The 72,089-nt window shown below is 36.7% G+C and overlaps 2 protein-coding genes and 2 long non-coding RNA genes across 4 annotated transcripts; all 4 read right to left on the minus strand.

Moving 5' to 3' along the window:
- Positions 1-18,830: 18,830 nt before the first annotated feature.
- On the minus strand, positions 18,831-19,719 carry LOC113362051. Its single transcript, XR_003365520.1, has 2 exons — positions 19,569-19,719; positions 18,831-19,253 (listed from the first exon to the last, which is right to left on the minus strand). It is a non-coding gene; the product is annotated as an uncharacterized LOC113362051 (long non-coding RNA).
- Positions 19,720-20,528: 809 nt separating this feature from the next.
- Positions 20,529-23,031, minus strand: LOC113362052. The gene is made up of 2 exons (XR_003365521.1): positions 21,876-23,031; positions 20,529-21,053 (listed from the first exon to the last, which is right to left on the minus strand). It is a non-coding gene; the product is annotated as an uncharacterized LOC113362052 (long non-coding RNA).
- Positions 23,032-30,162: 7,131 nt separating this feature from the next.
- Positions 30,163-42,082, minus strand: LOC113358466 (glutamate synthase [NADH], amyloplastic-like). The gene is made up of 22 exons (XM_026602056.1): positions 41,176-42,082; positions 40,968-41,087; positions 40,718-40,831; positions 39,980-40,132; positions 39,446-39,546; positions 39,223-39,319; positions 38,604-38,713; positions 38,382-38,485; positions 38,058-38,237; positions 37,635-37,978; positions 37,479-37,549; positions 36,896-37,365; positions 35,866-36,735; positions 35,464-35,618; positions 35,018-35,179; positions 33,316-34,911; positions 32,527-32,760; positions 32,136-32,404; positions 31,560-31,865; positions 31,159-31,426; positions 30,799-31,056; positions 30,163-30,690 (listed from the first exon to the last, which is right to left on the minus strand). Exons 1-22 carry the CDS (start codon positions 41,575-41,577, stop codon positions 30,424-30,426), a joined length of 6,651 nt encoding a protein of 2,216 aa, XP_026457841.1. The 5' UTR covers positions 41,578-42,082; the 3' UTR covers positions 30,163-30,423.
- Positions 42,083-54,443: 12,361 nt separating this feature from the next.
- On the minus strand, positions 54,444-55,370 carry LOC113360552. The gene has a single exon (XM_026604055.1). The coding sequence runs from the start codon at positions 55,368-55,370 to the stop codon at positions 54,444-54,446; it is 927 nt and encodes a 308-aa protein (XP_026459840.1).
- Between the last annotated feature and the right edge of the window lie 16,719 nt (positions 55,371-72,089).

A 72,089-nucleotide genomic window follows, 5' to 3' on the forward strand; every position in this document is an offset into this window, starting at 1 on the left:
TATCCATCATATTCGTGCCTGGAAATGCGGCCAACAAGTCTGTGAATGCATTCCCGCATACTCATTTGGACCGTTGATACTTCAGTTCAAACTCGGATAACTGTAGCAACCAGCGGGCCATTCTGCCGGATAAGACTGGCTTTGTAGCTAGGTAGGCGATCGGATTAGAAGTTGTTACCACTATTGTTTCATGAGCGAGCAGATAGGATCATAATTTTTGGTGGCATATATGAGTGCTAAACATGCTTGTTCCGTTTTTGAATACATGAACTCTGCTTCTCTAAAACCTCTGCTAATATAATGGATCAGACACAACTAATTGTTGCCAAGGTCTTGAGCTAATAATGCTCTGATTGCTACGTTAGTAAATGTTGTGTACATATAGAGAGGCTCGCCTTTGACAGGTGGTCGCAGGACTCGTGCGCTGATTAAGAATTTTTTAAGCTTTTGGAAGGCTGGCTCTTGATCCTCTCCCCATTCATATGGTTCATTCTTCTTTAATAAGGGTGAGAATGCGGAAAGTAATTGCGCCAATCCGGAGATGAATCTCCGGACATAAGACACTCTTCCTATAAAAGTTTGTAATTCGTTCACATTTGCAGGTGATTTCATAGTAGTTATTGCTTGTACCTTGTCCGGGTCGATCTGTATCCCTTTTTCTATAGCAATGAATCCCAAGAATTTTCCGGAGATAACTCTGAAAGCACATTTTAGGGGGTTCATCTTCAAGTGATACTTTCTGCATCTGTTAAAAACGCGCCTTAAATGATCTAGATGGTCTTCTCGAGCTCTTGATTTTACCACGACATCATCTGTGTATACTTCCATTATTTGATGCATCATGTCGTGAAAAATAGCTACCATCGTCCGATGATAAGTCTCGCCTGCATTCTTCAATCCGAATGGCATCACAACATAATAGAAATTTCCATACGGTGTCTGAAAAGCTGTCTTATGAGCGTCATCCGCTGCCATCCTTATTTGGTTGTATCCGCTAAACTCAACCATGAAAGAGAACATACCATATCCGCACGTGTTATTCACTATTACATCTATATTTGGCACTGGGAAATCATCTTTAGGACATGCGCTTCAAATCTCGATTATCGACGCATCATTGGACTTTTCCATTCTTCTTCTTTACCGGTACGATATCAGCTAACCACACGTAGGGCTGCACATGGTTCGGTTCGGTAAGGTTGTTGGAAAAAAAACAACTGAAACCGGAGTACTTGGTTTTTCAATATACCGATGAAACCGTTTAGCCTATTCGGTTTTGAGCCTCCCGGTTTCGGTACAAAACTGGTCGGTTTTTTGTTAACCGGCAAAAATCACAAAATTTTCTTATCTCTGTGAGTTTCACAAAACTGACAGACTATTATATAAAAATACATATGCCAATTTTTAAAATGTCAAATACAACACTAGTGCTTCATCAAATGTTATTCAGGACAATAATTTTCATCCATTCATTCTTCAAGTTTGAAAGAAGTCCTGCCTTGCAAGACTGACACTCAAAACAAACAGCAGGAGCAAATTTCCAACAATCAGGGTTTGCTGAGGTGGTGTTACCAACTGCTGCAGATTTACATACAAAGCTAGCCACATTCTTGTGGTGGTTTACAACAACCAGACTGCAATAAGAAAAGGAATCCATCAGAAAATGTATATTGAAATAAAGAATTAGATAATAAAATGTGTAAGAAAAAACAAAAATTCTTGTACACAAACACAGTTGAATCTCGATAAACGAATGTTCCATAAATGAATAACCTCGCCAAATGAATAATTTTTTCCGGTCCCGACTTGGGCCAAGGGGTTAAATGAATGACCTCGCTTAATGCATTAATGAATAAAAAAAATTGAATCTGTAAAGGCTCTATAGAAATATAAACGAATAATCACTAAATTTCATATAAAAAAATATATATAAGAATAAGCCAATATACATAATTAGTAAATTTTACATAAAAATATATGTAGATATAAACTAAAATGTGAAGCTAATTCTTCATCTATGGTTGATTGTTTTTTCTTCCACCCAAACCAAAATGCACTGCATCCTTAATTTAATGTAATGCTTGCATAATTTCTGGAATATTTTGCTCATGTTGTAGCAAGTAAGTAGCAGGTAATTTTTTTACGGTGATCATCGCTTGAAAGGCATCTTTGAATGACATATTTAGTACAATGCTACTATCATATGGTTCGGGATCATTCGCATCATATATTACTGACTCAATAATTTCTTCATATGTTGGAGATTCAATAATTGCATCATTTTCGTTAGGATAGTTTAAAAGATGTTTGACGTCCATCACATTTGTATAACGTAAGTTAAAAATGACACCAGCTAATCCTTGGTTATATTTCTTCTATGACCATTGAATTATTGATAAGAATTTTGACCAATACCCTCTAGGTAAATCTGTACATCTTCTCTTATACATTTTAACTTCTTGATTAAGAAAATACCGTCTAAATAAATAAACATTCATTTATCGATAAATGAATATATATATTCATTTATCGACAAATAAATAACCCCGTAAACAATTTTTTTTTGGTCCCGATGGCATTCATTTATCGAGGTTTAACTGTACTAAACTCAAAGATATTTTCATCTGCATGCTACATAAGGTCACAAACCTAGGCCTACTTCAAGTTGTATCATGAATATGTAGTTTACCTGATTCATACAAATTACTATATAGATCGGAAAATTCATTTTTTTCATCCAATTACTGCCAAAGCTAATATGTATGTATTAAACACCAAGAAGATCAGTAATAATTGAATTAATATGAACAACAAAAATACAATGATTACAAAATATTCCAATATATGAATTCCCTTAACAACTTCACGGTTTTAACAAAAACTATCATAAAAATACTCAATTCAAGTTGAATCAAAAAAAATTATAGAAATAAACCTCAACCCAGTTCATATTAGTATCTTAATTTAACATAACTAGAACTAATTTAGAGAAATCTTAATTATAGCTTATTTCGGATTTTTAAAACCCTAATTTTTACATTTATAAGATTTATCAACTGGCTTAGAGTCATCATCATCACCTGGTAGAGATCCGGCACTGGATGCTTCAATAACACCACCATAATTTCTATCAACGCCACCATCTGCATCATTCATTAGCACAACCAGCAAAACAAAAAATGGTTTTTAAAGACTGATTAATGGTGATTAGTTGTGGATGAGCTTGAGGAGAACTGGGAACGGTAGTTCGCTTACGCGAGGGATAAAATATACGACTCATATCTAGATTTGGTCGTGGTGGTGGTTCAACGAAGAGGAAAAGAAAAAAATTAGAGAAAAGTGAGGAAGAAGTGGTGCTGCTGCAGTGCTCGATGGAAGAAGAGGATGAATTATATACCTAAAATCAATGGATACGATTAAACCTAAAAGATCAATGGTATAAATCTAATTTACTATATAGAATTGTTATCAGTTTCGGTTATTACGGTTCGGTTTTGAGTGTAAACCTTAACCGAAACTGAAGTTGTCGGTTTCCTGAAACTGACAACTGAAACCTAAACCATGGGATTCGGTTTCACTTCGGTTCGGTTAATAATGCACCGATTTCGATTCGGTTCGCGGGTTAGGTTCGGTTTTGTGCAGCCCTAACCACACGGGATGTTTGATTGGTTTGATGAATTTGGCTTTGAGTAGATTCTCTACTTCTTCCTTAATGGCGAGCTCTATTTTTTCCGGAAAGTTACGGCTTCGCTGTTTAACTGGCTTGTACTCGGGTGAGACACCGAGGTTATGCGCGATCAAACTACTATCCAAGCCAGGCATTTCATCATACGTGAACGCAAACACATCTTGGTATTCGCGGAGCAGCTTAATCATCTGTAACCTTTATTTTTCTTCCAAATGCTTACTGATGCACACGCAATGGGGGTTGTCCTCCGGGCCAAGGTTTATTTCTTCTAACCCATCGAGGGTGGGATCGACTTTTATCTTTTCCTCAAGTAAGCTTTTTATTATCTCTTCCTCTGAAATAGAGATTTTTACCTCTTCATGTGAGTCTTCAACTACTGGGGTTGTCTCCGCCATTTCTTCATCCGCTAATGACATAGCACAATCTTGTTGGCAATGGGAGACTTCCCCGGATAATTGCTTTAAGCGGTAGACATGTCCTTCCGGTCACGAGAAGTGTTTATACTGGATATTCTTTGTTTCGGTTACTGCTCTCTAACTTCCGGTGACAGGTCCCATCCGCGATGGACTGATGTTGATGGTGGTTTTTAGTTCAAGGCTAAAATTGTAAAACCAGTATTTAATGTGTTGTCACCCCTGCAAGGGTTAAAGACATTTGAAAAGTGACGAGTGCGAAAACCCTCGCTCATTGAACAATTCAATGCATATGAAATTCACTCAGAATGGTGCGCGTAGCAGCAATCCCAAATATTCTGTGATTTCTATTTTATACCAGCATTATTAATTAATGAATGATTTACCTAGTATTTTCCGTGCTATGTTCTCAGTCGAACTCTCATCATTGACATGACATGACGATTAAGTGTTCATTCTCAGCAGAATAGCATGAATCTCCCGATGTACCCGTATTGAGATTTGCATGAAAATACCCACACATGCTACGTCACTATATGACAAAGAGAATCTTGTATCGATGCGCTTTTAACTAAAGGCGGCTCAATTGAACATGTTTGATTTCCTCAAGGAAAATCTAGACTGACCATATCAGTCTCAGAAACGATCATGGCCACACAATTTGGTGGAGCAATTCAACAAGCCTGGCCAAGCCCTGGTGGAAATAGGAAACTATCATGATGACCATCGACGGGCCCACCAACGCCCCAACTGATCGGACCTTTCCTAAACGCATCCCAGCGTTGCCAAATGCCAACCCTAAGTAGGGTGGTCACGCTGTGGAAATAAGCTCGAACGAGCATAGACTGTCCAAAAAAGTCTTAAAAGCGACACATCCGTCCAACTTTGCCAGCCTGGTTGGACGACTTGGATTACTTCATGAGTGATTAGGGAAGTTCTAGCATGCACACTGGCGTCCCAGCTTTCCCCTACTCGATCGGTCTGTCCACGGTAAGACCATAAGGCAATAAATCGTTTTCCCAAACTATGGCAGGCATGATGCTTCTAAACTCTAATTTGGGTCGCGGAAGTACATTAGTGTCTTAAATCGATCACCACCATCCAACTTAGACAACCTGTTTGGATGGCTTAGATCGTATTTTGGACGATCAGGGAAGTGCACACGAGTTCACCATCGGCCCAACTCTATTCGTGTACGATCGACTTACCTGTGGGAGGTCAATGAAATATCGAATTGCTCGATCGAACTGGAGTAGCCGCGGCTGTCCAAAACCCTAATTTTCGCTTTGCGGCAATATATTTCTATCGCAAATTGATCGTGGCCACTCATCTTCACCAGCCGAATCGAGTGGCCTAGATCCGATTTTGATGGGCCAAGAGATGTAGGCATGCACGCTGGCGGATTGTCTTCAGCATGCCCAATCGATCTATTCTAATTAGCACCCAGTGCTTGGACTCAACTAGCCAAAGAATGGACGTCCGCACGTCCCTAAACCTTAAATTATATCAACGGCGGCAAACATTTGTCGCAAACCATCTCGTCCGTCCAACTTCGCCATCTTGGTCGGACAGTTTGATTAGATATTAGGTGATCAATAAGGTACCTCAATGATCACCGGCCGCCACTCTGTCACGGGGAACGATCGACCAAATTATGGCTCGCCCATGCGGCCTTCAAACGATCACTCGAAGGTGGTCGTACATGCTGCTATTTTAAGACGCTCAATCCGCGACTTATTCAATCAAGCTTTGAAACAATGATGCTTCATGCATATTGATTTTCTTGAGATGCTTGCTTAAAAGTGATGCATTACATGCATCGAACACATGCGATATTTTATAAATATTGACTCCATAAACAACTTAGTTGTTTCACCTAATAGCATTGTATGCTATTCTTTACGGCAAGTCCAACGACTTGACCCACTTACTCGAGACATCACACATGTTGCAAACTGGGGGATACTTACTGGGGTATTGGTATGGCGGTTTACAGCGTGCGGCATGCAACGCGCCCATAATGAGGACGTGTCAGGAAGAGATGAACGGTTAACAACAATGAGAGAAGTGGGTGAAGGAGTGACCACGTGATGATCACCATCTCCTACACAACCCCACTACTCCATCACTTAACCTTCTCCACTTCCTACGAGATCAAGGTTTCGCTCAAATGACTTGTATAAATAGGTTTTCAACCTATTTCGACAAAAAAAGGGACAAGTGTTGTCAAGATAGTATCCATAAAACACCCAGAACTGATAGCTTACATTATGCAAGCCAGTTCCACATTCTGATACAAGTCATAAAATATCCACACCTTCAAAATTCAATAGTTTTGATCTCAACACCTTCTTCGCTTCCCTCCCTAAGATCAACCCTTTTCCTTCACTTTGTGACCGAAGCAAGTCTGGAACGGACATTTCTTGGTTTATGTTAGAGCATTGCTCAGTTGAACCCACCAAGCGTTGGTATGTCAAGTTTGGTTGACATATTTTAGCGAATCAAAACTCATGTTAAGAGTCGCTTGATTATGTACTAGAGTTAAACTTCATATAGGTTAGCTTGAAAGCATTAGGATACGAGACATTACAATTATTGCGAAGTATTGAAGATGTGAAGAAGCAAGGAGCTACAACGAAAAAAATTATCCTTCCACTTGAGGTTAGTGATATTTGACTTGAACTGTTTCATTCCCTAACGTATCTTTCAAGTCGTGCATATTGAAAACATAACTGCGAAGCATATATGAACTCTAGATAGACATAATATTAAGGAATACAATACGAGATTTATTGCTTAATCATTAAACTTTGTAGATAAGACATCGCCATAATCATTTGAATGTTATTGTGATTATGTATGGGTATGAGGTGAGGATTTCATCCTAGGGAACAATGTTTACATGTGTTCTAAGGAAGTAAGTTCGTAAACTTGTTTGTGGACCGAAAAGGAAATTGCCAGGAGTTATTGGTTTTGTTATTCATTGCATATATTATGAACAACCAATACGTATGATAGAGTATAACCGCTCACAACTTGTTGTGTTCTTGGTAGAACTATTCACAAAGTCTTGACTTTTGTATTGGTATAACTTTTATTAGTAAAACCAATCTTAAGTAATCACCTGTGGTATGATCGGATTATGTCTGCCTTGGGGAAAGGGAACCGATCCTAGTAAGGGAAAGGGAATCGATCCTTGTAAGGGGTGCAAAGGGGAACCGATCCTATGGACATGTGCAACACATATAAGTTAGATACCATATATATATGGGGAACCGATCCTAGTACCTAATCAACCGAATCTTTGGGAAGCTAGTGTGACTATGCATATGATAGACACATTTATGTGTCTATTTTGATATCAATTTCATATATTGTTAGTACCCATTTCTGTACTTATTTTGGCATTTTGTGTCTTTGCAGGTGTTTTTGGAGAAATAAGATTTTGCAGCGAAATTGGCTCGAAAAGTGGTTTTTGCGTTCGTAGGAGGACATTTTCTATTCAGACTCTCGCTTTGGATAAGGGGTAACCTAATTACTAAGGAGCATCCCATTTCCAGGCAGCCGCTATTCGCATCCCTACTCTGGTTAGGGGGCATCCATGTTCTTCCCCATTTGAACTGAATTTGGCGGGAAGACCTGGTTATTCTTGCGTATTCTCTGGACATGATTTTGAAGAGTTTGAGACGGATTTGGTTTCTGTTTTTGATTGGTATTGTCCTATAACGGCTAAACATGGATTCCAAGCGCTTTAGATTCGATAAAGCAAGGATGTACACCGAGTTGTATCAAAACAGAGAGTGAGACTTTCACGGGAAAATGGTTGTTGAATTGCGTACTTTCCAGCCAGATTTGGTCGGAGATTTTCTCTGATTTGGATTGGGAGTGAAGTGTAAGATTAAACAGGGAAGGTAAGGCGGCCATATTCGAAAAAAGAGCAGTAGTTGTCGAGTTGGGATAAAACATAGGAGGTTTAATATCACGGGATATCTTTGTTGTATTTTTGGAAAGAATGTGGTGAGATTGGAAGAGAATATACTCTGCAAGATTTACTGATATTTTTAGAAGAGTTTGCATCAAACAGAAAGCCGCGTGAGAAGAGAAAAAGGAAATAATAACCAAACTTGCCGGAACTTGGAAAAGAAGAAAAACAGGGGTGTTCTCGGGATTTAATGACCCTATGAAGTATATAAAAAGAGTTGGAGGTTCAAAGAAGGATATCGAGTAGTTGGGGGTCGGTACGAAAACTTAGGAGAAGTTTAGAGGAGAATAGAGAGCTCTAAAGATCGAGTTGCAGGAAAAATACAATATTCTGCTGCTGCTGCTGAAGAGGAAGAACACGAAGAACATTGACGCACAAGCAACTGTCGCAGCAAACTATCGTTGTTTCACAGCAATACCTATGTGTCGTTCATCACATATTTGCATTAGGTCTTTAGCTACTATTTCTCCTTGTAACGGTGATTCTGCAACACCAGCAAACTGTTGTGAATCGTCTGTATTATCACTTTTCATCTTTTTAATCATCTTTTGAGCCATAAACAATTACTTTGAGATCATGATTAATATGAGGAGCTAAACCCCATTGCTGAGGCGATAGAGGAAGCTATTTTTCCAACAAAAAGCGGTACAATCTATTTTATTTAATTTATTGTAATTATTATTATGATTATTTTCCTTGGACTATTATTGAATATGATTTTTATTTCAGTGATTGTGATCTATTTTGATGGAGTGTGCTTAGTTTATAGACTCTTGATGCTTCATACTTGGTATTTACAATTATTACTTTTGAAAATCTATTAGTTACAATATTTTAGAATCAGATTAAACGAGAAAATTGCATGAATATAAATATTTGGACCAAATCACTTTGAACTTGAAAAATAGTGGAATCTTAGCCTCAGTGTTCTTTTAATATTGATACCAACTTTGTCGGTGTTTGTTATAACTATTAGCGAGTTTTCTATTTAGTTTTGAATTTAAGTCTAAAGTTATCATTCACAAGTTCGAGAATCGAATCACTTTTTACCACTATCTACAAATCACATCAGCATAGTACTCACATGGAGGTAGAACCGAAAATTGTTTTGGTAGAACCGTAAACCCATGATTGTGATTGAATGTTGGTTTGATCAATAAAATAGTTCTTGAAATTCAGATGAACCAATTCTAAACTTGTCTGGAAGTGTGGCAAATCGGTTTCAAGGTTATAAGTGTGAAAGAGAACTTACAAAGTAAAGATGTCGACAAACTTTGAACACGTGCTGTGAATGTTTATTTCTTTAATTGTTCAAAGATATTCCTTAACGGCTAAGGGAAGAGAATCCCAGGATCGAAACATTAGTAAGTTAAGAATCTTTTAATTAAGGTTATTAATTTATGTTTGTAGGGAAATTACAGAATTAGTAATGTGCATTTACTAATTAGATTTTTCGAGAGATTTCGATTGTTATTTTTGGAATGAGCATTTCCAGGAATTATGGAAACCGAATTTGTGCTTTAATGAATATCTTGAGAATATTTTCGGTTTTGGAAATTCCTTGGTGTCCAAACTTCCTTGTTTATAAATACACGAAGTTTGCCTTTCTAGCAAACTAATCCTTCGTAACAACAGACTTCCTCTTTTGTCTTTGTTACTGGTGTAGCCGCCTATCGGAGAGGAGAGTAATCTAATTAGGTGAAATCTCTTACGGCCGCTTGTTTTAAAGTCTTCTTTGGGATTGAGAAGCTCTAGCGCCACCCGTTGGTGGGAAACTAGATAATTTCGTTTTATCTTTGTTTTCGATTGATTTGATTGACTAACGGTGGTTGAAATCTGATTGCACCTAGTTTGTTTATTCTTGAGAATCTTCTCTTCTGATATAAGATTCACTCAAACTAGTTCAGAGTTTCGACAGGGATCTTTAGACTGTTGTTAGTTCTAAAGACGATCTTGTGATAATCCATTGTTAACAGACTCCGTTCTGTGCATGATTGATCACAAGAGATTCAAGTGATTGTGTGCACGTTTTTATTGAATATTTAAGAATATTTGAAGACAAAGAAGATATTGAAGATCTGACTTGGGTTTTATAATCTTTGGTGTGCACAATACTCGTTTGGGTAAAAGAGGATCCAATTAATAATAGGTTTATATTTGCGGTAGATTGGATTGATTAATTGAGTAGATCGGCATCAACACGGTTCTTCGGATTAAAGTTGTTGTTGGCTTAATCTTAATCGATTACCTTTGGGTGATTGAACATAAGATATATCTAGACCCGACGAAGGAGTTTATGTTGAGATAAACGGAAGATCCTTTGTCCGACTCATATCACTTGGTTGAATAGAGTTGATACCAAACAGATTTCTTGTTCTTTTACTGTTTGGAATACGAACCAAAGGGATTGTTCCAAGTACGTGACTTATTCATAAGTCGGAGGCGTGGGAATACAGACGGAACTAGGTGAACTATAGGGTTAGTTACTTGGTCTTAATTATACGAAGTTAAGTGTAATTTTGTATAGCGGCTTAATCCTGAGAGTATTCAATTCTGGACTAGGTCCCGGGAGTTTTCTGCATTTGTGGTTTCCTCGTTAACAAAATCTTGTTGTGTCATTTACTTTTATTTTCCGCATTATAATTATTTTACTATAATTAAAGTAAATTACACAAACGTTAATTCCTATTTACTTGATAAACAATCCTATTGTGTTTGGTTAAGTCCGAACCTTTATATCATGTAAACATACTTCGTTGTTGTATTGTCTCCATCTCGTATCCATAGACGACACGAAGTGTGAACCGATTAGTTGTATTGTCTCGACTCAGTCCATAGACAATCACTTTCGGAGAAAGGACTTATAGGTAGGAAAAGTTTTAGCTTGAGGTATATTTGGGTACCCTCGCCTTTTCAGTTTAGGCCAGAATTGTACAAATTTATCTCTCGAATCTAAAGTACTCCCTGCAATGCATTTGTTTAGGGTTTAGATTCTTTTCTCATCAACACACCCAAATTTACCAAAAACAGCAGAATCAGTTTTTACCCTCAAACAACTGAACACTGACTTAGCTTTTCCCTTTGCTTGCTCTTTCGGCTGGAATTCTTCCCATTTTGGAAGTGGTGTTAGATATGAGTGCTCTTCTTGGTCTAAGACAGGTTGTGTATAGAAGACTGCATCATCCATGTAAGCTTCTTCCAGTATGAATGGGTTGCTCGTGGCTGGGATCCGGAACTGCTTTCCTCTAGTATTAGTCTTAACATATTGATGATACGTCGATGCTACCACTTTGTGATTCAGGAGCCATCCTCGCCCGAGTAATACATGGAATGTGGTATCATCCTCAAGCACGTAGAAGGGAGTGAGTGCTCTGATAGGTACGATCTTCATCATCAGGTGTAATATCCCAATTGCCGTTTGAGTTTGTCCTCCAAACCCTCTCACAGTCGTCGCGCGCATCTTAATTGTTGTCTTTGATACTCCTAATAACTCCATCGTGTGTAGTGAAATTAGTTTGAGGGAGGCTCCACCATCTATGAAAGCTCGCTTGAGCGGTTGTTTATTGATGAAAGTTTTCAGGTATAAGGGGCGAAGGTGCTCTCCCGGGTAACATATATCTCCATCCGTAAAGGTGATAGCCTCTCTAGGTATTGTATTGCACGCCTTTACGAACGCAATCGCAGTAATAGCCTTTGATGCTTCGCGGACTTGGTTTTCACTAAAACCCAGAGAATCGAAGAACTGTTGAGCCAAAAAAGTTTGAGCAAACTTACTAGCAAATCTATTCATGTCCGGAAATATTGTTGTCTCAGAAACTTCACACACTTATTCTTCTTCTACGTCCTCCCAAGGCTTCCAGGCTTCTTCCTCAGTAGGGTCATGTGAGATCATAATAACTTTATGCTGAGGGAGCGGATCGTTCTTGATGCTTTGCTCTCCTATCTCCAATTATCCTCTAGGGCGTTTTCATTGCACAATGTACCGGAGGGAGTAACATTCTACGGTCGGATGATGAATTCTCATATGGTAGTGGCAATATCGCTTGTGCGTTTTGTACGTTGTTGTAGGTTATACGGACACGGGAGGTAGAGTCTCTTCCTCGTTCAATACCCATTGTTCCAAAATTCCTATTATCTGCTCTTTCTTGCACGGCAATGATGGTGGCGTATTGGATCTACCTCCATCCGTTCTTCCTCCCCTTCTTCCAAAATGTCCTCCGCGTTAAGAAACGAAAGCATCTCCACCTTTCCCTCTTTCGTTTCCTTGATCGTTAAAAGTTGGTGTGGTGCAGCATTGACAGAATGTTATTTCCAAATGTGTCCGCCCACTCCAGAGTTCATAACGTCCGCACAATCTGATATCCGAGCTCCAGCCTCCTTTACTTCCACAAAGGTTTGGAATTTGAAATTTTTCAGGTTTAGCCGGAAAACAACGTCCATTCCTCTGATGCAGATCTCCACTAGGCGTTCTTCTGGGATATCCTCATGGAATTCTAGCGTGAAGTCTCGGAAACGAGTAATGTATTTGCCGATCTCTTCTCCTACCCGCTGGGTTCATCTTCCTAAATCTATCGATGTGACCCTTTTTTGAGCAGAGAAAAATTTCTTTAAGAAAAGTTGTAGGCGTATCATGAGCTGATGCTTTCGGGTTTCAAGTTGTCATACCAAGTAAAAGCATTGTCTGTCAGTGACTTCGGGAATTCCCGCATGGAGAGGCTCTCATCCTGAGCGTAAACATTCATAGCTGATAAGAAGCGACTTATATGTTCTTGCGCATTTCCTTTTCCTCTGTATGTCTTGAATTTTGGTGATGTATAATCCTCAGGATATAGATAGTCGGAAACTTCCACGGAGTATGGTGGTTCCAGCGAGTCATAGGCATCGTGCTTTGTCACTCGGTAGTTAGTCTCTAAGTATTTCGCAATCGTGTCTTCCGTGATTCTCGGGATAGTATTCTTAGAGATGACCGTCCTGGAGGTTGTTATGTTCTGCTCTCTCGCTCTCTTTAGGAGTACGCACAGTTCTTGCTGCCTTTTGATAGATGCGTCTAACTCATCTTGCATTTCAGACATTTCTCGCTCGCTCGTCTCAGCTGTAGCTTTTTCTTTAAGAATCTCTCTTTTCTTCTGAGATGCTCCTGCACCCTGGGATGCTCCTGCTCCTTGTACAATGGGTGTAGTGACCACTGCGCGGAAACGTATCTCATCATCACTCTCTCCGCGCACGTCTTCTACAGTAACATGATCCGGATTTGGTAGTGCTCCGCCCACTGGTACTTCCTGGCTCGCACTTGGGAGTATTATGCTGGAAAAGAAGCTAAGAACCTCCCACTGTGGTCGCAATGTTGATAGGATAAAACGTAGGAAGGAGGAACTAGCCCTAATCACAGAAAGTACTCCCAAGGTGTAGAGAGGTCTATGAGAGGTCAAGGTGGATTAATGATGTCTCAATAAGTGTGCCCTCTTTCCCCTTTTATAATGACCATCTTATGGATAAGTGCCCATAAGATTAACATATTACTAAACTACTATTTCCCTTTCCTTAAGTTATTATCAAACCCTGAGAGGCTTTCCTCTTGGGCCAAAGCCCAACTAACTCATATACTCTTGGATGTATTAGAACTATCCCATCGTAATGGGTTATGCCTAGTCCACTAGTCTCTCCATCCTAAAAGGGACCATTGGTAGGTTATGGGGATGTCTATTCCAGGATTGGTTATTTTCATGTATCAACAATGTGTACAAGTTCTGAAGAGCCATGGGCCAAAGCAATTCAAGCAAAATGCTTCCCAACTACTAGCATGCTACATGCTAATACTAAAAAGGATTGTTCCTGGTCTTGGGGGGATTACAACATAATATGTACTTGTTAAAGGCAAACAGCTGCTGGAGAATAGGAAAAGGTGATAAAATAAAAATATGGTTGGATGTTTGGATTATTGGAATGGATAGTCCACACATTCCAAGACAAGATATATCTGGCAGTGAAGATTATGTTTGGGTTATGGAGCTAATGCAGTGAATCTGTAGCTTCTTGAACATATTTTTGATCAACAAAATGTGAACATGATCATTAAAATGAGGATATCATCTACAATTGATGATAAACTAATCTGGAAACTCACAAAAGATGGGGGTTGCACTTTAAAGTTAGCATACAATAAGCTTTATGAGATTAGTCTAGGTGTTGTTCAATTCTCAACTGAGATACAAGGATCTTCTGTAAAATGGAATGAGTTACGGGATGTGGGTACCTGGCCTAGAGTGAAACATTTATTCTTGAAATGCCTAGCAGACATTATCCCTTTAAGAGAAAGACTGTCTAGAGCATGTGGTTATATCAACCAACTTTCCCCTATGTGCAACCAGTTTGATGAAAGCACATTACACATTCTATTCTTTTGCCCTTATTCAAGGGCTGTCTGGATGGAAATACCAGGTGGTAGTGCTTTTCTACAAAGACCTCATACTTTTATTATTGAAATTTTTCAAAGCTGGCTTCTACAAGACAAGCAGAATGTGACAGAATACAGTTGGGTGAATCTTGCTACGGTAGTTGCTTGGAGTATAAAACTTGATCCAAAAGTCACTGCAAGAAAAGCTATCTGTTTTGCTAGTTACATTGGCAGGTTACACAGGAGTAATGGCGATAATCAATCTATAACTCATAGAAATATGCAGCCTACAGCAACTTGGACACCCCCTAAGCTACCTTTTTTTTTTATCTATTAATTGTGATGGCTCTTTTGATCCAAACACAGGACTAACTGGAGCTGCTTTAATCTTGCGTGATTTTGCAGGCACATGGAAAGGATGTGCAGTAAACTGCCATGCATGAATAAAAGATGTTGAGCAAGCAGAATGCCTGGCTTTTCTTGATGTTGTTAGATGGAGTAAGGAGTTGCAGCTTACACATTATTCGAAACTGATCTGAAGAGTATCGCGGAATACATTAACAATACCTCTTCAGTCATAGCATATGATAATGAAGGCATTTTGCTTGATGTTTTAGATGTTTTAAAGTCAGTACAATATTGGGAATGTAAGTACATTCCTAGATTATGTAATAAAGTAGCTGACAAAGTAGGAAAATTCAGTAGGAAATTTAGAGTGAATAAGATTTAGTTGGATGATCCTCCTGATATTATAGAGGATCGGATCTTATTAGACAATATGCACTATTTGAGTTAATAAAATCCTCATCTGTTAGCAGCAAAAAGAAAAGTATTCACATAATCATCAGTTGACATATTTCTGTCATTTATGGTTTCATGAAAAATCAAGTGTCGATTGTAAGCACGAATAAAGGTTATCCAACCAAGATTGTGAATGGTCACAATTTCTTAATAGAACCGACATTTTAGAGATGTGTTTTTTTGTCAAAAGACTCGTGGATTAGGGATTAAAACTTTTAAATTTTAAATTTTACGGTATTTGGTATCGGTAATACCTTAGTCCCGTAAATGGTGTAGAGACTTGTTCTATGACGCTGGTTAGATCATATGTGGAGCCAGTATAAAAGTGTAACTAACCCAAAACAAACAACTTACCAAACAAATTTGGAGATTGAAAAGATGAAGTTGTTGACCGCAACAGGATAGTCTACGCAAACATAGGCTTGACAGCGGATAAATATGTTTCGAATTTGAGAGACTCGTTTTTTGTTTTTAATGGATACGCTGAAATATGGTGATGATGATGGTACTGGGTGAACCAGCGATGATGATAACGTCGGCGGAAGAATTGATAAGAAACAATTTGTTTCTTATTCAACGGCCAGCGGATTCAAGCTCACAAAATCATGATTCAAAAGAACCAATAAACCAAATGGTAGCAATTTTCTTAATATTGTCTTGTTATTACTATTGAATGGAAAATGCCTATTTATTGAATGGTAATGATGATGGTATTGGGTGAACCAGCGATGATGATAACGACGGCGGAAGAATTGATAAGAAACGATTTTGTTTCTTATTCAACGGCCAGCAGATTCAAGCTCAAAAAGTCATGATTAAAAATAATCAATAAACCAAAGGGTAGCAATTTTTTTAATAATTGTCTTGTTATTACTATTGGAATGGAAAATGCCTATTTATATGCTACATTACTTGGAAAATAAAAGAATAATACTATTCCCTAAAATACTATTCTAAACAAATATAAACTTCAAATAAATAAATATTTAAAATATAATAAAACACCTAAATAAATATATTATGAAGATAATACGCTTTATTCAATGTCTCATGCCTCCATGGACTTGAGCGCTTGTCGCGTTTTGCGCTTGTTAGTCATGGTGGCTTCCATAATTTGATAGGCTTGACCCGTATAAAGGAACGAATAAGCTTAACATGGTCACGTAACGTATCAAGTCAACAGCGTTGACATGACCGATAAGACGCGGTCTTATCAATCCACCCTCCTTAAATGGAATTTTGCCCACAAAATCCTCTATGCATACCGATACTGGCTCCACATATGATCTTACCAGACGCTTTCATTTCATGATGGGTCGAAGAACGTGATGTCTTGCTAAAGGGCATAGTGCCTCTTTAGTGAATCCATTCATTTCAAACAAACGCCACATATCACATGATGTATGAAAGAAATAATGGGACGAGATAAGTCCAACAATACCATTCATTCTCTCTCCTCTCTCTCACTCCTTCTTCTTCTCCAACAAAATCATTAAAAACAACCCTTTTCTGCTCATATCTAGTCCATTTTTAGACTAGATCTGAGCAGATTTCTTCATTATTCCTTGTTTTTTAGGGTTAGTTAGTAGATTAGTTTAGTTTTTATTATGTTTTCTACTTATCTACACCATTTTGGTGGTTTTTTCTACTCTTTTGAGGTTTATCTTCGCTTTAATGGCGATTTTTGGTTATTGGGTTGGGTTCTAAGATCAATAGTGATGCTCTCCAATGACGAAATCTCCATCTTTGTTGTCTCCGGCAATGAACTCTTCATCGGAATCTTCATCATCAATTTATCCGGCGAAGAAGTCTTCATCGGTAGTCTTTTTGACGACGGAAGCTTCATCACTATTTACAATAGATTTGAGCAAATCACCCCTACTTTGGGAGCATTTCTTTCTAAAGAAGAAAAACAAACTAAATAGTTGGAATTTAATTCCGAGAAAAACCATCATTCTTTCGATTTAATCGGATCTTATTCATACTTGTATTTGTCTTACTCCGTTAATCCTTCTCTTTCTCTTGTCGGGTTTCTCGGTATTATACTCTTACGGTATGTTCTTCTTATTTTATATTCTCTTATTTTCGATTTTAAACTCATTGTAATCTTGAAATCCCATTAATGAAAAGTTTCCTTATTTATCAAAAAAAAAAAAAAAATGGGACCAAACCTGATGACCGGTTAAAACCACCCGTAGAGACTTGGGTATATCTCCTTGGTGGAGTGTATTCTGGATTAATCCTCTTAAACGAGTCTACATGATAATGTTCCTCCCAAAATTTCAGAATTTTTGGAATGACAAAAATATTTTCCCCATATTTACAAAGCTGAGTTTGTTCCTGAATAAAAAATCCTGGAGATAGGTACATCCATCCTGTTTCAATTAGAGGTTCTGGTTTGTCGACCACTCTTCTGATCTTGGGGTAGAAAGAAAAAGGGAAAAAAAAAGGTTTTCATCTTGAATCCCCATTTTGAAAATCTCATTTTGAACCATGATGCGAAAAGTGGTCAGATGCTATAATTTTTGAATTAGTAATATGGCAAAATTTCTCCATTTGTCTGTTCCAGCAAGGGACTCACATCCATCACGCTTGGTCATTAGTTTTAAGAAAAATGGTGCAACACATTTGAATCACACCGTTTGCGTTTGGATGAGTCGGTTGTGTCGTGTGCTGGTACTGTAACCGTATTAGCGCCCCAATGTGTCCCAGCAGAGAAACATATAAATCTCACACTGGAGATTTGGCTTTTGGTATTTTAGATTTCTGGGTTATACTTATTATCATTGTTTATCACTGGTGTCGGTACTATACCAATTGTCCAAAGCATTTTGAAAGATTACTTATCCTGTGTATGCGATCGCGATCTGGACTGGGCTAATTGCGCCTCGTCTAGCTATTCAAATAGATCTGAATTGGCTAGTGATTGCAATCAGATCATGGTGTCGTGTTATATATGGTCTTGTTTGGTAAAATTTATCATCTAGATAATCATAAATAAATAAATGATCAGTATAATTATTTTTATAACAAACTTTCACGAACATCTTTCTCAAATAATTGATTATCTTTGAATAATGCTTTCAAAAAGGAGAGGAGAAATTAATGATCTAGGACTTTTTCCAAGTCTCCTATTGTTTTTTTAACTCTCTCTTGATAGTTTAGAAAAAATAAGAATAAAAAATTCAACTCAATTTTTTTTTAAAATAATTGAGTATAATAAGTTTTAAAAATAACTTTTTTTTGTTTCTGAAAATAATGCATATTTAAATTATAATCAAAATAATCAATTATTATAATGGTTACCAAACACATACATAATCCATTATGAGATATATAATGGATTATGGGCTTGGGTTATTTGGTTTTTGGTACTTACTTTTTGACCAAAACTTGGGTTTGATCTAACATTTGTCCAGGTTTTGCGTTTGGTCTAAAGACCCGTGTTGACTCGGTTACATGGTGACGTGTCTAACTATTGACTTGGTTTTTTTTTTTTGCACCCCTTAAATTATTATGTATTCACTACCAGGGGCCCCAAAAATCCAATGGTTCAACAACTATTCTTTAATTATCTTGAGAACATCCAACGGCCACGGCACAACTACAGCCATACCCAAATCGGGTAAGTACAGAAATTGAAATTCACAAGTTCATGCATTTTGCTAGTGCAATTAGGCACAGTGTGGGCCAATGGTCATAAATTTGACGCAAAAGATTCACCGTAATATGTACTACAAATTGCTGCGAAAGTTCACCCTCAGATTGCTTACCCTTCCAATTTCTAATTATGTGTTCAACTTGAGCACCAGTTATTCTGTAAAACCAAATTCCAGTTAAACCCATATGTCATCACCACTTGTTCCACCTTCTCAGTCTCTCCTAACCCTCTCGATTAAAAACGAGCACTTATCATCTTCAACTTTAAGTCTCGGTAGCAAGCCTATATCAGTTTACAGTATCAGCAGTTCTTCCCTGCAAATCAAGAACGTCACCAATTCTAGTCTCAATATTCAATCCAACAAAAACCCATCTTTGATTTAACAGAAGAAGCTTCAATTCCTTTCCTAATCCTTCTCTGAGACTCTCAGAGAAAACCTAAAAGTTGAATTAAACAAACCCTAAATTGGTATGAATCCTAATTTCTGATTGATTTGGTTAAGAATCTAAAATTAAATCATGTATAACCATCCATAATTCAAATAAGAAACAAACCCATCAAAAATTGATCAATTTCACATCAATTTTGTATCTAAACATCAACCAACTGAAAAACCTAATTTAATTTACCATTCTTCTAATTTTTCATGATTCGTAGCAGCAAAATATCCTTCGTAATTTGTAGATTATAACTCCAGTTTCATCTACGAGCTTCACTAGTTGATTCACTCAAATTAACTCGCAATTTTATCACTCGAAATCACACAGTAGAGGAAGAAAGAAACATGAAAAGAAAAGAAGGAGAATAAGAGACACCGGGCTGCAAAAAAGGAGTTATAGTTTTTTTGGGGCCTCTGACAGTGAATACATAGTAATTTAAGGGGTGCAAAAAAGAATAAACTAAGTCAACTGTTAGACACGTCTCCATGTAACTCAGTCAACACGGGTAAACGTTGGTCTTTAGGCCAAACACAAAGCCTGGACAAATGTTAGACCAAACCCAGATTTTGGTCAAAAAATAGGTACCAAAAACCAAATAATCCTTATAATAATGGTTACCAAACAGCCCCACGTGAATGTTTAACATTCAGTATGAAACGAGGATTTTGGTTTGACATCATAATTGGTAATCAACGGTATGTACATTACCAAAGCAACATCATTCCATTGTGTTATCCATGGTGGTAGTAACAAGGTTATACTTGAATTAGGGATTCAAAGAGAAATCAAAGGATCAGTTTTGAAGTTTGAAGTTTGAATTTTGAAGTTCGAACGGGTTTCAAATGAAGAGTCGTACTGTTTAGATCCCTACTAATTAAGGAGGTCACAATGAGGGATAACCGAGTTCCAGAGATTCACATATTAGGTCTCTAAAAAGGAAATATTTTTTCTTATTTCTTATTTTATATACTAATATAAAGAAAAGTGGTATTTTTGGTAGGAGATTCCCTGAATTACTAAGTTGCCCTCATTTTAATTTTATTTTTTTTTATTTTTTTTGTGGATAAGGTGTTTCATTAAAACTTAGGAAGCCACGGTTACAACAGTAAGCTTGTAGATATTACATGAAAAATAAATAACAAATAGAAGTAAGAAAAAGATAAAACCATCTGGAGGTGTTGGACACGCATTTGTTGCCTCGTTAAAAATCTTGAAAAGGAAAACCTATAGGGATAAAACCTTAACTAAGGAAAAGAGAACAACGCGATAGGTCCTAAAGAAGACCCTAAAACTAAAACTGCAAAGATAACACAAACATTTATAATTCTTCATTAAACTATGAAGCATTCGTTCTCCATCGATACCCAATGAGTAGCCTTCTAATACTGCCAGCATGTATTGATTCACAAACAAGTTGTGAAGATTGAGAGCCTTAACTTGCGATAAAACTATCAAGATGGATTCCTGAGCCCTTCTACCACGAACACGTATGATATAAGTGTCACGACGGCTCATACAGGAAAGAGATCTCTTCTTAATGATTGAGGACGACTGTTTAGTATTTGCCTCGAAGATTTGAATGGTGAAAGTTGCATCTTCGAAAAAATACAACCATATAAAACATAATCAGTATTGATTCCAGCATCATATTGTTTCACATGAGTCCTCAATTTCCTATTCCAAGAAGAAATACAAAAATAGGTTAAACTACACAGTAATATTACACAGACACAATACATATAGATAGGGAAATGAAGTAAACAGAAATAACACAGATTGTAACTAACACGAATTGAAAACTTAACCGAATTTAAATATTACTGAAACTAATATAACCTTATAAGATGAATGCAATTTAAGAAGCTAGTTCACTGTTCGGTCTCAGCTATTCCGGTGAAAAAGTTACATACAAAGTAAAAGGACTATAACAAAACTAGAGACTTAAAACAAAGGCTTAAGAACAAAGCAATTTAAAATAGTACGAGTGATGTGCTATCTAGCAATTAAGGCATCACTTCTCAAAGAAAATACCGAAATCCTAATGTTCATTAAAAATCCATACTAGTGGACTTGAAATGTTGTCATCAAATTATAAAAATGGAACCAATAACAACTGACAAAAACAACAGCAGAGAGAGGGAAAAGAGTTCCCTGAATAGCCAACCCAAAACAAAAAAGCAATTAAACTATCCAAAAAAGAAGACCAGGTATTACTATCGGTTATTCCAGGATATTTACTGTCTGCTAGAGTTGAGAGCTAAATAATATATGATATTCAATTTAAAAATAAATAACGAAACCAAAAATATAATCTCAAGAGACATGGTGGAGTAAAAGGCTCCTATGTAGACCAACCGCAATACTTCCATGACAGTTTCCTTGGAGAGAAAAAATTGACGCCTTCGAATGAAATTTCATAATTGATGTTAAGATAAGCAGGGGTAAAAACATTACGAAAATTTGTTAAAAGGAAGGAAGTAATTAAGAAGGACTTACCTTGGGGCGTTTGGGATCAGCGGATTTAGGTTAAGAGTCTTGGAAAAAGTTCTATTTATTTATTTATTTTTTTCACGGCAGACTTTTTAAATCACAAAGAGATTTTCAGAAAAACTAAGTGAAATCCTACCAACAATTGAAAAGAAGACAAACAAAAGAAGAAAACAAGGAGTAGAATTAGATTCTAATCATTAAAGAGAAACTGAATACTAAAAACATAAGCAAATCGGACCAAGAAAACATAATAATTAGGCAAATAATAATCAGGCAAGAAAAGAGGAAGTCAATCCTAAGAACCATAACAGAGATATTAAGTGAGTGAAAGAGGACAATCCCAGAAACACTATCATTCCCTGTTCTTGAGATAAACTTAATGAAACTCATTTTAAAAGAAAAACCATCCACTCCTAGTTACCCAGACAAAGAGAGAGGAGAATAGATTGCAAAACTCACTCAAACCCTCAAGAATTTTAAAAGTTACTTTTAATTACTGATTAGATCTGAAGACAAATGAAGATTAATTATAAGATGCATAGGGTATACGTCCTCTAAAGCAAAGCCGAATCCAAGGAATTTTTCATCATTTTCCGAGAAAAAAAAAACAGATTTATCCAAGAGAGGAAACGAAAATAGGATGATTAAAGAAAGGAAAACATAGGTTATAAATTAGAAGATCAGGAAGAGAGGAAGATAAATCTTTTTGAAAATCTGGATCCAAGAAAATTATTCGTGTTAATCAAATCTCGAAAACCATTTTGAAAAAGAAAGGATAATAATTTTGAATTCATTTATAAAAGAACAAACTCCCAGAAAGAGAAGAGAAGTCGAAGATTTTCCATCAAAGCTTATAGTAAAGTTAATTAATTAATTTTTTTTATTTTTTCTAGATTCGTTTTAATGTAAAACAGAAGCAAATAATTAAATCCAAAAGCGAAAATTAGGAGAAGAAAAGAGAAGGAAACCTAGAAACATAAGAGAGAATCAGAGCAACCACTACTCATTACAGAAAGATAGATCTAGAAGAAGCAGACATCACCAAAGAAAGAGAAATAAGTACAAACATAGATCTAATCATAGAAACAGAAATATGAGAGGAAACAATAATAATCCTGACCCATCAGAAGAGATAGAAAGGATACATCGCAAAAAGAAGATTTTTTATTTTTATTTTTATTTTCTAAATCATATAATTTTATTAATCAAAAATAGAGAAACTCAAATGTAAAAAGAAGTCTTGACATGCTAAGACTATCTTATTTAAAAGCCAAAAATAACTAAAAGCAAATTACAGTATTTATCTTCCTAGATTATTTTCAAGAGAATCTAAAGTAATGAGAATTTTTTTGTTTTATTATTCCCAAAAAAAATTGGCCTGCCATCATATAGTATTACTTCTCCTCTTCTGAGATTTGTTCCCTTCTTAGCTAAATTGTCAGCTGAGAAGTTTACTTCCTTGTAAGAATGTCTTAAGATTATGGTACTTAAAATATTAGTCACCTTGTTCCATCTGTTCTTGACAATCCAAGGAATTTTGCCCCTGAAAAATGCCATTATGACTGCCTTTGAATGCAAACTGAAACATACATTCTTGAGATGTTTACTCACTGCCCATTCCCTTGCTGCAACTAGTGCCATTACTTCTGCAATGTAGTTGTGGTGATTCCTAAACCTCCACTCCCTGTTCCCAAGCATGAACCATTACTTTTTCTGCCAATAAAACCAATACCTGCAGCATTTGGATTACCTTTTGCAGCACCATCACAACATATTAAAGTTTGATCCATTTGAGGCAGTCTAAAGAATACTTCTTTTACAGAAGAGTTTTTGCTTTTGATCCCTTTAATCCCAAAGCTTACTATAATGTTCAAATCATACAAACAGTTTTTCATGGTGCCATTAATTCTCATGCCACATTCCTTTGTGAAGCTAAGTATCTTGTGTTTGAACTTTCCAGCATTTGGATTAGTATTCTCATACATTCTCAAGTTTCTTGTCATCCATCCACCATTACTGAAAAAGCACTGATATACCATATATGTCTTATGGCAGGACTATGCTTTTTAACACATGTAATAACTTCATCAAATTTGGTGGGAGTATTGAGACTGAACATACCTCCAAGCCAGTTCCAAATCTCCAGACTGAATGAACACTCGCATAGGATGTGATCCATGTTGTCTTGTCCATTACCACATAAATAGCACTTTTAAACTGTATTGAAACCCTTTTTCCTGATATTTTCTTCAGTTGCACATGCTCCTCTGAGCATTTTCCACACATTACATGATGTGTATGGATGGATATAAGGGCTCCACACATATTTAGCCCAATTGACCTGCTGGTATTTCTCTCTTATTTGTTGTACGGCATTAGCAACCGTAAACTTGCATGTTAAGTCAGATGTCCATATTCTTTTATCATTCCCAGACGCAATAGCTGGTAATAGGGCTGCACAGGAACCGTCCCGTCCCATGGAACCGCACCGGAAATGAAGGTACCGTACCGGTACCGTCCCGGAACCGTTGTCAGATGGGACAGGTACAAGTACCAAAAACTGGTACCGGGCCTAGAGTAGGTACAAGTAACGTTCCTAGGCTATTCCCGTCCCGTCTCGTCCTGTAGTACCTGGAATCTTTATCCGTTGATATTAGGGATTAATTCCAGCCGTTGATAGTAGGGGTTATACCCTATCCATCGTATTCTCTCCCCCATTCTCCTCATTTCCTTCTTCTTCTTCTTCTTCTTCTTATTCCCTATTTCAGGCTCCTCTCCACTCAAAGAAGAGAAATACGTATACGTCCACCATCGTCCACCATCTTCTAATCGTTATCACCAGATTTACCACCAACTTCTCAGCCACCATCTTCTAGTCGTCATCACCAGATAAACCCTAAAGGTGGCCTTCTCAGGATTTGATATTTGTAATCCTAATAATAGTTAGGGTGTTTGAAAACTAATTAGTTTTTGTCAATTTCTATTTAATTTTGTAGATTTCTTTAGATTACTGATCGTTCAGGGTTCATAAATTCATATGGGTTGATTGTTTGGTCAATAACAAACAACAACAGGTAAAGATTAATATTGAATCTATTGATGCATCACACATGTCCTGATTTGTTCTGTTGATGAATATAATTTTTGATTTTAGGGTTTTGATGCATCTGAGCTGAATCAATTTATGTTTGATTTTGTTTGTTATTTTGAGTGATGGGTTTTCTGATTTTTTCAATAACATGAGTGTGATTGGTTTCACTGTGACGAAAATGAAGAAAAGGGGATCTCTCATGTTGAAATCAAGGGTTCAGCTTGTGGTGTTAGATCAAGTGCAGGGGAGTGATATGGCAGGTGAATGGAGATATTGGTCTATTGGTGGCGGTTGCAAAGCTAGAGCGATATCTGTGTTGTCGTTGCTGAGGGTTTGAGAAGAAGATTAAGAATCAATGGATTTTGTGGTTTGAGTGTGAAGCTGAAAGTGCAGGTTCAGGAGATGGAGCCAATGACATTGCAGTTAGGGTCATGATTATGAGAACAATGAGTTGGTCATCAGTTTGAGATTGATTTGCTGTCAAGGATGGATAGTTGAAAAAAGAATGAATTGTGACTAGATGAATATATAGGTTTGCAGGGTTCTGGTGGAATTATGCAGCTGCAATTAATTCTAGTATTGAACCTGACTTGCAGGTAGTATTGAGCCGCAACAGATAGAGCCATGAAGCTGGTAAGGTTGATATGGAAGGAGGCTGATGGTGTTGTTGAGTGCGTAAAATGGGAATGGTTGCATGTTGAGTCGTGTTGATCTGAAACAAATTGCTGAAGCTGACACAAATGAAACAAATTGTTTACAATGGATGTATTGGTGTTGTTATTGTAGTGTTTTTAAAGTATGAATTCAGGTCCTAATAGTTGAAGTTATTAAACTTAGAACTTTCAAGTTTTTTTTTTTTTTACATACGTTATAGGTAAAGAACCGGTCCCGTGCCGTCCCGTACTGAGTTAAACAGGTACAGGTCTCGTCCCGTCCCGTACTTCACGGGTACAGGTACAAGTACACATGTAAGGTACCGACCATAGGGAGGTACAGGTACTGAGTTAGGCAAAAACCCGTACCGTCCCGTCCCATGTGCAGCCCTAGCTGGTAAGTCATTTAGCTCAATCTATTGCAGCATTTCATCAGATATATGTCATTCTCCATTTATAATCAGATCACTTATTTTTAATTCCTTGTGCTGTTGTATAAATGGATCATTTTGAAAAACAAGATTTTATTAGCCGATCCATCAGATCCGAAGATAAAAGTAAAGAAAGTCCAAAGAACCAAAACAAAGCTCCCCAGAGAAGGGAAAAAAGACAGAGAAGACAAGAAATTAAAAAGTTAAGAATCAAAATCAAAATCTATTGTCTATTATTACCAAAACATCTAAATCATTTATTTTTATTAAAGGTCGATCCCTGTTACCATCCCCTAACTCATGAACCCGATAAGCCCTCATTTTAATTACTAAGCTCTATTATATCATGTAATTTCAATCAAAATTAATGATAGAAGTGTATATTAAATAATACCAGATTAAAAAAGCTACTAGAAACGTACATATTTACAGAAACGCCATTGTTTTAGAAATATATCAAAAAATTTAAAATCTTATTATGGTTGAATTATTTAAAACTTTTGGGTTTAGTCCATTATTTGGAGTGTCTTATAATGTCTCGTTTAAATTACTCTAAGTAATTTAATCTTGTTTTGAAAGGGTGAATTGGAATCATCAGATGGATGACATACTGATTATCTTTCATAATATAAACTGGAATAGGTGGTTTTGGCATCTGAAGAACTAAGCAAGTAAATTCGGCTTTGTTAAAGAAATGGTGGTGGCGTTTTGGTTTAGAGAAAGATGCTTTATGAAGGAAGATTATCGTTGAAAAATTTGGTGAAATATCCATCGGATGGGAAACTCTCCAACCCAAAGGATCAAAAGCGGAAGTTTGTGGTTTAATATCTATAAAGAGCTACAAGATCTCAACAATAATATTAGATTCAAAATTGGTGCGGGCAAGGAAACTAGATTTTGGGAAGATGTTTGGCTAATTGATTGAAGATTATGTGATATGTTTCCTTTGGCGTATAAAGCTTCAAGGACCAAAGAGTTTGTGGTGGCTAGTATGTATGAAGTTAGGGATTGTGGTATAAGGTGGAATTTTATGTCTAGACAAAGATACCTCGAATCATATCATATGAAGTTTCCACGATATCAAATCTTCTCTCTTCCATCTCCATACAAGAAGGTGTTTTGGATAGTCGAATTTGGGTTGGAAATGAACATGGTCACTATACAGTGAAGGATGGTATAAAGAACGAAGGATAACAAGATGAGCCAACATTTCCAATCGATGTTGTTCGGAGTCGTGAGTATCCTTGTAAAATAAATTTCTTTCTTCGACTCCTTTCTCATGATAAGGTAATGACGGCGGATAAACTTATAGGAAGGGGCGTGGATGTTTCAAGTGTTTGTTATTTTTGCAAGGAAAATGACGAAACTAGCTTACTCTGTTATTGTTGAAGGACCCGAAGAATATGGGATTACTTTGTTGAAGGATGTCAATTTCGATACAAATGTCACCACAATGGTGAAACCTTGGAAGTGTAATTAGGGAGATGAAAGACTTAGTAGAATATAGAACAATATCCCGGATGCAATATCGGTGGTGTATATGGATTGATCAAAATGTAAGAGTCTTCGAAAAGAAAAAGAAAGTTTTGGTAAGCCTCATCAGAAATGTTAAACTCCAAACACGGTGATAGCACTTTGGGGCTCTTTATTTTGGCTTTCATGATCTTGGTTTGTTTTGTTTTGGATTGTCGAATCCCCTTTAGGCTCCTTTTTCTTATTGCTTTTGATTGTATTTAATGGGTTAAGGGACCCCACTTAAGTATCCCGTTTTCGATGAATCTCTCTTTGACGGATCAAAATATATATATATATATAAACTGACATAGAAGTCTTCTGGCACCAGTTATAGTAATGGGTGTATCTCGCAAGGAAGGGATTCAAAATTGTGATCCAAAGTTTGAATTAGTAAGAGCCGTGAAACGGACAACAATTGTCAACCAAGTATGCCTTGGGAATGTGGGGGGGAGTCCAGTAAGAACTCCATGTAGACGCACAAAGGGAAAAAATAATCTTCCATGAATTCCTTGAAGTGCGGAGGCTGCCTAAAAAGAGCTAACTAGGAACCCAAGTCATGAATGGGTTGAATTGTTAGTCAATGAAATTTTGTTGAAACATAGGAAGTATACAGCAAGTGAGTTAAAACTAACGGGTAATAGAATTCACTGGTAAACCACACCCATTAGAATTGTTGATACGGATGATTCAAAAAATCATCAATAAGAAATTATGTGTATAGCAAAGAAAATACTCAAATGTTGATAACAAGATCAACCATGGACTATGGAGCTTTGGACGCAAAGTTGGAGAAAAAGTAAGAGGTTGAGAAATGGAATTTCCTTTGAATGTATATAAATGGCCAAAGTATTCGCATGTTGGAAATAACACAGTTTGAATATGGTATGTATCGATAAATAAATCGATGACATAGCACCATGAAAGCAATTTCTCTCAAATGCATATACCTAGAAGAGATAGTGTACGTGAATTGTATCTAGCCGGCAAATCGATACGAATTCTAGAGAGCTTATAATTGCATCATCGAGGGAAATGGGATTATTGCCTATATAGAGTAGTTTTACAGCGGAGACCAAACCTAGCGATTGGAGACCCATGGTTATCTAGGTTCAAAATGGACAACCAAGTTGTAAATTTATACACACCGGAAACACTTCGAGAGTTTACTTTCTTTCACATTTCTGTGATGAAACAGTGTTGCCTGTCAAGTGGGAGGTTGAGAATTTCTCTTAATGATTCATATAGCTTAGTTTGACTAAGAAAAATATGGCATGGTACTTTTAAATAGAAGATCACCTATATGAGTGTGAAGTGGTGCCGCTTCTATGATAACTGTAAGGCTAAGTTAATCTAGAGCAGTCATAAAGAAACAACATCGTTCAGGGACGAAATGAGGACAACCGAGAACCGAATATGTAAGGAAATAAGTTGTGTGATATCTATTGCATCGGTTTACATCATAAAGTTTGGCATTCAAGACATCGCGCTCACTGAACAACTATTAAACCCGACAGGTATTCACTACTGAAGATTCAAAGACAAAGTTACCTCTCGCGATGCAGTGATGTTCCGCGCACAAACTCTTTCCAATGTCTACATTAACCTGCATGGATTTCTATTCAATGTGGGGGATTGTTGGAATTTTGAATAGAAATATGATTTAGTTAGTGTGAATGGATGTGTACACTCACTTACACCTTTTGAATATGTAGTGATTTATCCCAAGGGATGTGACTCTCCACTGAGGGATGTGACTCTTCATGAAAGGATTTCTCCAAGAGGTACCTCTAAACCTATATAAACCCCACTCATTCTCCATTGCACTTATGAGTTATAGAGTCAAAAACTAGTATTAGAAAACATTGTAGTTTGCATGTTATCTTCAAGAGTTAAAGAAGAGTTTTGTGCTACATCTATTCCCGTTCGATGTTTGGTGATCCTCGAGTGTTGCGAGAACAATCAAAGATATTGTTGAATGCTGGAGACATATGCCATACAATGTAACAGTATATAATACGGGGCATTAAATGTCTTAAGTAAAGAGATTACTCACCTCAATACACCCAAAAAAAAAAATTTTAATGTATTTTTGGATTGGTCATTTCTTCCAATTCTTCTTCTTTTCTTGTTTTGGTTTTCTGATAAGAAAACCATTGTTACAAAGGGTTGTAATGAATCGATGAATATAATACACAATTCGTATTATTGAGAAATTTGTAACGAAGATATCTTTATCCAACAATGATCGAAGAAGAAACTAATCGAGAACACTTGAGATGGAATGTTAAATTCCGTTTTGGCGAAACTTTTTCAAAATCCAGTGGAACTAAATGCTTAAGAATCAACCTTCAAATTGAGCAAAACTGAAATTCTTATAATTCAGTGAAATCGGAGTAATACAAAGAATCAATTGTACCCAAAAATAATAAATTAATAATTATTCAATTCACAAAATAGCAGGCCTCAAATTTGCAAGGATAATTTACCATACATAACAAAAAGGACAATTATCAGAAGCCAAAAAGGTGCATAGAAAGAAACTTCGGTTACTGCTAGCAAAACAATAAAATGGAATTACTAGGGTCTAAGATGAAGATGAGATATAAGCCAAACACCAACCAAAAAGCCCTTTCTTTATATTAGCTTTCAAGCAAAACCACTGTACATTATTCCTTCCCTAAACCCCCAAGACTTTCTATGGGAGAGGACACATTTAAAAAATTCTATAATTATTAATTTACTGAGAAAAATAAAGCCCACAGAGCTGCGTTTATAGTATCCACACTTCATTATGGATGGATCAAGAAGTTATTTGTCACGAAGAAAATAAAGGGGATAGAAAACTATCAGGGTAACGAGGGTAATTATGGTTTGTATGCCCTCTCAAGTTGGTTCTTGAGGTTATCATCACTGATGCTGTTGTGGTCGGCTTCATCTTCACCTTCCATCAGGTATTTGTCTACTTGAGCAGCAGCTTGTCGTCCTTCTGAAATGGCCCACACTACTAACGATTGACCTCTTCGGCAATCCCCTGCTGCGAATACTCCTTCAACATTTGTTGAGAACCGACCATACTCCGCCTTGTAGTTTGATCGGTTGTCTTTCTCCAATCCTAGTCCATCAGCAACAGTCTGGAGAAGTATGATAAAGATGAGTCTTCGATAATATACAAACCGGATGGTACAGAAGAGAGTATTAATTGTTGACGGAACTATGACAGAGAAGAAAGTATATTTTACCGATTCAGGTCCAAGGAAACCCATAGCAAGGAGAACAAGATCAGCCTCTATTACCTCCTCTGATCCCTCAACCTCCTTAAACTGAAACTTTCCACTGGCATCCTTTTCCCACTGAACTCGGACCAACTCCAACCCTTTGATAACTCCGTTCTCATCTCCAACAAACCGCTTGGTCAAGACCTCGTATGACCTTGGATCTTTGCCAAACTTGGTTGCTGCTTCTTGGTGACCATAATCCACGCGGAAAATACGTGGCCACTAGATAATAAATATATAAAAACAACATAAGAATGCAGTCCCAAACAGTAAATGGACAGCAAGTGGAATAAAAATTATTCAGAAGAGTGGAAGTGGCAGAACCTGTGGCCAAGGGTTGCCTGGAGCTCTGGTACGAGGTGGCTCAGGTAGAAGCTCCAGATTTACGACACTAGTACAGCCATGACGAATGGATGTCCCTATGCAGTCAGTACCAGTGTCACCACCTCCAATGACTACTACTTTCTTTCCTTCAGCAGAAATGTAACTTCCATCTTCAAGATTGCTATCGAGCAGGCTTTTTGTGTTCGCATGAAGAAACTCCATCGCAAAATGCACTCCTGACAGTTCTCGTCCAGGAACAGGAAGATCCCTGTAACCAACCCAAGATTCTTATTAGATAAACAACGCATTGCCTTCATTCAGAGTAGATCCAGTTTGCCAATCCATCCAACTTTGGAAATGTGCCGAAGATAAAAACATCACAAATTGCTATTTCATCTTACCTTGGTTTTGTAGCTCCTAAAGCCAGAACAATTGCATCATGTTCGTTTCGAAGCTTTTCAAGAGAGTACATGGGATTGTTTCCAACACTAGCGTTCACCACAAAATTGATGCCTTCCGCAGCCATTAGGTTCACGCGTCGCTGAACAACACCCATTTTATCAGCCTTCATGTTGGGAACTCCATACATCATCAGTCCCCCAATTCTATCAGCACGCTCGAAAACAGTCACCAGATGGCCCATTTTGTTCAGCTGATCTGCAGCAGCTAAACCAGCTGGTCCACTCCCCACGACAGCAACCCTCTTTCTGTTTGTTTAATTTTGCGAATAAAACATTAGCAATGGTCGGTAGGTCAACTTCAAAAAGAAAATATACATGCTGACTTGTATAAAAAGAAAGAAGCCTATATAAGTTTCAGTAGACCTAAAACTAACTCATTTGTTCTCTACCCCTAAGATACTGCACGAAAATTGTGAGTGACAGAAACATGTGAAAATAAGAGATTAATGCTCACTGCCACGAAGTCAAAATTGAATGGACAAATTATTAATGGACATTAAAAGAAAGAGGCATTACCCTGTCCTCACGACTGGAGGTCGAGGTACAATCCACCCTTCCTCAAAGCCCTTATCTATAATGGAGCACTCTATATTTTTAATAGAAACAGGGTTATCGATGATGCCGAGAACACAAGAACCTTCGCATGGAGCAGGGCACACACGCCCAGTGAACTCTGGGAAATTGTTCGTCTCCAACAGCCGATCGAGCGCCTCACGCCACCTATTTTGGAACACTAACTCATTGAACTCCGGTATCTTGTTTCCAAGAGGACACCCGCTGTTTTCCTACAGGATATAATATGTGACAGAAAAATTTAAGTACTTGACCAGAACGCCAACTTGATTAGAATTTTATGGATCAACTGTAAGGCCTCCTAAAACTGTAATCCCAAGTAGAATCATCATACCTGATGACAGAAGGGAGTTCCACAGTCCATGCAACGAGCAGATTGGGTTTTCAAGAGTGGTCCTGGCTTGCTTTCTATCATAACCTCGTCCCAGTCACTCATACGAACTGCAGGATCCCTGTATGAAATGCTCTCACGCTCATAAGCAATGAAGCCCCGATGCTTTACTGCACCAGTAACACTAGTAGGCCTGGCTGGGGATTCTTCTTCTTCTTCTCCTCCTGCTTCTTTCACCTATGTATTTCAATTTAACTTGTCAGTAAAGAAGGAAAATAATTTTTAAGAAAAATGGCATAAAATAACGTGCAAGAATAAAAGAATCATATTTGTATATGAAAGGTGAAATTCTGAGTAGCAGAAATAACTCAGATTTAGAGATGGAAATTAGAAAGTAAACATAATTAACTTTTTTGCCGCAAATGAAAACCCTTGTAATTTGAGTTTATGTTATAAAATAAGCAAATATAGAGAGATTCACCATGCTTGCGAGTACGACATAATTCCTGTTCTTTGTTATAATCAAGTTTATATTGAAACCTACCTTAAGACAAAATGTAACAAAATAAGAAAAGAGGACAAGAAAGAAGAGGGAAGAGAAGAGAATAACCTAAAAGGCTAGAAGAGTGAACTAGATATACACTCCCTACTTAGAAAACAGTGACTCAATGGTACATCAGAAGAAAGACCACACCATTTTCAAAAGCCGATTTTCTGACGTATATATGCAATAGCAAATTGAGAAACCTACAATAGAATTTTCAAGCAATAAGCATGCATCGGTCAACTCACCTCACTTGCTTTCGTTCCAACTGCTGCCAACTTCTTAAGCTCTTCAAAGGCATCCTTTTCCTTCCACTCAGCTTCGTCTGGGTCCTCGGTATCACTTGGAGCTTGTGGTTCAGCTTCTTTTTTGCCAGTCTGTGCCTTCATGTCCTGAAGAACCCGCTTATAATCTCTTGGGAACACTTTAACAAACTTGGACAGAAGATTATCAAAATCTGCAAGAACTTCTTTGGCTAGTTCACTCTTTGTATGACGTTGATGTTGTTGGATCATCATCATAAGAGTCATTTTATCCTCTTCCTCTTCAACTTTATCAAGATCCACCAACTCAAGATTGCATCGAGCGCTGAACGTCCGATCCCTGTCGAGAACGTATGCTATTCCACCACTCATACCAGCTGCAAAATTCCTACCAGTTTTACCGAGCACAACAACTGTCCCACCAGTCATGTATTCACAACCATGATCTCCAACACCTTCAACAACTGCCATAGCCCCTGAGTTTCTAACACAAAATCTCTCAGCTGCCATCCCATTAAAATAGGCCTCACCACAAGTAGCTCCGTAGAGAGCAACATTACCGATCACTATGTTCTCCTTTGGATCAAACCGGCTGTTCCTTGGAGGGTAAACTACAATCTTACCACCTGATAATCCTTTTCCGACGTAATCATTGCTGTCACCTTCAAGCTCTAGCATGATGCCAGGGCAAAGGAAGGCTCCAAGGCTCTGACCTGCACTTCCACTAAGCTTGATGTGAATGGTGTCCTTAGGAAGCCCTTCCAAGTGATAGCGTTTAGTTACTTCATGGCTGAGCATGGTGCCAACAGCACGATTTACATTCTTAATCGGTACATCAATATACACAGGAAATTTTTTCTGTAGTGCAGGTTCAGACAAGGTTATAAGCTTTCGGTCTAAAGCCATATCCAAACCATGATCTTGCTTTTGGATGCAAAATTGTGCAGCTTCAGGCCTAATATCACGAGCAGGCCTTAGGAGCAGAGAAAGATCAATGTTCTCCAGCTTTTCATTACATTTCACAACTTCTTTATCAACCTCCAACATGTCTGATCGACCAATCATCTCGTTGATTGTTCGAAATCCAAGGTCCGACATAATCTCTCGCATCTCTTCCGCAAGCATAAAGAAGAAATTGATAACATGTTCTGGTTCACCAGCAAATTTTTCGCGGAGAACGGGATCTTGTGTAGCAATACCAACGGGGCAGGTGTTTTTGTGGCACTTCCTCATCATAATGCAACCCAAGGTTATAAGAGGAGCAGTGCTGAAACCAAATTCCTCCGCACCAAGAAGTGCTGCAATGGCCACATCTCTTCCTGTCTTCAACTGCCCGTCAGTTTGAAGCGTAGTTCGTCCGCGAAGATCATTTGCAACGAGAGTTTGATGGGTTTCAGCAAGACCAAGCTCCCAAGGGAGTCCAGCATTCTTAATACCGGTCCAGCGGGAAGCTCCTGTGCCTCCATCATGACCTGCAATCAAGACATGATCTGCATGACCCTTAACAACTCCACTGGCAATTACTCCAACTCCAGCTTCAGATACAAGCTTCACACTGATTCGGGCCCCCGGATTGGCATTCTACAAAGGAATACAAGATATCCATCAGCAGTTAGGACCAATACGCTAAATTTAAACATCAGAGCAGATACACACCCATCATAAAGAGTGCATAAGAGAAGTGTACCTTGAGGTCGTGAATCAATTGCGCCAAATCTTCAATGGAGTAGATGTCGTGATGAGGTGGAGGACTGATGAGGCCCACACCAGCAGTAGAATTTCTAGTGATCGCGATGTCTCCAATGACCTTATGGCCTGGAAGTTCTCCTCCTTCACCTGGCTTAGCCCCCTGTATTGAAGGCAAACGAAGTTCAGAAGAGATATAATATACACGAAAAAACTAAATTCTAGTTCATATCCTCACCAAATGCCAAAGGTAGGATTGAGTTGAAGGTGCAAAGACACCCAAAGGTGCTTTGCGAACACAGCAACATCTGCCCATGAACATAAATCCATAAACAAGAGGAACACTCGTTCCGAAAGGGATACATGTGCAAACAGTAAATGTGGAGCTTCAAACTGAAGTCTATATACACAGGAAACTAAAACCAAAAAGTTCAAACAAACAATTACCTGAGCCATTTTGATTTGTATCTCATCAGCATTTGTAAGATAGTAGCTTGAAACTCCGAATCTTCCACTTGCAACTTGCTTGATCGCACTTCTCTTCGGGTTCATTGAACCATTAGGAAGAGGCTCCATCCGGGATGGGTTTTCACCTCCCTCTCCTGCAGGTAAATGATATCCATGTCATACTAGAGATAGATGTTCAAAGGTACAAAGATAACTGCAAGTTGTAAAGATTTTCACTGCTTTCTGACAAGCAACGGACAAAGATTTTATCTAGTGACCAATGAAACAACTACACTTATTTTATAATTGAAAGTTTGAGAACACACCCTAAAAGGACAACCAATGTGATTATAACGGAAACAGAATGAGAATTTGAGAGCTTCGCAAAAATATAAAACATACCAGTATTAGACTTCCCGCCAATCGTATTCATGGCAACAGCCAAGGATGTGTGTGCCTCCAAAGAAATTGATCCATAACTCATGGCTCCAGTGCAAAAGCGTTTCACTATCTCACTAGCAGGTTCAACCTCTTCCAATGGAACTTTCACTTCTGAATCTCTGAATTTCAACATCCCTCGTAAATTACACGATTTATTCAGCTCCTGAATGCGTTTTGAGTACTCTTTATACACGGCCACACTGTTTGTCCTTGCAGCCTCTTGCAGTTTTGATATAGCAAGTGGATCATTAAGATGCACCTCACCGTTCTTCCTCCAGTGATAATCTCCAGGATTGGGCAGTGCAACGGCCTCTGCACTTCCAGCAGGCAAAACTCGGGCTGGAAATGCAAGTTCATGCAGTCGAAGAGCATCTCTAGCAAGCATTTCAAATGTTGCACCCTCGACTCTGCTTGGAGTACCATTGAAACACTTCTCGATCACCTCAGATGAGAGACCAAGAGCTTCAAATATCTGTGCACCTTTGTAAGAGGCCAGGGTTGAGATGCCCATTTTAGCAAGAACCTTCATCATCCCATAGTTGCTTGCTTTGAAGAACTTCTTCACCAGCTCTTCCTTGGTGTGCAACTCACCAGAGGACCTAGATGGAATCTTCCCATCAATTTGTAATCTCCAAATAGCCTCTATGGCTAAATATGGACATATAGCATCAGCACCAAATCCAACAAGAGTACAGAAATGGTGAACTTCACGTGGCTCTGCAGATTCGACTATCAGCCCAATTCGAGTCCTCTCAAGCTTTGAGACCAAATGTTGATGAACAGCACCAACAGCCAGGAGGGAGCTTACAGCAACACGTTTCGAAGAGAAAGCTGCATGATGTGCCAGGCCAAGTTGATAAAAACGCAACGAGTAGGTGTCATGCAAGTGTAGAAAAAAAATACCGACATTTGAGGCAGCCTAATAGATTGTCCACAAAATAGGAGTTATATTAGATCTATCATTTAACCCCAATTAGGGAAAAGTTATTACCTCTATCAGAAAGCACCAATGTCGTATACCCCTCTTTAATGGCAGTATGTGCTTCACCACAGATCCTATCCAAAGTCTCTTCCAAACCTTTCTTACCACGGATCTTGGAGTAAGTTATGTCAACAACCTTGCTACGCCACCCTCTGTAGTTCATCTTTTTAATGGCCTCCATTTCCTGAATGGAAAGAAGTGGACCTTTAAGTGAAAGGCGATGACACTGCTCTTCAGTGGTCTCAGTAAGATCGCCTTCCGGACCAATCATGCACTCCATCGACGTAACTATCTTCTCACGAATTGGGTCAATAGGCGGGTTTGTTACTTGAGCAAACATCTGCTTGAAATACTCAAATGCAAGTTTCTCCCTGTTTGACATCACAGCTAAAGGAGCATCGTTACCCATTGAACCGAGGGCTTCAGTACCATCCTTGGCCATTGGCAACATCAACATTTCTAATCCTTCTACAGTGTAACTACAACATGAACAAATTTCAGCAATATACTGGAGAATGGGATAAAAAAAAAAAAAGTAAGGGACCTAGTAATTCAAGCAGTGTAACAGGGTTTAGGATTATTATATGCCCACCCAAAAGCCTTCAGTGGAGCCAACAAACCACGAACTCCCATGTTTTCCATGCTTTCATCCATTTTAGATACCTAAAAGAAGCAATATACATTTATAAGAGTTCATGACGTTAGATGCCGTACTGGAAGCCACATATAGCCGCATCTAAATACTTACAGGCACCACACCAGAAATAAGCGGCGGGATCATGTCAGATGCATTGAGAGAACCGACGATGTCCTTTAGTGTTATCTTCTGTTTACTGATCCATTCTCTGTATGGCCTAGCAGCTGAATATTGCTTTTTAAGAGCCGCATCATCCACCACAATATGCTTCTCAAAATCTACTAAGAGCATCATACCAGGATTTAACCTTCCTTTCCTGCATACATCTTCTGGAGGTATGTCTACAACACCAACTTCACTTGCCATCACAACTCGTCCGCTATGGGTAACATAAAACCGACCAGGACGCAATCCATTTCGATCCAATGTGGCTCCAAGATAACGGCCATCAGTGACTGCAAATGATAGCATACAAGGATCAGTACCAATCAATGAATAAAAAGAAGGAAGCAGTATCAATATAAAACTCTTTACATGATATAAGAGCAGGCCCATCCCACGGTTCCATAAGAGCAGAAAAATATTCATACAAAGCCTTCCGCTCAGGATCCATATTCTTGTCATTTTGCCATGCTTCAGGAATCATCATCATCACAGCCTCGGGAAGACTTCTACCAGCTCGAACTAGGAGCTCAAGGACGCCATCAAATGCTCCTATTATAGCACACAACTTCATATTAGGAAATGTGTTTAAAGATGGAATGGGTTGGGTTCTCACTTGTCTCCTACCTTTTTACTACTTTTAATATACATCTAGACTTTTCCTGGCATTGGCAGAGATTTACACAGAAGGCTCACCTGAATCAGACGAGCTGGCATCCACAATGGGAAGAAGTTTCTTCATCTCATTCTTTGACAAGCCAAGCTCCTTGCACTTGAGCAAGCCTTCGCGTGCCTTCATCCTATAAAGCAAGAAGATTGCAGTTCTCCTAAGTTCTAATATCTGGTGATGTGCAGAAACTATAGACTAATCGACCAAGCAATTTACGAGATGTTGCAATACAATGGCACAAGACATACCAGTTCACGTTGCCTCGAAGCGTGTTTATTTCACCATTATGGCCCAAGACTCGCATAGGTTGGGCACGATCCCAGCTAGGGAAAGTGTTCGTTGAGAAGCGAGAATGCACCTGCAATACCAGTAAGATATGACAGAGATGTCACTTGAAGTTTGAGATAACTTTTTCAGATGATTATGCAATCGTACTAGCAGAAAATATATCGATGCTCAGATATCCAAATAAATATCATCATATTTTAGTTGTATTTGCAGTGCGCCAAAGCATCACCAGAATCCTAATCTACCTTGACCAAACACAATTCTCTTTCCACCTCCAAATTGGAAGTCTCCTCAAGAATTGACCATAGGGAAGAGCACTGCATCAAGTTTCTGCAACATGTTTTACTACATATTTAGGTTTTTTTCCCAGTCACCTAAGGCATCCAATCTATTATCCAAATTTAAAGAGTAATCAAGAGAATACAAGAACTTAAGAAATCATTCAAATCTTGATTCCGCAGAGCTCTTATTTTTCCTTACATCTGTCTGTTACCGGTGAGTTCCCCATGCTCCTCGTGGTTGAAGGATGGAGATTGTGATTGTGAATAAAGAAGTGAGTTAAATAGAAAATGTATTTACCAGGGCCATGTAGCTCGTAAATTTTTGATTGTTAAGGTCTGCATAGTAGTAATTCTTCAACTGGTCGGGTTTTAGTTGACCTTTGTAAACAATAGTCCTGGTAAAACCAAGAAAGAATAGAAGCCAAAGATATGGTCACAAAGATAAACAAAGAAACAAACAAACAAACAGCCAAAATACTAAACACAAATAAGAGAACACATAAGTTTTGCAGTGAGCGCACCTAGAGGAAAGGGAACATATATAGAAGTCTTTAACTCCACCATGCTGGAGATTCAAAGCAGCTCTGATAGCCACCATAGCCACCCTTCTTAATATGTACATCTGAGTACACCAGGCAAAAGTGAAATCGTGAACAACCAGATACCATAGTATTGCAATTGTACATGTCTATAAAACAACTCTAGAGAACATAAGGGAGAAACATCAACTGATTCTAGAAGCTCTCAATGAGAACAAATCATGTGCAGCTACTATAGTGATAAAAAAAAGAAGGGGAAAAAGGTAAACATGGCTCATGAATAGCTGCAAGTTAATGTTTTCCTTCTTTGCCTAAAGACCTACTCTTAGACCGACAATTGGGATAACTGTGCAGCTAACATGTGGGAAGCAGAGCTCCACAGCAGCAACCATCAACTGGATGAAGATTGTTAAACTAATGAACATGTCCATATATCAAAGCTGTAGAAACATAATATCACACTGACACTAGAATTTTGTGCACCCGAGAACAAACTAATAAACTAATTTTGAATACCTGCTGCTCAAAATCAGCTTTCGATCTAGGACTTTTTGCAAGGAATACTTGTTCAACAACAGGTTCTGTTTGTAGAGCAGACTTTCCCAAACCAGAATTATCTGTTGGCACAGTACGCCACCCGAGTACTTCATGTCCAAGTGACTCCGCAACCTTCATGCACAGCGTAGGTCTCAGTTAAAACTTAAAACATTAACTTCAAAATTCTCAAGCCAGATTTAAAACACCTTGTACATAAACAGGGCAAGTTATACATAGGATATTGTGAGGGAAACACTTGTAATGATAATAAACAGAAACACTTGTAATGATAATAAACAGACCCAGAGTTACTAAGCCTGCCTCCAAACGATAATGAACAGCGCTCCCAAATTTAGTAAGTTAGTAAGCATGTTGTAAGAAACTTAATCCAGACAATACAAAGACCCTCAATGAAGGTAATGGTTGGTGACAATCACTTAAAGTTGACAGTTGAATAAGAGGAACTGAACCTCTTCACAGCATGTCTTCGTTTCAAAGGAATTAAAAAAAAAATGGATGAGATACCTGACGGTCAGATTAAATTGGTGGAATAAATACCCCATTTTCAGAATTCTTCACAAATACCCCCAAGGAGTATTTTCAAAGTCTTTAGGGTCAAGTTTTTGGCACACCTAATATCATATTAAGTCAATTCAAGAGTTGACGTTTCAGTTTCATTATCCATGAACATGTCATAAAATTGAAGCAAGAAATTACCTTTGTGAAAACAATTTTACTTTCTTCCCTTCGAGAGTCAGATGTTGGCATAAACAACATGCCAACAGCATACTCCCCTCCTGGTGGCAGCTGAAATCCAACATCCTTAGCGACCTAACAACCAACAATCCAAATTCAATATCAAATTAATATTCATGTTTTCAACTGACAGTTCAAATATTATATTCATAAAATTTAAAAAAAAGAAGACAAACATTTCCAGTTGTTAAAATAAAAAGAATAATCAGACCTCAATGAAAAAGTCGTCAGGAAGAGCAACAAGAATTCCAGCACCATCTCCAGTGTTTTGTTCGCAACCACAAGCACCTCTATGTGTCATCCTTACCAACATCTCTATAGCATCAGTAACCTAAAAAAAAACAATAAAAAAAGCAAACATAATTTACAACATGTACATAAAAAACGTACAATTGAGAAATTGAGGGACAACTACTCACAGTTTTCCGGCTACTTATTCCGGATAACTCAGCAACAAATCCAACTCCACAAGAATCCTTATCAAAAGAAGGATCATACAAACCAAGTGGTTTTTCAGGAACTTGTGATAACATCGAGCGTACAACAACTCTAAGTGTTGGAGAACGTCCTGGGCCATCTGATCTCCACAACTGAAATCTTTCAGGTGAAGATCTCAATCGTGTTCCTAAAAACTTGTTCTCTGTAAAAAGATTCTCTCTTCTTGTATTAGAAGAACAACGAGTCGTTGATGATGAAGATCCATTACGTCTCAAAGGAACAACAACATTCCATTGATCATTATTAACAGAACAACGAGTTGATGATGGTAAGACAATAGAACTGTTTCGAGCTTGAAAAACAGAACCAGATAGTGCCGACATCGGTTCAAAATCAAAGATCTTCAACTCCAATGAAGTTTCCTTTTAACGCTCTAATCTGGTTTTTGTATTCAGTTTTGATTTTCTGCGTTTTTTTTTTTTTTGTTTTTCAAGCTCACGGATAAAATACCAATACTAACACCAGATCAGGTATAAGATTTTCTGAACAGAACTTTCGAATAAGTAATTTTTCGACGATTTTTTAAACAGATCTAAAAAGACCTTTTCAGCTCAGAAAACCTGTTTCTCTTTTGAAATCATTTATTAACAATCAATCAAATCTCTGATGATTTTTTTAACCTTTCTGGTTCTTCTTCTTATAAAGAAAAGCAGAAAAAATAAAATGAACTAACAGGGAAATCAGAAGATTCAGAACCACAGTAAATCTCGGAGAGATGAGGAAAAAAACAAATGCTCTTCAGAGCGAGAAATATATGAAAATGAGAATCCCTCGGAGTCCCACTTAAAACCGACAACCTCCCTTCTCTGCTTTGTTACTCTCGCCCAGAAAACTAGAGTTCTTCCCCTTATTTATTAACTACCCAGTGGGACCCAGTCCACAGTCTCATCCTAACCTAAAAAGTGTGGATCCCACTCGAATTTTTCCCATACAGATATATACAATGATTTCTCTTCGTCAACGCCATGTGGAATATTGCCCACGCGGCACGTTAAAGCCGTTTAGTGGGTCCTACTCGGGGGAAAACCTAATAAGCCGGCTTGATTAAGTTTACAATAAACAATTAGTATCAAAAAAAATAAAAAAAGTTTACAATAAACAACACAATAAAACTGTATACTAAAAAAGCTTTTCTACCGTGCCTCGTGGCTGAGGAAAGAAACCTGCCATTTTTAGGGGCGACCCCAAAAAAATTAGGGACGACATAAAATGATAAAAATAGGTCATCCAAATCTAAAATAAAGCCATCCTTTATCTCAAATTTTTTGAAATGTCGAATATGCCCTCCATAATCGGTAGTTAAGTTTACAATGGGGAGAAATTTGTTATATAGAGGAGATTCCATTTTCACATGATTGAGAACAACCAAAATCGGTAGTTTCATTATGTTTATTGCCTACCGATTGCTCGTGATGTTCGTTGCCTACCGATTGCTCGTGATGTTTGTTACCTACCGATTGTGATAGTAGCCCCAAATTCAAAATTTTCAAAAATCAATGGGAATTTTGGATTCTCCATTTTCACAATGGGTAGTTTCATGATGTTTATTGCCTACCGATTGTACAATTGATAGTTTCATGATGTTTACTGCCTCCCGATTATGGTAGTAGCCACAAATTCGAAATTTTCAAAAACGAATGGAATTTTGGATTTTTTTGTTTTCACAATCGGTAGTTTCATGATGTTTATTGCCTACCGATTACGGTAGTAGCCCCAAATTCGAAATTTTCAAAAACCAATAGAAACTTTGGATTTCTTTGTTTTCACAGTCGGTAGTTTCATGATGTTTATTGCCTAACGATTATGGTAGTAGCCCCAAATACGAAATTTTCAAAAACCAATGGAATTTTGGATTTCTTTGTTTTCACAATCGGTAATTTCATGATGTTTATTGCCTATCGATTGTATAATCGGTAGTTTCATGGTGTTTATTTCCTACCAATTATGGTAGCAGCCCCAAATTCAAATTTTTCAAAACCCAATAGAACTTTTGATTTCTTTGTTTTCACAATCAATAGTTTCATGATGTTTATTGCCTACCAATTATGGTAGTAGCCCCAAATTTAATTATTTTAAAACAAAGCTAGGAAGAGAAGAACATAGTCGCAATCGGTAGATTAATTTTTTTTTTCTAAACTACCGATTATGAAGGGAATATAAGTATTTTCAACCTATTTTATCATTTTGTGTCGCCCCTAATTCTTTTGGGGTCTCCCCTAATGACGCCAATTGTTGAACATTTCGTAACATATAAACTAACGCTAATTAAGAAATAATTAAGTTGTATTTGGCAAGATTTTAGATTTAATTATTGTTGTATTAATTGACAAAAACAAATATATGTCTTGAAATAGTTAATTCATTTTTTGGTTTTAAATTTACTATCAAATACATATAACCTTAAATTTACATATAACCTTAAATTTACTAATAATAATTATTATTACTATAATAATAATTAATGTAGTAGTATGTCGTTGGAGCTTAGCTTGTTAGGCTTCCAACTAGTTTCATCTGATAATCGTTATCCAATAATATTGAAACTATTATAAAAAAAAATACTATAATAATTTTCTAATGTTATTATTATAAATTATTATTATTCTTAACCACTTTTGATTATAACTATAATTTTTAGACAAAAGATCAAGCTAAAATTGAATATTTTTTTAATTTTTTTTTTCTAATCAACCATTAGAATTTCATTCTTTTAAGAAACGTTTACATGATGGATTTTGATTAACTTTTTCTCGGAAAAAAAATATTCGTATTAGAGAGGTGAATATTGGTATGTTACCTAATATGAAAGTTAAAGATGTTATTGATTCTGGTTCTTGTTCTTGGAATCTTAGTGTTGTTGATGGGTTAATTAATGCTCAAAGTTATAAATGAGATCAAAGCTATCCCTCTCGGTTCTGGTATCGAGTGTGATAGTTTAATCTGGTCCTATAGTGAGAGTGGGTCGGTCACGGTGAAAGAGGCTTACAACTATCTTATCTCCAATAAACTTAAGAATCAGAGTCCTAGCAATGCTTGGAGATACTTGTGGAAACTTAAATGTCCACAGAAGATTAAAAAATTATCTGGTTGTTAAGCCACAATAGATTAAACCTTAATGAGTCTCTCTATCGTAAAGGAATAGGCTCACATCCTGGTTGTATTTTATGTAATAGAGATTTTGAAACAGCTCACCATCTGTTTTTTAACTGTCAGGTTGTTTGTCATATATGGAGGAAGTTGCATAACCTGATTGGCTTTGATCCTGGTGTTAGCTTAGTTTCTCCTACTTTTATAATAAATTGTTCCAGGTTCGAGGGAAGTGTGGGCAGTGTGCAATGGAGCTATCTTGTTTCCATATATTCTTTGGCATATTTGGAAGGGTAGAAATGATGTGTTGTTTAGCGGTATAGCTTTTTTACCTAATAGAATATTATCCAAAGCAATTCGTTGTGCTAGAGAATACAATAATGTCATGGAAAATCAAGATAATTTTCATGCGCGCGGGAATTCCAACTGAGTTGTTCATCAATTGGGAGGTTCCAGAAAGTGGATATTGCAAATTAAACTGTGACGGAGCATCTAACACTCTCAATCTTGCGGGTATTGGAAGAGTTATTCGATAAGATGATGGACAGTTCAGAGCTTGTTTCGCCGGGCATATTTTCCGGAATGACAACAACACAGCAGAAGTTTGGTCTATTCGTGAAGGTACTAAATTGGCTGCAGAGTTGGGAATTCGAAAATTGGTGGTTGAGAGTGACTCCATGTTCGCAATCCAGCTATGCAAGGAATAGATCTCGACCCCTTGGTACTTACGTGGCTTAGTTGCAGACATTAAAGACAAGACAAGATGAAGGTTTTTGAAAGTGTGAAGTTTCAACAAAGATTTCGATAAGCTAACACAGTAGCGGACTGTTTGGCAAAAAAGTCGGCAGCAAATACTTTGAACGAAGTTTGGATTTCTAATCCACCAACTGACATTCTCAGCTTATTGTTTGCTGATAGCATAGGAAGAGCTGAGGCTCGAATTATTAAAGTAGTTTAGTTTTATTGCCTGCTGGCACCTTATCAAAAAAAAAAGGGGAGTGGTTTGTTTAAAAACTCATGTGTAGTGAGAAGCCCGAAAAAATTGATTTTATTATTCTGTTGAAGAAGAACTTGATCTTGCCTTCGTCAAATCGTCGATGTACTTATATCCAAAAAACCGAATCACGAACAAATCTATAAAAAGAAACACTTTAAAAGTGCAGATAAAATCGCTCTACTAGCGAAGACAACAATCGCCCTATAGCGAAGAAAATTATTAAAAACGATGAAATAACACCTAGATAAGATCAACATCTATAAAATAAAATTAAAAGCAAGTGAGCTTTGCTCAGATCTATCCCCTAAGAGCGTCCACAATGGACGAGTAAAACCAAAAATTTGGTCCAAAAACCAATCACAGTGGTGTTGAGTAAAACCAAATATCCGGAGTAAAACTAAAATTCAGAGTATATTTGGTCAGATATCCGCACCAAAATTAACTATATTTAGTCGAGCGGGGTTTAAAAGTGCGTTCGATAGCAGGCGCAAATTAAAAGTTCGATTGAAGTAGGACGGAGGTACAAACTACGCTTAAAGTATAGGCGCAGATTAAATGTCCGTTCGAATGGGGCGAGGATATAAAACTCCGTCTAGTGGGGCGTAGGTATAAAGGTCGCATGTTGACGGGCGAACTTTTAAAGTGTGTTTGAGTCATGCGAAGTTTAAATTAACACCCCATCAGGCTTATTTAAAAAGTCCACCTGAAAATCAACCGATGTTTACATTTACGCCTGGTCCGGGTTTGGGGCGTAAGTATAAAGGTCGCTCGAAATACAGGCGCAGATTGATAAAGTTTTTCTTTTTTTTTCTTGATCAACAATAGTTGAATTTTTTTCTGTTTTTCTTTTTTGGGTTGGCTTTGCTGTTTCTGTTTTGAGAAGAGAAAGAACAGTGGGAGAAAGAACAAGAACAATAGGGAAAGAAAGAAGGGAAGAGGCTTTTCCTTTACTTTATATCGACAATAATTTATTTTATTTATTTATTTATTTTGGGTTGGCTTTCCTGTTTCTGTTTTGAGAGGATAACGAACAAAAACAGTAGGGAAAGAAATAGGGGAACGAACTAGAACTTCGTAGATTCTGTCAATATTCTCTTGATTCTCGACACACATTGGACTGGAACGTGTGCAGCGTGAGAATGGCGCGTAACTATAAACTTTGCCTGATCCGGAAGGGATCAAAATCTTCGCCTGATGAGGCGTGGTTAAATTGACGTTTATTAATCAAGCGTACGTATTGAGTCTGTTTGACTCCAAACGGATATATAGAGTTCGCCCATTGACATGCAAAGTTATATTGTGCATCTGGTTTCAGCATAGATGTAATCTTCGCCTGTGAGTGAGACGCATGTTATATGTCTGTTCCGTTTCATGCGTAGATTGTACGTGCTCTTGAGTATAATTTGCTCGTCACCTGTTGTGTTTAACATCGACCATAAACTAAAAATTTTGGTATTATTTAATTTTTGTTCTTTGGTTTTGATCGCTCCATTGTGGACTCTCTAAAGGACTATATCTGATTTTTATTATTAATATGTTAAAGAAATTTTCATTGAAATGGTATATAAAATAATAATTTTTAACGAATAAAAGATAGAGATTTAATGATAAAGTATGGACAGAAAAGGAAAAATGAATATTTAGGTGGGACCACAGCTTTTGCATTTAGAGCTTTTAAAAGCTCCTCCTTTGCAACTTTTAAGTTTGCAAGTGCTTTGCCAAAAAAACGCTACCCAACCTTTACCAAAAACTAAGATAAATATATATATATATGTTTTGAAAGTGCATTTAAAAGAAAAGAAAAAAACATTACCGAATTCGGCCTAGGACTACTTTGGTAGTGTTGTGTGCTTTTTAGGAAAAAAACAAAAGTTAAAGTTGATTAAAAGATCGATTACATTGTATTTGATAAAACATCAGGTTCAATTATTGTTGTTGTAGCAAATGACAAAAACAACATATTTTTGAAAATAATTTTATTATATTTTATTGGGTATAATATTAAATAGATATTTTATTATTAAATGAAGATATATATATATATATATATATGTATTATTAAAGTTACAAAAAAATAAAATTGAAGCATGACTAATTATTATTATTGTTCAAAAGTATTATCTTGCTGAACAACTTTTTATGATTGATAGAATTTCTAAATAAAATTAAATAACCTATTAATATTTGATCTCATTTTTGTTATTGATAAAATAATTTTCCAACGAAATAGCATATAAAATATTGTTTGAAAATAAAATATTAAAAAATAAACATAAGAAATAAAAAGTCAATATTATATAGATTTAAGGATAATCTTGTCGTTTATAAATTTAAATACGTATATAAAAGGAAATTAAGAGATGAAATTGGAATGGGACCACAACTTTTGTTTTCTTAGCTTTTAAAAGCTCCATCCCGACTTCTAAAAGTTGGTGAATTTTGGAAGTGTTTTTTTTATCAGTTATGTTTGACTAAATCAGAATATTAAGGAGATTGAAAACAAATATCATGACTACCCTTGTTAAATGTTAGACTATTACTAAAATTAAAAATAACATGTGAAACATATAAGCAAAACATATATCGAGTAATTTTATCATATTTGGAAATATTTAAAATGAAATTTAAAAAATATCTCCCTACTATTTTGGTTATGTATCATTTGAGAGGAGTTCTTGTATATGTAATATCTCCCTACTAATTTTGTATATGTATCATTTGAGAGGAGTTCTTGTATATATATAATTCCTCTCAAATGATATATATACAATAGTCATTTGATTTACAAATATAATATGAAACATAATAAATATAGCCGACGATAACCAACTAACGAAATCAACACTTGAAACTTTCACCGCGTAATTATGATCTGTCTCTGAAACTGAAAGTGGGAATATATAAGATTCTGTTGATGGTGGATTTTCGACAAAGGTTAAAATTGTAAAATCATGATCTAACATATTTCTGACGTGGCTTCAGACACGTATGTGAAACTCATACTATAAGATTCGTGAAAGCTCATTTCACAATCTCTGACTAAGTTTACACCCTCTCAGAGCATGCATGAATATGTGATTCGTAACGCCTCTCAACTGAGCTTGCGGCACTTTGCATATTTCATCAATACTTATGTATATGAATCGATAATGATTGGAAGGCTCCTAGACTATTGCATGCTAGTATAGAGCGTTAACGTCTTCAAGAGGTCTCAATGTTCCCTGACTATACATAACTAATATTCAGAACGAGTATGATGTCTCTACCATCTCATAGCTCGATTCTCAAATAAACGCTCCTAACATATTGCATGCTAGTATAGAGAAATTTATAGATTAATTCTAGCGCAACATTCACCAATTGAATTCCTAGAAAATAATATATTTTATCTCATTAGTCCTTTTCATGGCTTATTTTTAGTTGAATTCCATGGATTAGTAATAGATATTCAATCTATCTCATTACTCCATTTCATGGCTTATTATCGCTGAATTCCATGAATTAGTAATAGATATTCACTTTTCGGGATTTCAGGCCCTCACCGAGTAAGCCCCGAGAAAATGATGTGAGTGTACTAAAAAATAGATGCACGAATGAGCACCCAAATATGCATAAGTGAGCACCCAAATGCATAAACGAGCATTCAAAAATATGGGTGAACGAGGAAACCTACGCAAAATAAGGAAATAAAATAAACAAGATGTGCACGGGACCGGGACCACCGGCCGTCCGGTCATGCAGCCGTGTCCGGTCCCGCCTCTCCCTTTATTTTATTATTTTCCTTGTCTTTTGAAAACTCCTTGCTTGAGCGAACTCCCGCGTTTAACCAAAACTCCTAGTTTCTCCATATTTCCTAACATGATATAAAAAATAATATAAAATAAAAAAGAGTACGGGACAAGACACAAGGCATGGCCGGTCCCACACATCCGTAATTTTTTATTTTATTATTATTATTTTTTCTCTCATCTTATGAAACTCCCTCGTTTGAGCAAAAACCTGATTTTTCCATATTTCTCAAATATTGCTCAAACTATCAAAATGCCAAAGAGTCAAATGGTCGCACGACCATCCGGGCTTCTCACGACAAATATTAAAATATTATTATTTTAATATTCACAAAATATTGGTCGCACGAGCAAATTTCTACTTGCTCATTCAAAGCAAAATCGAGAGTTTCAGTCAAGGTCAAACTCTTATGAAAATCCATAATATTGCTCGAACGCGCACCAGAAAATATCAAAATTCTCAGAATTGAGTCACGAGAAATATGATGACACGGGCATGCCATCTTGACCAACCAAGGTCGGCCCTTTGCAGAAGCCGATCCCACACCCTATTATGATTTTGAACTAACTAATCTTCCATAATTCATATTGGGTTCAAACTCTTTCCAAATAACTTGGAATTTGGTCAATCGACCATCAACTGGTCCCACGACCACCAAGGGATGGCCTCATACCCCTTGGTCGGTCCCTCTCTCTTCATAATTAGGTTTTACCACCTAAAGCTCAGACGAGCACTATTTTAATAATGATTAAACGGGCATTTAATCATTCTTTCACCGACTGGTCTACAAATAAATTTGGTGCATGCTCAGTCGAGCACCCGGGCGCTTCATGGTCGGCCCATCATCCCATGTAGCTAGTCCCTCTCTCACTCATTGGTTGATTTTCAGTAAATCATCAATTGATCGACAGTCGATCAAAATTAGGGTTTCAAACCAAATGCCCTGCAAACCATAATTCTGAGCAAGTTTAAACACTGATAATTTTATGTTGATTCAGCAATCAACATCCTAATTTAATTATACAATATTCGGTCCAACTACCAGTATTTTTAATCAATATTTTATTTGGTCCCGCTACCAATAATTCATGAATCGAGCGATATTTGCTTAAACGAATTTTTGCTTAAACTAGCAATATTTATTTTGCTCATCTATCAACACTAAATTGCTTAAGTTAGCAAAATATACGATCAACTGGGTTCAGAACTCATTGATTCAACTATCAATTGCTCGACCGGGAAATAATCCTCATGTTGATTGAACTGTCAATATTCGAGAATCCTATTGATCTAGAAATCAATATTCCAATTCATATTTAATGTTTGGTCATGCTACCAACATTTTTGCTCGACTGAGCAACATGGTTCGAACAAACGACCATCCCATATTTCTGATTCCTATTTTGTCATTCGAACATTCATGATATATTAGATCAGAAATGAGCATTATGCATAATTCAGCAACATCTTTGATTTCCTGTTGACTACTCGACATATCAAAATAAATCCTAGATCGAGCAATCTCATCGGACGCTTGATCCAAATTATCAAAATATCATTATTACCTCGATTGGTAAAATGATATATCACAATTCATCAAGACTTTTTTTTTTGTTGAATCACATTCTTTTATTGAATTGAATAACAAAAGGAATACAACAAGTTTACAACAAAAGTAAATAACAAAAAGCAAGAAAGGCAAAACTACAAATTGCAAAACTAAAAGCTAAGTAGAATTACAAAGTTATGCTTGAGATGAGATATTCTGGAGCTCAAATTGAAGAAATGTGTTATTTGGGAATCATAGTTACGAGCCCATCTTTTACCTTTCATTCTGACACTCCCTTCATGGACCACTTGGAGAATTCTGCTTTTGAAGAGATGTATGTGAACTTTTCCATTGTCAAATAGAATTGAGTTCTTTTGGAACCATAGTTCTTTCATTGTAGCACAATCAGCTGTGAACCAAGTCTCTTTAATCAATGAACTTTGATTATATGCTGCTTTACATATATCTGCAAATGATAATGGTCCTGGAAATGCAAAGATTGAACATAACCAATTCCATATCTGAACACTAAAAGCACAAGTCCACAGGGTATGCTCCATGTTGTCTTGTTCTGCTATTAACACACAACATCTGGAAGGCATTTAATAGCCTTCATTTCTCATTGTTTCATCATCAATATAAACACTTTATAATAGCTTCCATATATTGCAAGCAATAGAGGGATGTAAAAAAGGTTTCCAAATAACAGAAGGCCATACCATTTGTTGTTGTTTGAATCTTAGTTTTTCCACTGCCATTGCTGTTGTGAAAGCACCATTTGCACTTCCATTCCATGTCATACTATCAGCACCACCATCAATTGCAGGCATGTTACTAAGAACAAAAACAGATTGCAGCTCAAAGGGAATTTCCCATTGATTACTTTTTATCAGCTCTTTTACTTTCATATGCAGATTATTTTTGACTACTTCAGAGTATCCAATATCATTTATCATGGGAACTATTGCATACCATGTATCAAACCAAACTGATACATTGGTACCATCACCTACATTCCATCTTATATCTTCTTTTAAAGTAGACCAAGCCCATTTAAGACCAGAATAAACAGAGGACTGTTTCCAGTTCTCAAACCATTGACCTTGTTTATTTTTGAATTTAGCAGCAAAGAATAGAGCCCGGGTCATCTTGAGAATTTACCATCTTCTACATTATTTTCATGAGAAAAGCCTTGTTTATAACTTCCAATCTTCTGATACTAAGACCCCCTTCGTTGTAAGGTTTACAAACCTTTTTCCAAGATAATGTTTTGTGTTTTCTAACTTCACTGTTGCCAGACCATAAGAAGTCACAATTTTGATGACTGAAGCAGGCTATCTATAAACAGTCATATTGTATAATGGAATACTGCATAAAACTGATTTTACAAGTACCAATCTTTCAGCAAAAGATAACAGTTTACCTTTCCATTTAGCTAATCCGTGTTGAATCATTCCTACTACAGGCCAAACCATTGCTGAAGTGACTCTTCCAGGAGCTAAAAGTACTCCTAAGTATTTATCAGGAAATTTTGATAATTCCATATTCACCATCTCACATATTTGCTGCTTCCTGGCTGAAGTGACACCATCTATGAAACACTTACTTTTATCTTTGTTGATTAACTGACCTGAGCTGGCTTGGTATTCATCAAGTAAAGTAAATAAATTGTTTAAATATTTCTTAGCACCATTGCAAAAGATAAAAACATCATCTGCAGAGAAGAGGTGAGTTGCATGGATACCATTCTTAACCACCATTGGAAGTATTTTTCCTTGATTCACTAAATGAGAAATGTTCCTGCTTAGAACATCTTCCACTAGAACAAAAAGAATAGGTGATAATTGATCACCCAGCTTTAAACCTCTTCCCATTGGGAAAAAATCCACATGGGCCACCATTTACAAGAACTGACATTTTTGCTGATTCAAATAATGTTAACAGCCAATCACACCATGACGAAGAAAAACCATATTTAAACAAAACTTGAAAGAAGAACTCCCAACTTACAGAATCATAAGCCTGAGATATATCAAGCTTGAAGGCTACATTTCCTCCTCTTCTTTTCTTTTTCATTTCATTTACCATTTCTGAAGCAAGCAATATTTGTTCATGAATATTCCTACCCTTGATGTAAGGTGCTTGTTGAGGAGATATCAATTTCACCATCAGACAATTCATTCTTGTTGTAATTATTTTAGTAAAGATTTTGAATAATACATTTCTTAAACCAATAGGCGTAAACTGGTTTTCCTTTTTTGCTCCTTGACATTTTGGAAGAAGAACTATAAAATTAGAATTTAGCCATTTTGGAATGTATCTTCTCTTCCAACAAAATTGAATTGCTGCCACTAAATCAACACAAATAATTTCCCAACAAGTTCTGTAGAAAATACCAGAAAACTATCAGGTCCATGAGAGCTTTCTGGATCCATTTGAAAAATGATGTTTTTTATTTCTTCATGGCTTGGTAATGCATCCAACATTGCTTGATCTGAATCACTTACTGAAGAAGGAATGACATCCAATAACTTTTCTAAAATATTGACTTCTTTAAATTGAAATTTTTGTTGAAAGTATTGAACTAAAGAATCAGAAATAAGAGTTGGATCAGAAATGATATTACCATTGTTATCTTCAAGTTCACTAATTAAATTAGTTGATTGTCTTATCTTCATCTTGGTGCGAAAGGAATGTGTATTTGCAGCTCCTTCTTTAATCCATTTTTCTCTTGATTTTTGCTTAAGCATTATATTAGCTTGCACCTCTCTACTGGCATGTTCATTTTGAGCTGTTGCTAAATTATTTAAAGCATCCTCATCAAATGGGTGATTATCAGAATATTGCATTGCAACATTAACTTTTTCTTATGCTTCTTTAATCTTCACTTGATCATTACCAAATACATTCTAGTTCCAGTCATGTAAAACCTTTTTTAAGGATTTTAACTTTTGCATAAAGATATAAGCTGGATCACCAGAAACATGTTTAGACCAACATTCATTAACAACTGATAAGAATTGTGGATGATAAATCCACATTTTTTGAATTTTCCTTGGAATGTTGCGTGGTTTTGGAATATTAACACAACCTCCCAATAAAGGTGAATGATCTGAAACAATTCTTAAAAACAACTTTATATCCCCAATCTCCATATTTTTGTAACCATTGTTGATTATAAACTGCTCTATCTAGAGTACATAGTATTCTGTTTCTTCCTTGTTAGAAATTTGACCATGAGAACTGTAATCCAGTTGAAGGAGCTTGAATAAGTTCACAATTATCTAAACAATTAGAGAAGTCTAACATTGAGGCTCTATTAGGAGTTTTACCATCAACTTTCTCATCTTGTGAAATGACTGCATTAAAGTCTCCCAAATCTATCCAAGGTTTTTTTAATTCAATGATTAGCTTCATATCTGACCATAAGAACCTGCTTTGATTTTTTTTGACACGAGCATGAATTCCAGATACCAGAACATCACCAACACTGACTGTAATCATTTGACTAGAGACAGAAATAACCCGAGGAGTTGAAATGTTTTTATTCCAAAATAACCATATGTTACCTTTATTATTTGAAGTAGAGTTGTTGATTACCATACTTTGCATTCCAGCTAAGTTTAATTTCTCACAAAATGAAGCACTGCATTTTACTTTTGGTTCTGCAACCCAAACTAAAGAAGGACTAAACTGTTGAACTAAAGACCTTAATTTATCTTGTGCCCTAGGTCTTCTCAGGCCCTTGATATTCCAATATATTATCTTCATTTAACAGGAGGAGGGTTTTTGGCACCCCCTTTTCCTTGATTTTTTCTGAAATTATACTTGTTATTAGTAGGAGCATGTTTTGTTACCTTTGTTGGATCAGATGGACTTGGAATAAGAGAGGATGAAGCAGTATTAGAGACCATTTCCTTCTCTACTATTTTGGACCAAGAGATAACTTTAACAGCTTCATTTGATACTTGACCAGTTTTTCCGTCCACATAATTGACATTAGTATTCTTAAGTTTATCAACATCCTTTGGAGTTGAAATTGTTGGTACTTCTTTAATAACAACTTCTTCTCCAATTTCACCTTCTTCAACTTCAAGAGAACTAAATGCACCTTTGTGTAGAACATTACCAGTTGCAGTTTTGATACTTGGTGTTACATGAATAACATTAACAACTGAATCTTCACTTATACATTCTGGACCATTGCAAATATCAAATGGAATTTGTTGATGCTTTTTTGGTGTGAATAATTGCTTCTGAGCACTGCCTTCCCCTGTATTGTTTGATTTAGCTTTATTCTGCTCAACTCGACATTTTGTAGTTAAGTGACCAATAATCTTGCAATTCTGACAAAATTTTGGATAATCTAGAATCAATATATCCTGAAAGAAACCTCCAAGCTTTGTACCAATCCAAATTTTGTGAGGAATGTATTGAGCAATTTCAACCAACACATTTGCATAATAACCAACCTCCCATTTTGTTGTTGCAACATCAATTTTAATAGGAATACCAATTTCCTTACAGAATTTAAAAAGAATTTCTTCTTTCCAGAATTCCAAACCTAAACCAGGTAATCTAGCCCAAACTTGAGCTTTAGATGTTCTCTGTGATGATGGTCGAAAGTTTGAAACCCAATTTCGTACTTGTAAAACCTGATCATTAACTTCCCATAACCCAGCTTTGATTGTCATTCGATCTACTTCATTATCAAGTTTAATGGTGAAGAAACCTCCTATTAACAACTGAAAAACTTTGCCTTTTTATTTTAATCTCTTTTTTTATTTTAGCCAGTGTACAATGTGAAAAACTTTTCCTTTTTAATTGTGTGTATCGGCTACTTTTGTTGATTTGTCATTTGATTGTGGAGCTTAGGCGTGAACACTGCTCAATGTTATTTGTAAATCTCAATTTGCACAATTGTTCCTCAACTACAAGGGCTATGGGGTGAGATCGAGTGGACGAACTGATGGAGCGTTATAGGATGTCATCTCCATGGGTTTTGTGGAAGAAAACTCATCTTCGGATTTTCGTCGTATAAGACCAGACAAGGGAATCCAAATTTGTCTGAACTGTAGTGAAGTTTAATAACTTCGCAGTCCTAAGGGAGGGTAAGATGGAATATGTACAGGAAACCAAATGTCTCTCAACTAGCATTACAAGGTATTTCGTTATAATGTTTAATTCTTTCCGTTGTCAAGGTGTTGTTATCTAATTGATTTTTAGTTCGGGCTATCTAATTATTTTGCTCTCATATTCGTTTGTAGGTTTAAAATTCCAGGCATTATATCAGTCTAAACCATGGCACTGAATTTTTTGGACGGTGGTGATGGATTGAGGTCAAATAGTGAACATATTCTCACAGGTATAATATTTTTAACATGTACTTGGTTTTCCAAGTTATTTGCATGTATCCGAACATTGCTTTACCGTTTCGACTTTTGTACACATGTTACAAATTCAGTGTCTTGTTGGCCAGGCCTGTCGAATGCGTGAGCTCAAAGTTGAGAACCCTAGGTATAGGTTATTCTCCATTACTCTCATATTCGTTTTTAGGTTTTACCACATCTGCACATTGCACACATGCCGTCACTATACAATGAATTCATGTGTTAGAAGTACCAAGCTGAAGGTTTTTCTTTCGAGTTCTTCTACAATTCCTGTCGGCAACGATCAAATTAGTACAGACTCCAATCGGTGCTGGTAGTGATTGTTGTTTGCTCCACTTCTGTGAAGAACTTTCAAGGTAATTCACCTTCTCTTTTAAATTGTGGTTGGAGATTTCATTGTATAAGTTTTTATACAAACCATGTCATTTTCGCTTCTAATGTAACAAGTACAATTGGATACATGCTCACGAAATACTAACGATGGCGGCTTAGCGCGTTTGATTCCTATGTTAACCAATTGTTGCGTCTGTAACAATAAAACACTCAAGAAATATGTTAGAAAGATGTTAGAATAAAAAGATTAATTTCTGGAAGGTAAATAAAAACTCAATTGGACTGCAAACAGGGGACAGAGTCACGTGTTCAACACGCTGTCCTTAACACGATATTTGACCGGTACGCCTCAAGAATGAGTGATGCCTATACCCTGTGGTCAAGTTCGTATCCAGGATAAAACTGCCCGTTGCAAGCACTGTTAGCACTACAATACTTGCCCACTCTTAAGACCTCAATAGCGATTGTGCACGGAATGAAAAATAAAGGACCACACAAGGGGAGAAGACGAAAAGAAGAGGATAATAGCTCTTCTGGACACAAAACGAAATGAGAGAAAGTGATCGCTTTATATAGGGGAGAATAGAGAGAAGTCTCATAAACGCGCATTAAAACAATTTCAATTGATTCAGATTTTTTCCAACGGTTTTAAACGTTCATGCATCACTTAATATCGATTTGAAACGTTCATGCGTCATTATGTTTGATATAAAACGTTCATGCAAATTTAAGTTTGATAGAAAAACGTTCATGCAAATTTAAGTTTGATATAAAACGTTCATGCATAAACATAATGTTGCCCAAAGAATTATTTTGTTTCAAATATTAATTCGATAATTCAAATATTAATTATTTTGACCCACACCCAGACCCACACCCGAACCCGAGCCCGGCCCGGCCCGCCCGCCCGCCCGCACGGACGGACGGCGGCGGCGTGCTGCTTCGTTGCGAAGCACCGCGCGTGTGTAAAAATGTGCGATTGCACCAACTAGTCCATTGCCTAAGTCCTCTCCCTCGCACAAAAGTGCTAATGACCCAAGGGCCACTCTAATATCAAAAAATTCAATACTTATGGAGAGGTTTCATCTTTAGTTTTCCCTATGTGGGACTAAAGGTTCATTCACAAATAGTGAAAATGAGCTAGTGTCCTTAGTGACCAATAGATCCTAAGTTCCAATCCCACCAAGACCAAAAAACCAAACTATTGTATAAATTCATTTTCTCTAACAATCCCCCACATGAATGAAATAGCGATAAAAAATCATAAAACGGAAAGCGAGAAATACCACTTAGGCAAGAGGTGTCCATGAGGTCTTGAACCTTTTCTTAGTGATAAATTGCCGGAACTACTTGATGGACAGTGAACGCGATGTCTTGAACTACCATCGTTTGGTGTAATCCGCGATAATAACCACGCGTGATATCTCTCTAGGTGTTATCGAGTTCGTGCCGTTGTGTCCTTTTTGGCCCTAGACAAATCCCGTTTCTCCTAATGCTCTAGAGAATCAGCTCTTTTCTCATAGGAAGCGACCCACTTCCACATTCATATAGGTGAGTTCTATCAAGAGTGTTTACTGCTACACCCCACTTCAATCTAAAATTGAAACTATAGAACTCATTAAGGCTTAATAGAAAGTCATCCTCACATGCAGTCACACTATCACGTCTACACCATAGGCAAGGGGCAGAGAATGAATTCTCTGATAGTGTTTACCTTGACCCGCCACAAATTAGTTTCTCATTCGAAACCTTGATCTTGGGATCTCCAGTCAGCAAGGTTGAGTATCCTTCATGGCAAGTTTATTTAATGAGCCTAAGCCCCATCCCCTTAGATGCATTACTAACTATCTCCTTGGACAAACCTTTCGTCAAAGGGTCCGCGATATTTTCCTTGGACTTAACCCAATCAATGGAAATAACGCTTTTTGATATTAGTTGTTTTAGGGTATCGTTTCTTCTCTTTATATGTATAGACTTCCCATTATAGTAGCTGTTTTTAGCTTTATCTATGACAGCTTGATTATCACAATGTATAGATATAGCCGGCAAAGGCCTATGCCAGAGAGGAATGTTTTCTAAAAAGCATCTTAGCCAAGCGGCTTCCTCTCTCCTGCTTTATCTAGCGCAATAAAATCAGATTCCATAGTGGATCGATCTATGCAGGTCTGTTTGGAACTCTTCCAAGAAACAGCCCCACATGCTAGAGTTAAAACATATCCACTCGTAGACTTAGACTCCTCTGAGTCTGATATCCAGTTTGCATCACAAAATCCCTCAAGGACGGCAGGATACCTTTCATAATTCAAACAAAAGGTCAACGTGTATTTCAAATACCTCAACACTCTAAAAAGTGCATCCCAGTGTTTCTGCCCTCGATTGCAAGTATACCTACTTAACCTACTCACAGCATAAGCAATGTCTGGCCTAGTACAGTTCATCAAATACATCAGACTTCCTATAACTCGTGAGTATTCAAGTTGTGATACTCCATTACCTCTGTTCTTTTTGAGTTTACAACAAGGATCATACGGAGTATAAGCAGGTTTACAATCAAAATGATTGAATTTTCTAAGCACAGATTCAACATAGTGAGATTGACTAAGACTATAACCGTTAGAATTTCTCCTGATTTTCATCCCTAAGATTACATCTGCAGGGCCTAAGTCTTTCATGTCAAAGTTCTCATTCAGCATGTTCTTAGTGGAATTAATTACATCCATGTTTGTACCAAGTATAAGCATATCATCAACATACAAGCATACAATCACACATGCATCATTTACAAGCTTAGTATATACACACTTGTCAGATTCATTGATTCTAAAACCACTAGAAAACATTACATGATCAAATTTTTCATGCCATTGTTTAGGTGCTTGTTTCAATCCATACAAAGATTTTTTCAGTTTACAAACTCTGTTCTCACAACCTTTCACTACAAAGCCCTCAGGTTGTTCCATGTAAATTTCTTCATCGAATTCACCATGTAGAAAAGCTGTCTTTACATCCATTTGATGTATTTCTAGGTTATGAACCGTGGCTATAGCAATTAACATCCTAATGGAAGTAATTCTCGTAACGGGTGAGTAAGTATCAAAGAAATCTACACCTTCCTTTTGTTTGTAGCCTTTGACTACTAACCTAGCCTTGTATTTTTGAATAGTTCCATCTATGTTACGTTTCCTCCTGAAGATCCATTTACATCCTATGGCCTTACACCTTGGAGGTAAATCTACTATCTCTCATGTATCATTTTCTTTGATGGATTCCATTTCACTAATAGAAGACTCTTTCCACCACGGAGGTTCAGAAGAAGTCATGGCTTCTCTATAAGTCTGAGGATCAGACTCTGCTAGTGTTATGAAGTCTGGTCCAAAAGAGGTTTTAGTTCTAGCCCTTTTACTCCTCCTAAGATCAAATTCTACTTCATCTTCCTCTAAAGGTAAAGTCTGACTGGTTGAAGGAACATCTAGGGGATCAACACCTCTCTTACGAGAGTCAGATTTTAAAGGAAAAACATTTTCAAAAAACACAGCATCCCTAGACTCCATAATAGTATTTACACCAATTTAAGAAACATCAGAATTCACAACCATAAATCTATATGCAGGTGTATGCTTAGGATACCCTATGAATACACAGTCAACAGTTTTGGATCCTATCTTGGTTGCTTTAGGTTTAGGGATCTGAACCTTAGCCAAACACCCCCACACTTTAAAGTATGCTAAAGAAGGTTGTCTACCTTTCCACAGTTCGTATGGAGTTTTATCTGATCCTTTAAAAGGTACTCTGTTCAGGATATAGCAGGCTGAGAGGACAGATTCCCCCCCACAAGTTCGAAGGTAATCCTGAACTAATTAACATGGCATTCATCATCTCCTTAAGGGTGTGGTTCTTACGTTCAGCTACTCCATTCGACTGAGGTGAATAAGGAGGTGTAACCTCGTCTATTATGCCATGTTCTACACAGAAATCTCCTATAGGAGTTATGTACTCGCCACCATGGTCAGACCTAATGGTTTTAATGGTAGTGTTCAATTGGTTTTCAAATTCTAGTTTATACCTCTTAAATGCGTCTAAGGCATCATCCTTACCTCTAAGCAAATATATATGACAGTACCTAGTACAGTCGTCTATAAAAGTTGCAAACCATTTCTTTTTAAGGTCCTTACGGTTTCTACAGTGAACCGCCATATAGCCAGGATTTCCGCAAGCATAGCAATAACCCTTAATTTTATTAATGCTAGATTTAGGTTTCTGAAACATACCTTTCTTGCCTGGAGGTTTCTTGGAGTTGTTTCGGTTCTTATCAGCATTGGAACCTTTGTGTTCAGTCACATGAGCTTTGTAAGAAATGTCCCTTAAAGAAGATACATTTTTGTCCTTGGAGCACAACAATTCTTCAACTTGAATTTTCTTACCCAGTTCAACCATAGTAACTTCAGCAGTTTCATGTCTCAGTTTCTTCTTGTATTCGGACCAGTAAGTAGGCAATTTCTTGATAGCAGTAGACACTTGAAAAGTTTCATCAATCACCATACCTTCCGCAAGAATTTCATTCATAATTTGCTGGAGTTCAAGAAATTGATCAACCACAGATTTGTCATTCACCATTTTATACTCATAAAGCCTAGCTACCAAGAATTTCTTACTTCCGGCAGTTTCAGCTTGATATTTCGCCTCCAAAGCAGCCCATAAATCAAAAGCAGAAAAGTTTTCTTTAGCATTGTAAAAATCATACAAAGCATCCTCCAAGCAATTCAGAATATGATTTTTAGACATGTAATTGTTCCTCTTCCATGCTTCTAAAGAAGACTCACGACCAGCATCATTCAGCGATTCATCAAAAGGTTTCAGAACATAGGAATCCAACTCATGGTAACTTAGAAAGAATAACATTTTTGACTGCCACCTCTTAAAGTCTTTTCCAGAAAACTTTGCAGGCCTTTCAACATCGTTCTTACCCATTGTTACAGACACAAAACAAAAATATCGTGTTAAGATTGTTGCGTTTGTAACAATAAAACACTCAAGAAAGATGTTAGAATAAAAAGATTAATTTCTGGAAGGTAAATAAACACTCAATTGGACTGCAAACAGAGGACAGAGTCACGTGTTCAACACGCTGTCCTTAACACGATATTTGACCGGTACGCCTCAAGAATGAGTGATGCCTATACCTTGTGGTCAAGTTCGTATCCAGGATAAAACTGCCCGTTGCAAGCACTGTTAGCACTACAGTACTTGCCCACTCTTACGACCTCAACAGCGATTGTGCACGGAATGAAAAATAAAGGACCACACAGGGGAGAAGACGAAAAGAAGAGGATAGTAGCTCTTCTGGACACAAAACGAAATGAGAGAAAGTGATCGCTTTATATAGGGGAGAATAGAGAGAGGTCTCATAAACGCGCATTAAAACAATTTCAATTAATTCAAATTTTTTCCAACGGTGTTAAACGTTCATGTATCACTTAATATCGATTTGAAACGTTCATGCGTCATTATGTTTGATATAAAACGTTCATGCAAATTTAAGTTTGATATAAAAACGTTCATGCAAATTTAAGTTTGATATAAAACGTTCATGCAAATTAATGTTCATGCATAAACATAATGTTGCCCAAAGAATTATTTTGTTTCAAATATTAATTCGATAATTCAAACGAAATTTTGCCAAAAAATATAAGTCTTGACCCACACCCACACCCACACCCGAGCCCGGCCAGCCCCGGCCCGCACGCACGGACGGCGGCGGCGTGCGTGCTTCGGTGCGAAGCACCGCGCGTGTGTGAAAATGTGCGATTGCACCAACTAGCCCATTGCCTAAGTCCTCTCCCTCGCACAAAAGTGCTAATGACCCAAGGGCCACTCTAATATCAAAAAATTCAATACTTATGGAGAGGTTTCATCTTTAGTTTTCCCTATGTGGGACTAAAGGTTCATTCAAAAATAGTGAAAATGAGCTAGTGTCCTTAGTGACCAATAGATCCTAAGTTCCAATCCCACCAAGACCAAAAAACCAAACTATTGTATAAATTCATTTTCTCTAACAATCCCCCACATGAATGAAATACCGATAAAAAATCAGAAAACGGAAAGCGAGAAATACCACTTAGGCAAGAGGTGTCCATGAGGTCTTGAACCTTTGCTTAGTGAGAAATTGCCGGAACTACTTGATGGACAGTGAACGCGATGTCTTGAACTACCATCGTTTGGTGTAATCCGCGATAATAACCACGCGTGATATCTCTCTAGGTGCTGTCGAGTTCGTGTCGTTGTGTCCTTTTTGGCCCTGGACAAATCCCGTTTCTCCGAATGCTCTAGAGAATCAGCTCTTTTCTCATAGGAAGCGACCCACTTCCACATTCAGATAAGTGAGTTCTATCAAGAGTGTTTACTGCTACACCCCACTTCAATCTAAAATTGAAACTATAGAACTCATTAAGACTTAATAGAAAGTCATCCTCACATGCAGTCACACTATCACGTCTACACCATAGGGAAGGGGCAGAGAATGAATTCTCTGATAGTGTTTACCTTGACCCGCCACAAATTAGTTTCTCATTCGAAACCTTGATCTTGGGATATCCAGTCAGCAAGGTTGAGTATCCTTCATGGCAAGTTTATTTCATGAGCCTAAGCCCCATCCCCTTAGATGCATTACTAACTATCTCCTTGGACAAACCTTTCGTCAAAGGGTCCGCGATATTCTCCTTGGACTTAACCCAATCAATGGAAATAACGCCTTCTGAGATTAGTTGTTTTAGGGTATCGTGTCTTCTCTTTATATGTATAGACTTCCCATTATAGTAGTTGTTTTTAGCTTTAGCTATGGCAGCTTGATTATCACAATGTATAGATATAGCCGGCACAGGCCTATGCCAGAGAGGAATGTCTTCTAAAAAGCATCTTAGCCAAGCGACTTCCTCTCTCCTGCTTTATCTAGCGCAATAAACTCAGATTCCATAGTGGATCGAGCTATGCAGGTCTGTTTGGAACTCTTCCAAGAAACAGCCCCACATGCTAGAGTGAAAACATATCCACTCGTAGACTTAGACTCCTCTGAGTCTGATATCCAGTTTGCATCACAAAATACCTCAAGGACGGCAGGATACCTTTCATAATTCAAACAAAATGTCAACGTGTATTTCAAATACCTCAACACTCTAAAAAGTGCATCCCAGTGTTCCTGCCCTCGATTGCAAGTATACCTACTTAACCTACTCACAGCATAAGCAATGTCTGGCCTAGTACAGTTCATCAAATACATCAGACTTCCTATAACTCGTGAGTATTCAAGTTGTGATACTCCATTACCTCTGTTCTTTTTGAGTTTACAACAAGGATCATACGGAGTATAAGCAGGTTTACAATCAAAATGATTGAATTTTCTAAGCACAGATTCAACATAGTGAGATTGACTAAGACTATAACCGTTAGAATTTCTCCTAATTTTCATCCCTAAGATTACATCTGCAAGGCCTAAGTCTTTCATGTCAAAGTTCTCATTCAGCATGTTCTTAGTGGAATTAATTACATCCATGTTTGTACCAAGTATAAGCATATCATCAACATACAAGCATACAATCACACAGGCATTATTTACAAGCTTAGTATATACACACTTGTCAGATTCATTGATTCTAAAACCACTAGAAAACATTACATGATCAAATTTTTCATGCCATTTTTTAGGTGCTTGTTTCAATCCATACAAAGATTTTTTCAGTTTACAAACTTTGTTCTCACAACCTTTCACTACAAAGCCCTCAGGTTGTTCCATGTAAATTTCTTCATCTAATTCACCATGTAGAAAAGTTGTCTTTACATCCATTTGATGTATTTCTAGGTTATGAACCGTGGCTATAGCAATTAACATCCTAATGGAAGTAATTCTCGTAACGGGTGAGTAAGTATCAAAGAAATCTACACCTTCCTTTTGTTTGTAGCTTTTGACTACTAACCTAGCCTTGTATTTTTGAATAGTTCCATCTATGTTACGTTTCCTACTGAAGATCCATTTACATCCTATGGCCTTACACCCTGGAGGTAAATCTACTATCTCCCATTTATCATTTTCTTTGATGGATTCCATTTCACTAATAGAAGACTCTTTCCACCACGGAGGTTCAGAAGAAGTCATGGCTTCTCTATAAGTCTGAGGATCAGACTCTGCTAGTGTTATGAAGTCAGGTCCAAAAGAGGTTTTAGTTCTATCCCTTTTACTCCTCCTAAGATCAAATTCTACTTCATCTTCCTCTAAAGGTAAAGTCTGACTGGTTGAAGGAACATCTAGGGGATCAACACCTCTCTTACGAGAGCCAGATTTTAAAGGAAAAACATTTTCAAAAAACAAAACATCCCTAGACTCCATAATAGTATTTACACCAATTTCAGAAACATCAGAATTCACAACCATAAATCTATATGCAGGTGTATGCTCAGGATACCCTATGAAGACACAATCAACAGTTTTGGATCCTATCTTGGTTGCTTTAGGTTTAGGGATCTGAACCTTAGCCAAACACCCACACACTTTAATGTATGCTAAAGAAGGTTGTCTACCTTTCCACAGTTCGTATGGAGTTTTATCTGATCCTTTAAAAGGTACTTTGTTCAGGATATAGCAGGCTGGATGGACCTGCCACTAACTAAGACTACTATATTAGTACCTATTGGTAATTCCTACAAAAATAAATTAGGGCGCTGCAGAGACATTTTTGTCAAAGTAGAAGGGTATAACAGTAAACTGGAATAGTAATTAGATTTTATTTTATTTTATTAATAATTATCAAACGGTAGTCAAACATCTAACTTTGTCAATGCTGGTCAATGTTTTTTCCAAGTACCAAACGCAAAGTTGGACAATGTTAGACCAAACACTAAAGTTGGTCAAAATATAAGTACCAAAAACCAAATAACCCAAAATTATACAAACCAATTTGTAAGATGTCATTTTAAAAAGTGATGATTCAATTATGTATACTAGCATTTTGAAATGTCGAGGGGATATTTGAAATGAGTATTTACTTCCATCAATTATGCTTGATTGCTTGCTGCATTGAATTTGTATTCTTGGAAGTCCTATTATGTAAGATATCTTGACTATTGGGGGCAGTAGATACTCCTCAAGGAAGTTGCTATAGTTTTAATTTGCTGTAGTTTTGTAACATCCACCTAGAAGAGGTGAGTTCTTTCCAAGGTAAGCAAATTTAGCGTATACGTATGTCATAACTTAATGTGCTAACATTGAGGGAAGAGGGTTTTACCGACATATTGCATACTTGCTGTTTTAAAACATGTCATAGGAATAGTTTTTCTCTTTTGCCAGTTAATGGATTGTCGATAAAAACTCAAAGAATTTGCTAACAATATCTAGTTAAATCCTATATACGTCAGCTGTTTGCCTCTTTTATCTTATAGTTTTGAATGAGCCATTGGGAGTCCAATAGTAGAATGTAAGGATCATCGCCTCAGACATTTACTATTGCCTGGCTTCATAAATTTAGTGATTTTCAGAAACATCTTGAAAGTAGACATTGAAACGAAGATCGACTTTTGATGATTTTTGTTTGTTCTTAACTTTGATGTTTCTGCAAGTTGATTTATCGTTAGAGTAATTACCAACTATTGGGTACCTTCGCAGTGCTCCATTTGCACTAGGTATGTGTTTGGATTTTTTTTTTTCTTAAGCAGTATGTATTTGCTCTTATTAATAATCATTTTACATTGAAAAACAACTAAACATTACTAAAGGAAGAGGTTAAATTGGAGAGTTACTACAGATGGCATTGACCTTATTCTTTCATTAACAATCAATACTTATTCCAGAATGAGATTTGTTTATTGGCACATGAGTTTCCTATACGTCGAGATATATTTTTTTTGTCTAGAATATGTTCAGTTTGTACCTAGAGGTGCGAATTCTAGGTATCTCTATTTCACACAAAAAAACAAAACCCAAATATTTCCAATTCCCACAAAATACGAAACCCCGAACCGTTACGGCACGGATGGATCATACTATAGTCGGATATAGAATCTGATGCATGTTTGTTAATTTCAAATTCCTAATCTTAATAAAAACTATTTCTTTCGTATTAAAAAAAAAAATATATATATATCTTTTAACATATCGAACAATTGCATTAATCCATCCATAAAAGAACATAAAGAAAAGAACAATCGCTGGAGTTACAGTAGTGAATTGCAAGATTCTATGAATTTATTGCCGTCATTCATGCCGCCACGTTATGTGGTCAACGACTCACCTAACCAAGAAAGAATTGAATACAAATCACAAGAATCAAGATCCTTAATTATTCGACTTAATTTAAACACTAAGACTTGGTAGTACAGTACAGCACTCATTATCAAAAGTTGATCGTGCAGTCAGAATCTGCTTTTGCTATCATGACATCAGTACTCCATTAGTATATGGTTCTAAAACAAAATTTTAAGGTGTGCGTCGTATTAAAGAACTCTAGAAAACCAGCGGTTTGATCTAAAAAAAACAAAGAAGAAAAAACCACCCTTTTCTTTGAAGAATCAAAGGCAGAATATCACACGATTAAGAAAAAAATAAGTTCTTTTTAATACAAAACAAGTAATTGGAATCTAATTAAGAAGAAATTCAACCAATCAAAATATATAATTAAGAAGAAATTCAACCATAAATTTGACAACTTTCACCTTTACTCTCTCATCTCTCTCGCTCCTTATTTTTCTCCAACAAAACCATCAAAAACAATTCTTATATGCTCTTTGGACAAGATCTAAGCATATTTCTTTATTATTCCTTACTTTTTAGATTAGTTTAGTTTTTTATTATGCGATTGGTTTAGTTTTAATTGCGATTTTTGGTTATTGGGTTGGGTTCCAAGATAAATAGTGATGCTCTGAAACGATGAAATCTTCATCTTTGTTGTCTCCGGCGACGAACTCTTCATCGGAATCTTCATCATCAACTTATTCGGCGACGAAATTTTCATCGGTGGTCTTTTTGACGATGGAAGCTTCATCACTATTTACAAAAGATTTGAGCGAATCACTCCTACTTTGGGAGCATTTCTTTCTATAGAAGAAAAACAAACTAAATGGTTGGAATTTAATTCCGACAAAAACCATCCTTCTTCCAATTTAATCGGATCTTATTCATACTTGTATTTGTCTTACTCTGGTAATCCTTTTATTTCTTTAGTCGGATTTCTCTATATTGTACTCTTACGGTATGTTCTTGTTACTTTATATTCTCTTATTTTCGATCTTAAACTCATTGTAACCTTGAAATCCCATTAATGAAAAGGTTCCTTGTTTATTAAAAAAACAAAAAACAAAAAAAAATCTCTTTGAAAACCAAGGATAGATACAAAATTTCATGTCGAAAAAAAGGAAGGTACAAAAGTTCACAATTTTTGACATCTTAGATTCCAAATCTGATTAGCTCTAAAAGTAACACTTCGTTCAGTTGGGAGAATTTGACACTAAGAATTTAGTTATGAGGTAATTTAATTCTTGGAATTCGATTCCAAAGAATTCGATTCAAATCCTAAAATTTCATGTTCGGTTGAGATAATTAAATTATTTTTACCCCGGAATCCAATTCCATTGTATTACTGGACTAATGCAATAGAAATCTACTATTTTGGAAGGAATTGAATTCCTAGAAATTAAAATTCTTAATTACAAAGAGTTCGTTCGCCGGTTCAAGAAATTGGGTACATTTCCTAGGGATTGGATTACCCAGCATCTAATTCCTTGAGACGAACGTGTTGTAATTATTTCGTAAATTTTTTTCGTTTCATCTTCTCCTTAGGAGTTTGGACTTTGGAGACCTGTTTGTTGAATTCACAAAGATGAACAATGCATTGCAAAAGAGTCAACCTGACTAACTACAGGCGCCCTAATTTGTGGCACAAAACTATATACTCTCTATCAGTATATATATTCGTATAAGGTCCCTTTACAATGTCTGCTAGTCATGTTTATCCCTGCGAATCCAAAACGTGAATGACTTGTTTTCAAAAAAAAATAATTATCCCAGCGGATTAAGATTTTAACAAAAATAAAAATAAATTATACTTCAGTTATAAGAAAAGAGGAAGGATCTATGTATATTCTTATATGTACACTATCTTACATGATTTCTGCCATTTTCTCCATAAACTCAACCGGCGATGAAATTAAGTTTAATATTTTGATGATATGCTTTTCTTATAAAGACACTATGTTCTTATAAAGAATGAGCACATTCCATATTACCAACCCTCACCATATATCAATCTTAATTTCAACAGTTAGTTTTCAACGGGTAATTTTCAAAGTGGTAGATAGTGGTGTTAGACATTCCTAATTATGCTCATTTTTTGTAGGAGTATAAAGCTTTATAAAACGAACATATCATCAAAATATTAGTTATAAATTCATTGCCGTTTGAGTTTTATGGAAAAATGGAGAAAATCATGTAAGATAGTGTGCATATAAGAATGTACATGGGTCCCCCTCCTAAGAAAAATGAACAAAATAAATAAATATGAGACACGAGCCTAGTTAGCTAATCGGCGAGAGGTAAATACTGGAATGAGCAAATGTGTGCATTATTTGGTTAGGTTGGTAAAATATAAATCCGGTCAAATATCCGGTGAACTATGCGTGATTTCGAAGAAATGCGAAAATCCGTGTTTAATTCGTTTCACATATCTCGATGCGGCACACAACTATATGTTTTGTTGCTTACTAGAAATAACCCGTACCGTATCGGCACGACATGAAACAAAATAATTTTTGGTTAGAATGATTTTAATAATTACCACACACTATGAGGCTTAATTCGACCCATGAGAACTTGTAGACATGAAATCTTAATCCAAATAATTATAACTTCGGTTACACTTAAGTAATAATTTAATATTACTCATAATATTCTTTAGACTTCGAATGATAGTTTTTAATAAAAATTCCTCGTTGATCATTCTTTGAAGGACGAAATCGGGATTTTTCCGTTATGGTATTGAACTTAGAGAGTAAATAGAGTCCTCCCTGATGGAGCAATGTTCCGAATTTCCAATGTCAAATTCTTAGGGACGACGGCGTTTATGGTATCTTCCTATGTTGGACGTCAAGATTGATTAGAATGCATGGGTAATATTTTTATTAAAAAAAAAGAACATTAGTTTGATTTGGACCGAAATTAAAATATACTCACGTTTTGATCGATCATTAGTAAATCCAAAGCAGTGACTTAGTTGGTCGCCATGAAATCGACATCTTCCCATTTTCTTGCAACACGAAACCTGAGTACTGCGTGTTTGTTTTCATCGCAATCATGCATTCTCGAAAAGAAAGCAAACACGTTTTGGCAACGGTTTTTATGGGACTGCGGCTAATCATGTTTGACATGTTGATACTATTAAGCTAAAAATTTCACCAAAAAATTAAGCTGGAATGAGCGAAAGAGTGAATGTGTGGTTGAATAAATACACTCATTTATTTATACACTGCTCATTGATAATTATAATTTGGGACACATTCAGCTTTTTGGACGTTTTTTCTTTTGGAATGGGTTATTACGTGCTAGTCATAAAGGAGTAGTCGTTTTGTTGCATGCAGACCTTAGAGCATGGATGGTTTTAACTTATTTATTGATAAGAACTCTCTTAATTTTTGGAGGATAATGGGGGAGTAAATAGAGATCCAATGCAATTGGAAAAATTGGAATTAAAAGAGGAGGAGATTTGTTTCTGGTCTAATAAAAAACGTTTCCTTTTTGAGATTCTTTCATCTTTGTTTGTGCTGTGGATCACCAAAAAGGAAAAAACTTATTGATTCCATCAGAAGACATTAAACGTTTCCAGAAAAATATTTCAGATAAAAAAGTTTGATTCCAGAAAAATGCATGCGCCATCAAAATTCAAGGAAGTTCATTTCACCATCTGGTTTCTATAATGTTATCTCTATTTTTCAATTGCTTGGAAGAGGTTGATCATGATGAATTGATTTTGTTTTTTGTTTTGGAGTTTAGCTTCTTTTTGTTTGTGTTGTTCTATTTTTCAATTGCTTGATCAGAATTTTTTGCTTTTTTTGTTTGTGTTGCAGATTTTGATCAAATTATTCATGGCATTAAAATCCGATGCAAAGATAGTCGTGATCATGATCAAGAATATATGGTTCATCTGTCGATTGGTTAAATGTTTCATTCAAAAATAAATTTATTACGGATGCTAGAAAATGATTCTAAAGTTTTTTCTGGTTTAGGTTGTACACCGTAAATCTTTTTTTTTTTTTGCAGGATGATGAAAATAAGTTTATTCGATTGCATGAGAATAATACACCGGGGCATTACCATCAGCTTCTTTCTCTCACATCCGATTTTCGCTCTGCAAATCCTTCTTTGCCGATTTTCAAACTTTTGTTCTCAGATTAATTCTCTCAGATCCTTTCATCCGATTCCTTTAATTTCTAGAACAATTTCACTTTGATCTCATAATATTCTTTAAGATTCTTCATTATTTCTTGGATTTTCATACAAGGATCCTACCTTTTTAAACCATCATAAGTTAAAGAACAGAAATCTTAGAAATCTCTTATCTCTAGTTTCTTCCCTACATTTGTTTCTTCCCTTCTCTGCTTCTCAGAGCACCCTATTTCTTCCCCCTCCTTGCCCTCTTCTTTTTCCTGACATGAAGACCTCTTGCAACAACACTCTTGCTTCGAGTACGAGAAGATACATCATCATATGCACTTGAAGCAACTCGCTCTGCAGTAGAAACTTTTCTCTTACTTCCAAAATCAAACCCAGCAGGAGGCGGAAAAGAAGAACAGGGGCAAACTTCTGGAAAAGCTTCATGATGAGCAACATCCAATCTTCGATCAATAATAACTTGATCTCGGCACCCTATGCCAGAAGTGGAACCAACACATCTAGCTTCTTTGGGCATCAAGGAAGACAGATAAAACCTGGAGTGACCACCAACAAAGTAACCAAAATGATCATGCAAGTCCTTCCCAACTTTACTGAATTGAAATCCGTCCTCTTCAGTGTCAACATCTTCCAACTTAAATCCGGGGATAAGATTCGTCAAAGCCAACGAAACCATATTGATGATCTCTGGAATCACTCCTCATCTCAGATTCACTGATCTCTATTGGAGGATCAGGAGGGGGAGGAGAGACCGCACGCACACTGCTTTCACTCTCATCTCTCAAATCACCATGGCTAGACATCCTAATCAATTTCTTTTCTTTCTGAAGGTTCACTATGAAGGGGAAATAAGACAATTTATAAAATGAGGAATACTTGGAATCTCATTGTTAATATCACCAGCATAAATGTGAGGCATATCAATCGAACCAGAGGAAAATTCAATACTCAATACCAACCCACATTATCGATCTCTAACTTAACAAAAGAGTACGGTCACACACAACTCTTCATGTATTATACTTTAACTAGCACCGGTTACACAGAAAACACAATGAATGTATACATGTTTTGGCAGGATAAGTCAAACACATCCTTTCTCTTCAATTTCACTATCTTAAATGAAGGAAAGAAGGATCGATTCAATGTTCAAATTAAGTCCATCTACTTATTCATGATCATGATCACTCATTTAAATTATCACAAAGGGTACACGCAACAGCTTTCTCGGTATCTATTAACCGAAGAAAAAATGGATCGAACTAGCA

This window comes from Papaver somniferum, chromosome 3, assembly GCF_003573695.1.
Source record: "Papaver somniferum cultivar HN1 chromosome 3, ASM357369v1, whole genome shotgun sequence".
Lineage (NCBI taxonomy): Eukaryota > Viridiplantae > Streptophyta > Magnoliopsida > Ranunculales > Papaveraceae > Papaver > Papaver somniferum.

Excerpts from the sequence above, each read along its gene's own strand:
- LOC113358466 (XM_026602056.1), bottom strand. The coding sequence starts at position 41,577 with ATGTCGGCACTATCTGGTTCTGTTTTTCAAGCTCGAAACAGTTCTATT. Across the intron at positions 39,547-39,979 it reads AAGCTGATTTTGAGCAGCAG|ATGTACATATTAAGAAGGGT; the intron begins GTATTCAAAATT and ends TGGTGTACTCAG. Across the intron at positions 30,691-30,798 it reads GTTTCCTTGGACCTGAATCG|ACTGTTGCTGATGGACTAGG; the intron begins GTAAAATATACT and ends ATACTTCTCCAG.
- LOC113360552 (XM_026604055.1), bottom strand. The coding sequence starts at position 55,370 with ATGACAATCAAAGCTGGGTTATGGGAAGTTAATGATCAGGTTTTACAA.